This window comes from Lates calcarifer, linkage group LG10, assembly GCF_001640805.2.
Source record: "Lates calcarifer isolate ASB-BC8 linkage group LG10, TLL_Latcal_v3, whole genome shotgun sequence".
Classification (NCBI taxonomy): domain Eukaryota; kingdom Metazoa; phylum Chordata; class Actinopteri; family Centropomidae; genus Lates; species Lates calcarifer.
In genome coordinates, this window is record NC_066842.1 from 1,724,333 (window position 1) to 1,793,577 (window position 69,245).

At 40.8% G+C, this 69,245-nt stretch overlaps 8 protein-coding genes and 1 long non-coding RNA gene across 11 annotated transcripts in view; 3 read left to right on the forward strand and 6 right to left on the reverse strand.

Annotated features, from left to right (window-relative positions):
• Window positions 1-7,238, reverse strand: part of LOC108872681 (mixed lineage kinase domain like pseudokinase) — a 7,663-nt gene extending 425 nt beyond the window's left edge. Inside the window, exons 1-11 of the mRNA XM_018660495.2 lie at window positions 7,095-7,238; window positions 4,621-5,071; window positions 4,016-4,114; window positions 3,148-3,325; window positions 2,763-2,863; window positions 2,538-2,673; window positions 1,791-1,875; window positions 1,524-1,666; window positions 1,263-1,312; window positions 412-552; window positions 1-248 (exon numbers count right to left, since the gene is read on the reverse strand). The exon at window positions 1-248 is cut by the window's left edge and continues 425 nt beyond it. Coding sequence (XP_018516011.1) covers window positions 199-248; window positions 412-552; window positions 1,263-1,312; window positions 1,524-1,666; window positions 1,791-1,875; window positions 2,538-2,673; window positions 2,763-2,863; window positions 3,148-3,325; window positions 4,016-4,114; window positions 4,621-5,062 — 1,425 coding nt within the window. The 5' untranslated portion in view covers window positions 5,063-5,071; window positions 7,095-7,238 and the 3' untranslated portion in view covers window positions 1-198. The remainder of the gene's footprint in view (window positions 249-411; window positions 553-1,262; window positions 1,313-1,523; window positions 1,667-1,790; window positions 1,876-2,537; window positions 2,674-2,762; window positions 2,864-3,147; window positions 3,326-4,015; window positions 4,115-4,620; window positions 5,072-7,094) is intronic.
• Window positions 7,239-16,877: 9,639 nt separating this feature from the next.
• Window positions 16,878-19,112, forward strand: LOC108872658 (golgin subfamily A member 6-like protein 6). The gene is made up of 3 exons (XM_051073135.1): window positions 16,878-16,905; window positions 17,831-17,872; window positions 18,458-19,112. Exon 3 carries the CDS (start codon window positions 18,464-18,466, stop codon window positions 18,968-18,970), a length of 507 nt encoding a protein of 168 aa, XP_050929092.1. The 5' UTR covers window positions 16,878-16,905; window positions 17,831-17,872; window positions 18,458-18,463; the 3' UTR covers window positions 18,971-19,112.
• A 910-nt stretch (window positions 19,113-20,022) lies between these two features.
• Window positions 20,023-23,399, forward strand: LOC108872659 (uncharacterized). The gene is made up of 3 exons (XR_007813922.1): window positions 20,023-20,053; window positions 21,352-21,444; window positions 21,646-23,399. It is a non-coding gene; the product is annotated as an uncharacterized LOC108872659 (long non-coding RNA).
• Window positions 23,400-25,587: 2,188 nt separating this feature from the next.
• LOC108872663 (transmembrane emp24 domain-containing protein 6) lies at window positions 25,588-27,605 on the reverse strand. Its single transcript, XM_018660465.2, has 4 exons — window positions 27,402-27,605; window positions 26,458-26,584; window positions 26,217-26,371; window positions 25,588-25,929 (listed from the first exon to the last, which is right to left on the reverse strand). The coding sequence occupies exons 1-4, from the start codon at window positions 27,603-27,605 to the stop codon at window positions 25,708-25,710; spliced, it is 708 nt and encodes a 235-aa protein (XP_018515981.1). The 3' UTR covers window positions 25,588-25,707.
• Window positions 27,606-28,307: 702 nt separating this feature from the next.
• On the reverse strand, window positions 28,308-31,261 carry LOC108872657 (uncharacterized). The gene is made up of 3 exons (XM_018660458.2): window positions 31,108-31,261; window positions 29,410-30,057; window positions 28,308-29,281 (listed from the first exon to the last, which is right to left on the reverse strand). Exon 2 carries the CDS (start codon window positions 30,049-30,051, stop codon window positions 29,422-29,424), a length of 630 nt encoding a protein of 209 aa, XP_018515974.1. The 5' UTR covers window positions 30,052-30,057; window positions 31,108-31,261; the 3' UTR covers window positions 28,308-29,281; window positions 29,410-29,421.
• Window positions 31,262-32,517: 1,256 nt separating this feature from the next.
• Window positions 32,518-34,810, reverse strand: tmed6 (transmembrane p24 trafficking protein 6). Its single transcript, XM_018660484.2, has 4 exons — window positions 34,484-34,810; window positions 34,083-34,209; window positions 33,514-33,689; window positions 32,518-32,933 (listed from the first exon to the last, which is right to left on the reverse strand). The coding sequence occupies exons 1-4, from the start codon at window positions 34,688-34,690 to the stop codon at window positions 32,697-32,699; spliced, it is 747 nt and encodes a 248-aa protein (XP_018516000.1). The 5' UTR covers window positions 34,691-34,810; the 3' UTR covers window positions 32,518-32,696.
• Window positions 34,811-35,739: 929 nt separating this feature from the next.
• LOC108872674 (palmitoyltransferase ZDHHC7) lies at window positions 35,740-43,130 on the reverse strand. Of its 2 annotated transcripts, none has more exons than XM_018660483.2 (8): window positions 42,969-43,130; window positions 41,859-41,935; window positions 40,445-40,766; window positions 40,235-40,359; window positions 40,050-40,146; window positions 38,257-38,338; window positions 38,011-38,141; window positions 35,740-37,483 (listed from the first exon to the last, which is right to left on the reverse strand). In XM_018660483.2, the coding sequence occupies exons 3-8, from the start codon at window positions 40,757-40,759 to the stop codon at window positions 37,304-37,306; spliced, it is 930 nt and encodes a 309-aa protein (XP_018515999.1). In that variant the 5' UTR covers window positions 40,760-40,766; window positions 41,859-41,935; window positions 42,969-43,130; the 3' UTR covers window positions 35,740-37,303. The 2 variants fall into 2 exon arrangements, with proteins under 2 accessions (XP_018515999.1, XP_018515998.1); XM_018660482.2 differs by having other exon boundaries at window positions 42,951-43,101.
• Window positions 43,131-44,275: 1,145 nt separating this feature from the next.
• Window positions 44,276-67,568, reverse strand: ankrd27 (ankyrin repeat domain 27 (VPS9 domain)). 2 transcript variants are annotated; one of them, XM_051073131.1, is made up of 29 exons: window positions 67,233-67,568; window positions 65,218-65,507; window positions 62,863-62,985; window positions 60,167-60,277; window positions 58,359-58,667; window positions 58,211-58,270; window positions 57,524-57,577; window positions 56,954-57,019; window positions 56,539-56,615; window positions 55,759-55,880; window positions 54,661-54,739; window positions 53,380-53,512; window positions 53,196-53,288; window positions 52,975-53,096; window positions 51,956-52,038; window positions 51,754-51,869; window positions 51,547-51,639; window positions 50,937-51,134; window positions 50,347-50,400; window positions 49,997-50,113; window positions 49,815-49,859; window positions 49,430-49,546; window positions 49,123-49,317; window positions 48,456-48,575; window positions 48,212-48,385; window positions 47,508-47,601; window positions 47,342-47,420; window positions 47,191-47,254; window positions 44,276-47,041 (listed from the first exon to the last, which is right to left on the reverse strand). In XM_051073131.1, the coding sequence occupies exons 2-29, from the start codon at window positions 65,245-65,247 to the stop codon at window positions 46,493-46,495; spliced, it is 3,477 nt and encodes a 1,158-aa protein (XP_050929088.1). In that variant the 5' UTR covers window positions 65,248-65,507; window positions 67,233-67,568; the 3' UTR covers window positions 44,276-46,492. The 2 variants fall into 2 exon arrangements, with proteins under 2 accessions (XP_050929088.1, XP_018515994.1); XM_018660478.2 differs by lacking the exon at window positions 65,218-65,507.
• Window positions 67,569-69,187: 1,619 nt separating this feature from the next.
• The window catches only part of tdrd12 (tudor domain containing 12), a 17,061-nt gene continuing 17,003 nt past the window's right edge, over window positions 69,188-69,245 (forward strand). Inside the window, 1 exon segment of the mRNA XM_018660491.2 lies at window positions 69,188-69,245. This exon segment is cut by the window's right edge and continues 164 nt beyond it. The gene's annotated coding sequence lies outside the window, so the exon portion shown is untranslated.

Genomic DNA, 69,245 nt, shown 5'->3' on the forward strand with positions numbered 1-69,245 from the left:
AGCACAACTGTAAATTGACTTAGGGGGGACCCATCCCTTACTCTGTCTGAGCAGAGTAAATGCTTACCCACCAGCTACAGTAAACTGAAACTCCCAGTTTTCCACAATTGCACAAATAGTTTCCTTTCAACCTTCATAAACCCATAAACATCAGAGTACTGATGACAAAGCAACAGAGGCTGAAGACTTTTCAGGAGTTTATTGCTCCTCTAACTGTGTCACCACGGTGCGCAGTTTGTCCACCAGCACTGTAGAGGAGAAAGATTACAGCAACATTAGTTTTATTATTTAGTATGTGCATCTCCACAAACACCAACAGTCTCCACGAAGACTTTAAAATCATTACTACTGATGATGTACCTACAGACCTAAAGACAGTAGTACATGAAGTGAAGACAGTGACTAGTTTACCTCCAGCAGATGGTCTCTGGAAGTTGTCATAGGCCCGGCAGGCGTTGATCAGATGTCCCAGTGGTTCAGGACAGTCATCAGGAAGTGGTTCTTGAAACTTCTCTTCAGACACTTTCTTATAGATTTCTGTACCCAAGCAACCTGGAAAAAGAGCAAGAGCACTTTATCACCATAGGTGGAAGGTTCCCTAGTAGTTGCAGCTGCAGTGGAACATACAGAACAATGAACAATTTAAAACGTTTCAGTTGTTTTAACCTGAATTTAAAAGCATGCCCAAGGATGGGAGCTGCAAATAAACTTCACACACATGTCCTATATGCATTGAGTTGCTTCTCTTTATGTAACAAGCAGTCAGGCTCTAGACCTGCTGCATAAGAACTGCTGCAAATGCTAAAATAAGCTTTCTGTGGTTTGGTGTTTGTGCTCACAACTGCCTTGAATCATATCTCTCTGACAGACTTCAAACTGCTGTTGTCAGTATTTTCAGCTCAAGTCCCTACATGATTGGTAAGGACGTCTCTCAAGAATCAGTATCAGACTCACTGCTATTTACCCTGTGCAAAAATTTTTTTTCCCAACTCAGCACTGTTAATGTCTATTTTTATGCTGATGACACTATTTTGCAAACCGTCAGCTCCACTGCAAATCAGGCTACTCCAGGTTACAGGCTGCTTTCAATGACCTGAAGACCTCCCTGTTTAATTTAAATTTTTTGACCACTGATGTTCTCAATCCTATCCAGCTCCTGTGACTTTTAGCAGCTGACTTTTAAAACTAAATAAATACAAAAATGAGCTTATACAAAAAACACTACATTTAGGGTTAGGGATGAATAATCTGCAGATACAAACCTTCAAATGGTCTCTTACGCGTTGCAACTTCCCACAGGACTATCCCAAAGCTGAAAGACAACATTGCTAAGTTAATGAGGAGTTTTATTGTTTAATTCTGTAATTTATAATTTAGTAATTTCAGCTGTTTGTCTATGGTATGGTAAACACTTAATAAATGGAGGTTGAAGCGAAAGTGGTACCACATGATTTACAACACTTTAAAAATCATGCACTGTAGATGCAGCTGTGTACAGGATAATCCCCTGGACAGTATCTGACCTGTACATCTCACACTCTTTGCTGTAGACGTAGTTGATGTCATTAAGCATCTGAGGAGAGGAGTAGCACAGGTTCCTGGTTCCTTTGTACTTTGTTGACTTTTTCAGTGACGTCTCTGTTTTTGCTAGCTCAAAACCCCCCAGCTGAGAAAATAAATAAACAAATAACACATCAAAACTTTATTCTTTGTCATCGCCAGCCTTAAATACCACAAATACCATCATTCACTGGGCTGGAAGCAATCCCAGCATGCACTATTTTCAGTACCTTGACTCTGTAGCCTTCAGCCACCAGGAACTTGCTGCTGGTGATGCATCCATGAACCTTACTTTTTACTTCAGTCTGGTGCAGTCTACAAGAAGACAATTAATTTGATCATAAACATCAGATCATAAACTGTAAATTTAATCAATGTTTTATATCAACACTGAATCCAGTGAGGCCTTATGATGGACTGGCCATCAAGCTCCAAAAATCCTAACATCCACCAAGAATGCAAGAGCTAATAGTTTGTGAGAGGATTATTTATGTCATAAAATTCAAAGAGAAATCATAGAAATGTTGCCATCTAGTGGCCAAAAACTAATCATTTACTATTTATACAGATTTATTTTAATAATAGAATATGTTTTCAGTCCTATTTCCAGTTTGCCTTGTAAGTGAGCGCAAAATCTCAAAAGCTTGTTGCAAGATAAGTTTTTGTCATGAATAGTGGCATCATGTGGCCAGTTATAAAATTAATTTTAAAGAATTTAATTTACCAGATTAACAAAAATAAACACACTGTCTGTTTATTTTAACCATTAAGGATTTCTAAATTGATTTCAAGAAAATTCTGTATTTTTATGATATGAATCAATATCATGGTGTAAGATAAAAACCCTCTGTCAAGGTACATTTAGTCTGTATAATTTACCCAATTTGATCTATTTATAAATAAAGATTTATATGGGACATGATCAGATCTAAATCTGTCAATAAATCAGACATGTAATCAATCCATTGCAGACTGACCTGTAGAGTCCTTGTGCTGCATCCAGACACATACGAGCTTTCTTGGTCCAGGACAGTTTACGATTAGAATCCAGAACCTGCCGGAGACTTCCCTTCTCACAGTACTCCATGATAATGAGGAACTGAGGGTTGGGTCCTACAGACAATCACAAACACACATCACATTATTATAATTAAGGTGTATGTGGCTGATATTCTGTGATTTACATCCTCACTGATACTCACCGTCCTCATCCTGGACACAGATACCAAACATTCGCAGGATGTTGGGCGACTCAAACCGTCTCATGGTCTCAACTTCCTTCTTGAAAATGGACTGTATCTCCCTACACATGGAGAAAATGTTCAGGCCGACAGTGAATATGTGTCAATTATAGAGTGTCTGATACTTGAACACACCAGGCTATCTGTGAACACAAAGACTGAACTCAAAGTGACTCATTACAAGAACAAGTTTTCAGTCCAACCAAATATCACAGACTTTTATTTTATTAACTAATCCTCCTCCTTGGTTACCATCATCACATCATTACACTGGAGTTATTCTCTAATCAAAAAGGACTCGATTCCTGTATCTTGATTTAGTATTACCCTGCAGGATGGCACAGACCTTGCACTGGCGTTCATCTGGTCCCTGTATCTCTTGACAGCCACTGTGAATCCATGATACTGTCCTCTGTAGACCTCAGACGTCTGGGTTTTCATGAAAGGCTCTTTGGGATGTTCGTACTTCACTTCATCGGACTTGATCATTCTGATGACCTCATCTGTGACGCTGGGCTTATTCACTGTGAAAATACACAGTCAAAAATTATTGTTCAGGTGGAATCGGGAGGGAGAATGACCCATTAGGGAAAGAGCAAAGGTTGGACACTTTATTATATTCAGTGTTCTCCCAGTAACAGCCATTTCACAACTCAAAATGTCCATTAAACCTGCTTCTGATGTTTGACCATCTCATTTACACATCCACCAGTTACAGAGCCCAATAGTCCATTTCTTAAGCTCTGTTCTTGGTCTCCACCACCTCCTGAGGGAAATCTCTGCTCTCTGACTGGGTCTGTCTGCTGTTTGACAGATGGGAATTGTTTCTAGAAATAACTAGTATTTTTAAGACATGGGGAAATCAGTCCCTTAAAGTTTCTGTATATGTCATTTCTGTATATTGTTCTGTCACAGATAATGTGAGTTTCAAACATTATTTCTGAGACAAAAGCTGTGGAAACAAAGAGGGAGGCAACACAGCAATTAACAAGGCAGAGCAAAGCGTACAGACTCACTGTGTCTACGATCAACAGCTGGGTGAGCTCAAGGGAGGAAAATAATTCAGGAAAAATAACTTAACATTTATTTATACTTTCCAGAATATCCAAAAAATATGATTATACCTATGCCTGTTCCATTATTTCTACACTGCTACAGCTTCTATTACTAGCTGACAATTACTGACGCTGAAGCTCATGTTGTGGTGTACTCACACATCTCCACGACCTTGTTCACGTTGGTTTTGACACTTTCAAATTCTCTCAGCATGGCCTCTGTCCTCTCTTGCTGTGTTTTCATGTACTCCAGGAGCACTGAGGAACAGACAAACACTGATGACATGAAGGCATCCAGACTCTGAATCCTGTTAAACATCTCTACTCTCACTTTCAGCAAAGACAGTTTTGGAGGAATTTAAGTTTAAGCACATTACAAAGACTCTAAGAAACAATGTGTTCAACTAGAGTCCAGTTTTCAAAAATCTGATGAAGACCAAGAAACTCAGATTTTTCTAAAAGCCTCAATATATCCTACTAAGTCTTTTGTATTTCTACAATCAGTCCCAACATAAATGTGGCATCAAGTTTCAGGGTTCATAAAAAGGTTCCAGAGTTCTTGAAAAAGGTCCTGCAGTTGTCAAGAGATTAATCTATACCAAGATTTTTGCATTTTTATGTGATTTATTCTGTAGCTCCTGATGTAAATTATTCTAAATTCTCAAAAAAAATTTAATTTAAGTCTATGCAGGCTGACACACTGATGCATATGATTTTTGCTCAACCGATCCTACAAAGGCCAAGTCAAAATTAGTTTCCCTCACATGTCTTCAGTTCTGTGTCGTCCTCCCTCCCGTCCACCTCATCTTCTTTCTCTCTGGAGGTCAGTTCGAACACCTTGTACAGCATGTTTCCCTGCTCCACCTGCAGAGCTCCAGACAGCACCTGGAAGGCATCGTTGAGGCGTTCGTTCACACAGCTGAATTCATCCCCGTGGCTGCTGGAGTTCAGGATGCGCTCCACCCAGTTGGCCAAGGTGTACTTCTTGATGAGTTGCTGTGCTGATTTCAGAGTGATGGAGAGTTCTTTGAGAGGCTTTTCTACCTCAGTTTGGACCATCTTCCTCTGTCTGATGGACCTCACCAGCTCCTCCAGGGCTTTGACTCGGTCAGAAACACGGCGGCAGCGCTTCCTATTGGCTTTCACCTTCTCAACCAGGGCGTAGATCTCTGAGGCAACGGACAGGATGGGCTCTATGAAGTCCATGATGACCAGCTGGAGAGACAGAGAAGAAGTTAGCTTATAGTGAATTAACCTAAACTGGGCTCATTAAATTCTTTTTATGACATCTGCTGACAGTAAAAAACTATCACTATCCTCTGTTTGTTCAGGCTGTCATCCAAAGGATAATAATCATGTAGAACCAACCACAGCAGCTCCTACTATTATGGGTAAGTAAGAATGATCAGGAACTGGCTTGAATTTAATTAAAGTGAACTGAACATTATGTGCAGAGAAAATTTCCCATGGGAGTGTTCCTGATTCAGTCAGGGAGGCCTGAGCTAAGCTTTCAGGTGAGAGAGAAAACAGTCCATCAACATGTGACGGTGTAACATATCACAGTGTCACAGTCCATCACCCTGAGGCTGTAGGTCTCATATAGAAACCGACCTCCCTGCTGTTTCATCCATTCACTCAAACACACGGGAAAATTAACTCCACAGCAGGAACTGAAACTTTTCTGATGTGACAGAGAGTTGATTTACTGTGACAGATTTGGACAGATTTGATGTCACAGGATTTTCGTTGCTAAACACACAATCAGGTCTCTGGACATTTCCTGAGACTGATCTTGCCTCTAAGACACTGAAAGTAAAACTTCTCAAACAAAAACCAAGTTGAAATTGGAATAAAAATGTAACTCTGACGTTAAAGGACTTGTAAGAACTGAAACAAGACCAGTCATACAGTAAATGGTTATGGTAAATGGACCTGTAGTTCTTCTGTACTTTATGATTCTTTTCTGCTGTTTGTGTTGTTGTTACTGTTTCACTGACTGAATGTCATTCAAATACTGCACCTAAGTACAAGTTTGAGGTACTTGTACTTTAGTTAAAGTTTTCGATTTGATCTTGCTCTGCTTTGTTTAGGGAAAGGTTGAACTTTTTACTCCACTACATTAATTACTTTTCAGAAAAAGCTGCACACACACAAATAAACCATGTGATACTATACTCTTTTAAAATACGACAGTGTTTAGATTAAAGATTAAACTAGTGGTTCATAATCGTTCTTCTCTTACAGAAAAAAACAGAATCTGTTTGTGGCCCTTTGTCATTTAAACTTCTCCTATGGTTTTATATAAATAATTGTTTGAAGGCACAGATTATTCAGTACTCAATGTATTTCCTCTCCCATTAATCATCTAACAACCTCTCAGATTTATCTGGTGTAGGTTGGTTTTCTCCATGAGCATTTTAAATACATTTTGCTGGTGATACTTTTGTACTTTAACTTGATTGGGCTTTTGAATGCAGAACTTTTACTAATTATTTTCATACTAATGCATTCGTACTTTTATTTAATGAACGAAGCACTTAGCCTTACAATATACAAATGAACAGTACTTTTACTTTTGATATTCAAAAGTACATTTTGCTGATGAGCTTTTTAAGTTGAGTATTTAATGCAGTACTTTAGGTTTATAGTTGTTATACAGATGAACAAGTCAAACATTGTTCTCTGCTGCTCAGTGAAAACATTTGACATAAAAAATCCTATTCTGTGAAATCCCCAACCCATAACTCATCTGCACTTCCATTTAAAGCTACAGTATGGGTGTTTGTATTCAAATCTGGATCTTCTTAGACTGTGTACAGAGGATTAGCTCTTTATTTATTTGGTAGAGAAATGCTTTGTTTATCATTCTTTCCTCTCTCCCTCAACCTGTTCATACATGTTAGCAGGTAAACTCTGCCTTAAACACACTGCAGAGCCTCTCCTCAGAGCAGAGAGCAGCAGAAAGCAGCAATTATCACCACCTTTGCCCTCAAGGGAAAAACTTTGTGTCAGCCTGTGATAGGTTTCACTTGGTGAAGCCTCAAACCTGAAGGTGAGAGGCTGTGTGAAAGGTTTCTCTTTAGCAATGCTACAAACCAACAGAACAATATACAGACTTGTTGTGTCCTGATCTAAACACTGAATGTACTGAAGACTAACCTGCCCACAGAGTCAACAACCAGAGGAAACTCACGGAGCTGTCAGCACACATAATCACAAAAACACAAAGATTATTTACCTGTAAGTAGCAGTCAATGAAAGCCGTCCGTCTCGACCTGATGTGTGTTGTTTGAACGCTGGAAGAAAATGAAACTGGCCTCTTTAGACTTCAGCTCCTCCTTTTGCTGTTGCTCCCTACTTCCTGTTTCTCTCTGACAGTTAAAGTCCTCCCCCTCCTGGGCTTTGTGCATGCTCTTCTGCTCTGACACACCCGGGATTTATTTAACTTATCCTTGAAGCAGAAGCGTAACTCACTGCACGGTGACAATAGAGGTGGAGGGTCGGTGAAGTCTGGAGGTTTCATGATTCATTGTTATACTGATGACCTGTCAGACTGGTTTCAGGTGAAACACTCAGAGTCAGAGGTGTTGGAGGGAGGGGAGTAATGCATCTGAATACCAGAGCCCTAAAGTGCTGAGAAGCCTGGAGATAAAAGAGAAGCCCTAACAAAAAATGAAGCGCCTTTCCAAGACTTTAAGTTCCCTTTCATAGTTACAGCAACACATTTCCACATTTTATTAAGAATAAATCAACTGTAAATGACAAGAGAGGCAAACCATGGACACAGTGTCTCATCCCAGGTGCTGAAACAAAGTCAAACAAATAAACTCTTATCAAACAGATGAATAACACAAAGTAGATTATCCTGTTCTGACAGCTTAAATCCCAAAACTGAAACCTGTTTGACTGAAACAGATCTGCGTGAATAACCTGTCAATCTCCAGTCTCACAGACCAATCCAGAAACTTTGCATGTTCAGTAAGTTTTAAGTTTTATAACTTGGACCCTCAGTGAAGAGTTTATGTAACTTTTGAAGCCTGGTAAACAGCAAAGAGTGAACATCAACCAGGTATCACAGTCAGTATCACAATAAATCATCCAGTCATTCCTCCTCAGTGTAGAGGCCAGCCTTATTCTAAGAGCTATAACCATATAATGATCTGTCTCTAATCATATCACTCCAAACATGCTGAAACTGTAGCTTTTCACAGCCTCACCACTGTTGGAATGACTCCTCATGATGAGTCATTCTTGAATCTTTTTCCCCAGAGTCTGCACACATGACCATAGCATCTCATGATGTCTATAGTCCCTGATAATACACACTGTTATTCACAGTAATGGGGACATTGTGGAGAAAAATGTTGTTGTCATTCACCTCTGTTGTACTGAGGTGGATGCAGACAGAGGGAGGAGGTCAAAGTTGGTTGGAGGGGTCAACAAAGTGTTGGACTTTTACATTAAAAGATGGTTAAAGAAACTTCTGGTTAACGCTAACGGTTTCTTTTAACCATGACCCCGATTGCTCCTGAACCTCCTGACATTAATGAAGTAGTCATTTTAACCCAAACCATGATCCTTCCCTAACGTTAGCCAAGATGTTGTTTAGCCTAAACCTAACCAAACCATAACCCGTACTGTTCTGAGATTAGAAAACACTTATGTATCTTTCTGTGGGGATGGTTGTAGTTAATTGTAGTTTGCTACACCTGCCAAGCTTCCGCGTTAGCATCACATGTATCAAGCAGACAGTGATAGATATCAGTCAGTTTTATCATCTGAAATTACCTCTGTCTCAGACAGTTCATCTACAGATGACCCGTATACTGTAAAATGATAAGCCTGCACAAAGGTCATAAACATTAACTTGATGGCTACATACATTATCAGGTTTATCAAGTTAGAAATGTTGGCAGGTAAAAAGTCAGCAGTTGATGATCTGTGTAGAAGACATGGGAATGAAGTAGCAGCATTGTTCTTGTATTGCAGGGCTATTAATGCTAATGGTATGACATTAGCTGTGCCCTCAACCTAACTGAAACATCCAATCTATGTTTCAACTTTTTTGCTAGCAGGACACACTTTGTTCTAAGCAGTTCACATCCGTCTGGGCTGACAGGACGCAAATTTAACCTCATATAATTACAATTTTATTGAATGTTGCCAATAAACCAATAAATGTACAATATTTGGTTCAGGAAATTAAGAACATTTAGCTTATCTCTGAGCTGTTCACAGTAATGACAGGTCAACCTCCAGAGGTCTGTAGGTCTTTCGCAGGTCAAATGTCTGAATCTGTTACATGTCTGGTCAAAGAACACGAATGACGCCCATAAGAGGAAGATAACTGATTTATGACTTGGATTAAAGGATAAAAAAGACAAGTCTCTGTTTCACTTTCTCTCATGCACACACCTGCATTAAGCTTGAATCGGCATCCACTTCACAGTAAGTAATAATCTTCCTGATATATTATTTAATTTTTCTGTTAAAATCTGTTAGTAGTGGGCTCAATGCCACCACTTGTTCATTGAAGTTGTTTCATCAGTCAATGGAGTTTTTTGGTTTTGTTTCTTTCATTTCTTCTTATTCTTCATATTCAATCAGTCCTGAAAAATGCTCCTGCATCTATTCTTCCATTAATGTCTTAATAATGCCGGTAAAGCTAACTGCTTCTCTGTCTCTGCAGCTGAACATGGAGGTCATTAAACCCTTGTGGACCTTCTACAACATGGTCGACAGGATGAAGAACAATGATGAACAATGTCCGCACATTTCAAGTAGACTGGAGGCTCTGCAAGAAGTGGTGAGGTTCGTCCAAGAGAAGGAGCCAGAGCAACTCTCTGATGGTGTGAACAAAGCTCTGGAGAAACTCAAAGAAATTCTGGAGTCAGCGAATAAAGTGCTCACAAAATTCAACAAGGTACATGTGATGATGCACATGGTGAAATCCAGCGAATACAGACTGCAGTTTGAAAATCTGAACAAAAGTCTCACTGATGCCTTTATCACTCTCTCTGGGGCTCTGCATATCGACCAGGAGAGGAGGCTGATTGAACAGGAGAACAAGCTGGATGCACAGATGAACATGCTGGTGGAACATGATGAGAAGCTGGTCGAACAGGAAAAAACACTTGCTGAACAGGAGAATAAGTTGCATGAGCAGGAAAGGAAGCTAGCCAAGCAGGAGAAGAAGCTAGCCAAGCAGAAAGACATACTGGAAAGACTGGAATCAAAATTAGAGTATGAACAAAGAGCGTATTACTGTGTTCTGCAATAATGTCAAAGCCTTGTGAGAACAGTAGCTGTTAAGTGTTAACCAATGCTAATTGATCAGGGCACATTTTAAGATCACAGAATGATAGATGCGTCAATCAATCTCAGACATATCTCATATTATTGTTTGCATATAATTTGTATCCTTGCAACCTGAAATATTAATATAAATAAGATCTCTCAGAATCCACAAAATATTTTACTATTTCAGGCTAGTTTTATATGTCATGTGTATTTTATTTTGATGATTGAATGCTTCTTAATTACATATGGCTGTGGTAATATACTTCACTATTCATAACTGATGATTAAATATTCATATTTTTATTTTTGGTGTGTATGGTTGAATTTATGCTACTTGGATTTTGCATTGTTCAGTTTAATTCCTGACAGCTGTTTTTCCTTTTTAACAACTCAGCAGCAAAACATTGTTCAAACATCAAAGGTTAAACTTGTGTTTTATTGAAACACACTTGACCTCACAACCTTATATAACTTTACTGTTAAGTTTAATGTATGCCACCAGGAAACCAATAAGCTAGAATCTTTTGTTTTACTTTCTTTTACTCATTTCACACCTGGATCGCTACAGACAGCCACTGGTTTTCTCTTCACAGTAAGTAATAATTCCAACTAGATATATTATTTAACTCAGACTGATGTTAGAAGCTGTTCTATGTTGTTACTCATGTGGGAACAAATCAGGAGAACCAAATACAACCCGACCAATACAGGACGTCTGAAGCTGATGAATAGAATAGAAAAGAATGTCTTTATTGTCATTGTATTGAGAACAGTAAGCAAACAACGTCTAGTCTATGTTCTATATGTGGTCTCTATTTTATTTCTTTAAATTTCTTTATTTCTTTATTAATTGTAACGAAGACACATGCAAGGCAAACATTTTAATATTTCACAGTGTGATAGAAAAAGATCTTTGTACACTTAGATCCATGCAGTGTTTTCACTTTATTTGTGAGCTTTCGGTCGTTCAGACCTTCACAGTGTAAAATCAACTTGGTGGACAAACTACCATGTAACGGAGACACTGTCAAACTTAGTTTGTCAGGTCAATTTACTTCTCTGTACCAGTGATTATTGGTCACATTCAAGCACCACTACAGCATAACATGTTTGTTTGTTTTGATGTTGGAAAATGACAATAAACAGGTTGAATGAATGAAAATGAGAATTAGTGGGGAAAAAATTATAGAAGAAAGTTCATATTGCTACCTGGCTCTAAAGGTTTTAGCCTCTGTACAGTGGCTGTGTATTTTAATATTACCATTTTATTGTTGTTCTAAAGTGTTCTCATGATATCTTTTTCCTCTTAATAGTCCTGCAAATTCATTACTTGAAAACAACATTATAATTCTAGAGAACAGAATATTAAGTGGAAAACACCTGAACACACATTATAGCTCATACAGCTCAGTATGGTTCACTAAAGATCAGTTTAGATTGATTAGTCCAGGATACTTTAGCTCTGTTCAGCTCATGATGCTTTGATTATATTCACCACAGCTCACTTCAATCAACAGGAACCACTGTAACTTACCTCATCAGGAATCACAGCTCCTGTTCATGTCATTTGGTCTGAAGCTAACAGCCTCTCTGTCTCTGCAGCTCATCATGGAGGTCATCAAGATCATCCCAGAGATTTATTCACACATCATGACCATCCACGACCTGATTGAAACGATAGAAGACAATGATACACAATGTTTCCAAATTCAGCAGACACTGAATACCCTGAGGAGATTGTTGCTTTCCATCAAAGAGAATATGTCAGATGAATCCTCTGATGAAGTAAATGATGCCTTGGATAACTTTATGCGGGTGTGGTCTTCAGCTAAGTTTCTGGTCGAAAGATTCAACGAGGCAAACGTGCTTGTAAAGATATTTAGGTCCCGTGGCTACAAATCAGAGTTCGACCGCCTGAATAAAAGTCTCATGCAGGCCTATATGATTCTCTCTGCAGCTCTGCATGCCCACCAGGAGAGGGCGCAGAGGGAGTTGGAGAGAGAGCAGGCAGAGCTGAGGAGGAGGCTGCGAAAATTAGAATCAAAATCAGACTGTGCCATACTGTGAAGAAGAAATATTTTTACAGAGGTATGACTGCTTCATAAAGGCTCGAATCTACTTCACTGTTCATAATAGATGAATGAATACAGAAATTATTCTTCAAACTAAAACTCAAATCTATCAATAGATTATCCAGTAAATATGGTGCAATAAGTACAATTACCACATCCAAATATGATGGTAAGAAATAAAATAAATATATTCTGACAGTATTTGATGTCATATACAGTACAGTTAACAAATCAGTATTTTACTTTATTTCATGTATGAAATCTATTTTCACTGAATTTAATTGAATTTGTTCTTCATGCTCCTGTGTATTAATGAATATTTTCACACACCTGTCACCTGTCAAACCAATCACTGTGGACATTATGAGGAAGTTCACTGATTAAAACATGATGTCATCAATAAGGTCAATCAGGTCCCTTCTTTACTCAAAGTGTCTCTCAGCAGCTTTTAAGAGGAAAGTCTTTCTGTGATGTTTAGGAGGACACCTAGTGGTGAGATAAGATCCTGCGACTATAATCTGATTAAACATTACATCGCCTGTTAAGCAAATACCACAAACCAGCCTCCTGTGTCTTTAGCTGTGACTTCATACTGACTCTACAGTCAAAACTTTTCTATCTGCATGTTTTTACACAGTGAATGAATCAACACCACAGAGACACATTTCACTGCAGAGGAAACAACAAAACTCCATACACCTCCATAATGCTAACATTATTGGGACTCACCCCATAAACTATCATTGCTATGCAGATGATACTCAACTATACTTGTCAATGAAGCCTTATGAAACCAAACAGTTAGCTAAACCTCAGACAGGGACATCAAGACCTAGATGATCTGAAACATATTTTCTAATGACCTGGTCTCCAGCTCCAACATAGGAAATCTCAGAGTTATCTTTGATCAGGATATGTCTGTTAACATTAAACATACTTCAAAGTCAGCGTTATTTCACCTGTGTAATATTGATAAAATCAGGCTCTTCCTGTCTCGAAAGAATACAGAAAAACTAGTCCATGCATTTGTTACGTCCAGGCTGGACTATTGTGATTCATTATTGTTTAGCTGCACCAACACGTCTCTGAAGACTCTCCACAAACACACTTGACCTCACTGATTCATAGACGTATTGAATTTAGTCACATAAATGCTGACAATAAAGTATTAAGCTAAAATCTTTGTTTCACTTTCTTTCTTGTTCAGACCTCGATCACTGCAGAGAGCCACTTCACAGTGAGTAATAATTTCCTCTTGATATATTTTTTAAGTCAGACTGATGTTAGAACCTGTTCTGTGTTGTTCGGAACAAATCAGAACCAAATACAACCCGACTGATACTGGACGTCTGATGCTGACGTATCAACTAACATTAACATGTAGTAATCTTTCTTAATATAAACACATAACATAAGCAAACAATTTTGAAACAGATTCCTTAGATTTCTGGGGGATTTTTCTGCTCAGTCAGTCTTATTTAGTTTATTCATTTATTAGCAAATGTAGGTTTACCTTTTAATTGTATTAGTATTTTTATTTACCTCATTTCCTTTGTGATGTATATTCATTAGGTTTCTTTCTATCTATAAAGAATTGTAACCAAGATACAGACCACACAGATATTTTACTGTTTCACTGTGTAAAATCAACTTGGTGGACAAACTATCATGTAATGGAGACACTGTTTCTAAACGACCTCAAATTTAGTTTGTCAGGTCAAGTTTTGTTTTTTGTATCAGTTCTCTGTTCTACTTCTACGTACAAGTGATTATCAGCCACGTTCAAACACCACTTCAGCTTAACAATGCAGTTCAGTTAGTTTTGATGTTGGAAAATGACAAATAAATAAATAAATAAAGTTTGTCTGGAAGGTGACAAAAGAAGAAAGTTCGGCAGCTGTGTAAGGACATGTCATGTTCAATGCCAGATATCTGGATCTAATTCAGATGTTTTGTCTCGTTGAGGTGTATCATTTGTAATTTTTTTAACAGTTAATTTTTATATTCCTTTTATCGTTGTTTTAAACTCTTCTCATGATACAAAATATTTTTATTACAGGAGAACAACATTATATTTCTAACAATTTCACAGAAACTGAATATTTGGTGTAAAATGCTTTAACACACATTATAGCTCATACAGCTCAGTGTGGTTCACTAAAAGACTGAAGATCAGTTTAGATTATTAGTCCAGGTTACTTTAGCTCTGCTCAGCTCATGATGCTTTGATTATATTCACCACAGCTCACTTCAATCAACAGGAACCACTGTAACTTACCTCATCAGGAATCACAGCTCCTGTTCATGCCATTTGGTCTGAAGCTAACAGCCTCTCTGTCTCTGCAGCTCATCATGGAGGTCGTTCCATGTGCCAAGATCGTCTCCAAGGTTTATTCACTTGTCATGACCGTCCATAACCTGATTAAAACAATGAAGTACAATAAAAAGCAATGTGACAAAATTGAGCAGACACTGAAAGCCCTGAAGGAACTGATGTGTACTGTCAAAGAGGAGACGACAGACCCACTCTCTAATGATTTGATGGAAGCGATGAAGAGACTCAGTGAGACTTTGTCCTCAGCTGACAAACTGATCAGAGAATTCAATGAGGCACACAAGCTGGAAAAGATATTTATGCCCCATGGCTACAAATCCAAGTTTGACAGCCTGAGCAAACGTCTGACAGATGACTTTCAGATTCTCTCTGCAGCTCTTCATACCCACCATCAGAGGAAGCTGAGAGAGCATGACGAGAGGATAAAAAAATGTGGAGCAAAATCAAAGTGCGTCATACTGTGAAGAATCTTGTTTACCTGAAATATTTTTACAGAGACGCTTGCATCAGTCACAGACATGCCTCATCATTTATATGTGATTTTTTTTAACCTTTACAACCAAGGAAACATGTAAACATCCACTGAATATTTTTACATTAATATCTTAAAATGATTCACTTCTGCAGCAGATTCATTTTACAGAAATGTAAACACATGGGACAATGTGTTTACATTTCTGTATTTTACTTTAATAATTTCCTTGTTCTTAGTTGTGAGGTATGACTGCTTCATAAAGGCTCAAATCTACTTTACTGTTCATAATAGATGAATGAATACAGAAATTATTCTTCAAACTAAAACTCAAATCTATCAATAGATTATCCAGTAAATTTGGTGCAATAAGTACAATTACCACATCCAAATATGATGGTAAGAAACAAAATAAATATATTCTGACAGTATTTGATGTCATATACAGTACAGTTAACAAATCAGTATTTTACTTTATTTCATGTATGAAATCTATTTTCACTGAATTTAATTGAATTTGTTCTTCATGCTCCTGTGTATTAATGAATATTTTCACACACCTGTCACCTGTCAAACCAATCACTGTGGACATTATGAGGAAGTTCACTGATTAAAACATGATGTCATCAATAAGGTCAATCAGGTCCCTTCTTTACTCAAAGTGTCTCTCAGCAGCTTTTAAGAGGAAAGTCTTTCTGTGATGTTTAGGAGGACACCTAGTGGTGAGATAAGATCCTGCACTATAATCTGATTAAACATTACATCGCCTGTTAAGCAAATACCACAAACCAGCCTCCTGTGTCTTTAGCTGTGACTTCATACTGACTCTACAGTCAAAACTTTTCTATCTGCATGTTTTTACACAGTGAATGAATCAACACCACAGAGACACATTTCACTGCAGAGGAAACAACAAAACTCCATACACCTCCATAATGCTAACATTATTGGGACTCACCCCATAAACTATCATTGCTATGCAGATGATACTCAACTATACTTGTCAATGAAGCCTTATGAAACCAAACAGTTAGCTAAACCTCAGACAGGGACATCAAGACCTAGATGATCTGAAACATATTTTCTAATGACCTGGTCTCCAGCTCCAACATAGGAAATCTCAGAGTTATCTTTGATCAGGATATGTCTGTTAACATTAAACATACTTCAAAGTCAGCGTTATTTCACCTGTGTAATATTGATAAAATCAGGCTCTTCCTGTCTCGAAAGAATACAGAAAAATTAGTCCATGCATTTGTTACGTCCAGGCTGGACTATTGTGATTCATTATTGTTTAGCTGCACCAACACGTCTCTGAAGACTCTCAATTTGATCCAAAATGCTGCAGCACTATTACTGATTGGAACTACGAAAACAGATCATATTTCTCTTGTGTTAGTTTCTCTACATTGGCTCTCTGTGAATTTAAAATTCTCTTCCTCACCTACAAAGCCCTTAATGGTCAAGCACTATCCTATCTTAAAGAGTTTTTATCCCACTAGAACAATATGCTCCCAGAATGCAGTTTACTCAGCATTCAAAGCAGCAAAACATTGTTCAGACGTCGACTAACTTATAGGAAAACATGACAACACTTACCTGAACAAAAACACAAAGATTAAACTTGTGTTTTATTGTCATTATATGACTGTCCAGTACAATAAAATACTATATAGTACCACAAAATATATTACAAGACAGATGTGAACAAAGCATGCTTTGTCTAGGCAGGTGACAAACCTCACCTCACTGACTCATACAACTAACAAACTTTGGTCTCATAAATGCTGACAATAAAGCATTAAGCTAAAACCTTTGCTTCACTTTCTTTCTTGTTCAGACCTCGATCACTGCAGAGAGCCACTTCACAGTGAGTAATAATTTCCTCTTGATATATTTTTTAAGTCAGACTGACTATTATCCACAGTGATGGGAACATTTTGGAAAAACAAAACTCCATCCACCTTCATTGTATTGAGGCAGATGCAGGAATCTTAAATCCAGGACAAAAAGAGAAAAGACTATCTCTGTCTTGACTATCTCTGACTACCGCCAGAGGTAAAAATGTATATATAGGTTGTGTTTTACTGTTTTTATTCATGACTGATAACTGAAAGTCACTGTTCTATAAAATATATCAGCCCACCTACAATGTTTTAACTTTTTTTTTACCATTATATGTTTAAAATTTTATTATTATTATTATTATTATTATTATTATTATTATTATTATTATTATTATTGTTATTATTATTATTTTATTTGCTTATTTGGCTCAGTCAGTGAGAGATGCTCCTTTATAAATTGCTCTGTCCTGTAGTGAGTGCCTAAAGGTCCGTTCACCCCTGAAGCTTCTTCATCCATTTGAACTTGGTATTCATGAAAAACAGAGTCCCGCTGACTCAGTTGCTCGGTCTGATGCATGTGCGCATTGCAGTGCAGGACTAAGGATGTTTGTGCAAATTTTATGATATTTTTCTATGTAGCAGTTGTTACTGTTAATAAATAGGTAGTGTAGGTATAATTTACCCATTAATTTACATTTCATTCGCTGACTAATACAATAAAGAAAAATGTTAATGATTTGCATGGATTGTATTTACCACCCTCCAAATTCCACTTTTAGATGAGCTCCCCCCATCCCACATAAGCGGTATAGACCACAGATGAATGGATGGAAATTTTCCTTTTACAGTGCACTTCTTGATATCACAGAATTTTATAACTATTGAACTTTAGTCCAATATATGCAACCAACCACTGAACTAACATCTTTCACTTTCTTTCTTGTTCAGACCTCAGTTGCGACAGACAACGACTCGAACGGCTACTTCACAGTATGTAATATTTTCTCTCTCTCTCTATATATATATATAAAATTTACCTTAGACTAATGTTAGAACCTGTTCTATGTTGGTACTCATGTGGAAACAAATCAGGAGAATGAAATACAGCTCAACTGATACAGGATTTCTGAAGCATATTGATGTCTGAGAGGTTAGAAATCCAATACTGAAATATCAACTGATATTAACATGTGCAATCTTTGCAATATAAACACATAACATAGCAAACAAAGTCTAGTCTAGTATATGTTTAGTCTCTATTTTTACTTTCTACTTATCTTTCTGTTTTCTTTTGTTATTTACTTAATGTAGATGTAATTTAAAGTCTAAACAACCTCAAACTTAGTTTGTCAGGTCAATTTCCTTCTCTGTACCAGTGATTATGCATTAACACATATTATACCTCTTACAGCTCAGATTACAAACATTATCATTATTGATTATATTCACAGCTCACTTCAGTCACCAGGAGCCACTGTAACTGTAACATCAATAGGAATTATACTTCTAACTAATGTCTCAATAACAGAAGTCCATTTTGCTCTGAGCTAACTGCCTCTGTCTCTGTCTCTGCAGCCAATCATGGAGGCCACAGGCATCAGTCTGCTTGCAGATACCATGAAGACCATCTACAAGCTGAATAAAATGGTTCAGAACAATAAAAAACAATGTAGCAAGATTGGAACGAGGCTGGAAGCCCTGGAGAATCTGGTGCTTTCCATCCAAAAGGAGGTGTCAAACCAACTCCCTGCTGATACGAACGAAGCTTTGCAGAAACTGAAGGAGACTTTGACTTCAGCTGATGAACTGATCGAAGAATATGACGAGGCACACAAACTGAAAAAGATTTTTAAGTCCTGCGACTACGAATCAAAGTTCAAAGATCTGGACAAAAGTCTCATGGAGGACTTTATGACTCTCTCTGCAACTTTGCTTGCCTACCTGAAGAAGATGCAGAGAGAGCAGGAGAAGATGCAGAGAGAGCAGGAGAAGATGCAGAGAGAGCAGGAGAAGATGCAGAGAGAGCAGGAGAAGATGCAGACAGAGCTGGAGAAGATGCAAAAAAAATCTGACTGTATCATACTGTGAAGAAGATCTTGTTTACCACAATTGTTTTTACATACACTTCTTCCATCAATCACAGACATGCCTTATTGTTTGCTCATGAATTTTACCATGTAAACAATGACAAGATATTTTAAAAATAAAATAAAATTATTCACCTCTACAGCAGCCTCATTTTTAGTTGCATGTGTCGGTCTCTGTGTATTTTACTTTTAAATGAAACAAAAATATCATATTCTGATGGTATTTTACTTTGCTTCATGTATGAAATCTATCTTCACTGAATTTAATTCAGACCTAGATGATCTGAAACATATTTTCTAATGACCTGGTCTCCAGCTCCAACATAGGAAATCTCAGAGTTATCTTTGATCAGGATATGTCTGTTAACATTAAACATACTTCAAAGTCAGCGTTATTTCACCTGTGTAATATTGATAAAATCAGGCTCTTCCTGTCTCGAAAGAATACAGAAAAACTAGTCCATGCATTTGTTACGTCCAGGCTGGACTATTGTGATTCATTATTGTTTAGCTGCACCAACACGTCTCTGAAGACTCTCAATTTGATCCAAAATGCTGCAGCACTATTACTGATTGGAACTACGAAAACAGATCATATTTCTCTTGTGTTAGTTTCTCTACATTGGCTCTCTGTGAATTTAAAATTCTCTTCCTCACCTACAAAGCCCTTAATGGTCAAGCACTATCCTATCTTAAAGAGTTTTTATCCCACTAGAACAATATGCTCCCAGAATGCAGTTTACTCAGCATTCAAAGCAGCAAAACATTGTTCAGACGTCGACTAACTTATAGGAAAACATGACAACACTTACCTGAACAAAAACACAAAGATTAAACTTGTGTTTTATTGTCATTATATGACTGTCCAGTACAATAAAATACTATATAGTACCACAAAATATATTACAAGACAGATGTGAACAAAGCATGCTTTGTCTAGGCAGGTGACAAACCTCACCTCACTGACTCATACAACTAACAAACTTTGGTCTCATAAATGCTGACAATAAAGCATTAAGCTAAAACCTTTGCTTTCACTTTCTTTCTTGTTCAGACCTCGATCACTGCAGAGAGCCACTTCACAGTGAGTAATAATTTCCTCTTGATATATTTTTTAAGTCAGACTGATGTTAGAACCTGTTCTGTGTTGTTCGGAACAAACCAGAACCAAATACAACCCGACCCAACCCCATATTTTACTGTTTCACTGTGTAAAATCAACTTGGTGGACAAACTATCATGTAATGGAGACACTGTTTCTAAACGACCTCAAACTTAGTTTGTCAGATTTTGCTTTCTGTACCAGTTCTCTGTTATCTGTTCTCTGCACCACTTCAGCTTAATATGCATTTCAGTTAGTTTTGATGTTGGAAAATGACAAATAAATAAATAAATAAAGTTTGTCTGGAAGGTTACAAAAGAAGAAAGCTCACTGAGGTGTATCATTTGTCATTTTTTACAGTTAATTTTTATATTCCCTTTGTTGTTGTTTTAAAGTCCTCTCGTGATGCACTGCATATTTTTTATTACTTGAAAACAACATTATATTTCTAAAAAATATTGGGTGTAAAATGTTTTAACACACAGCTCATACAGCTCAGTATGGTTCACTAGAAGATTAAAGCTCAGTTTAGATTATCAGCAGGAACCACTGTAACTTACCTCATCAGGAATCACAGCTCCTGTTCATGTCATTTGGGCTGAAGCTAACAACAACCAAGGAAACATATAAACATTCACAAAGTATTTTTATATTCATATGCTAATATTATTCTTTTTTTATGTTACATGTGCCAGAGCTTTGACTTGTAATTGCTGTAATTCAGGAGGACACCTAGTGGTGAGATAAGATCCTCTGTGAACATGAACCCTGAACTATAATCTGATCAAACCTCACACTGTCTTTTGTTTTTCCACAGATTTTCCCATATTCACAGACACTATATTACAGCTCTCTCTCTTTTTAAATCTAATACCACCAACCAGCCTCCTGTGTCTTTAGTTGTGACTTCATACTGACTCTACAATCAAAACTTTTGCTTATTTACATAAATGTTACAAGACAGTTTGCTCTGTCTGGGCTGTTGAGAGACTTAACCTCACAGACAACTTTACTGAAGCTGCCACCAATAAACCAGTGAATATTTAAATGTTTGTTCCAGAGATCGGAACATGCACATTATTTCTGAGCTGTGTAGCACAGGTTGACCTGGAGAGTTCCTGTAGGTCTTTCGCAGGTCACCTACAGAAACCTGTGAGGTCAAAAAGCTCGAGGGGGGTTGACCTTGCTTGTGACTGATGGGGTTGGAACGTTGAACGCGAAAGTTTAAATAGTTTAAATCTGTAAAATGTCTGAGCAGAGGACATGAACGACGCCTACAGGAGGATGATATCTTATCAGTTGATCTGCATTAGAGGATAAAAAGTCTCACACCTGGATTACTACAGACAGTCTGCACTGGTGTCCACTTTACAGTACAGTAAGTAATAATGTCCTCTTGATGTATTATTTAACTTTCTAAAAGATTCAAGCTCAGTTTACAGTATTAGTCCAGGTTACCTTTGTTCAGGTCAACTCATGATGCTTTGATTATGTTCACCACAGCTCAATTCAGTCGACACTAACCGCTGTAACATACCTTAACAAACAAACTAACTGCCTCCATGCCTCTGCAGCTGATCATGGAGATCATTAAACCCTTCTGGACCGTCTACAACCTGTTTGACAGGATGAACAACAATGATCAGCAGTGCCCCCACACCCTGGAGAAACTGGTGCTGATCATCAAGCTGAAAACAGCAGACCAACTTGATGTGAAGATGTGAATGAAGCTTTGGAGAAACTGAACAGGACTGTGATATTAGCTGGTGAGCTAGTGAGAGTTCGACAGCCTGAACAAAAGTCTCACCGACGCCTTTCTGACCCTCTCCGTGGCTCTGCATGTCCACCAGGAGAGGATGCTGGAGGAGCAGGAGCTCAGAGCCTTGTCCACAGTTGGGGAGATTTGACCCGGCCCTCTTTGTTTGATGGTCAGAACCAGTTCCTTCAGGGCTTTGACTCTCTGGGCGACTCGTTGGCAGCGCTCCTTGTTGGCCTTCGTATTCTCGACTGCCTGATAGATGGTCGAGCATATGCTCAAGATAAGTTCTATGTTATCAGCTGATGATCAGCTGCAGAGACAGAGAGGCTGTTAGCTCGGCATGAAAATGTAATAAGGGATCAAGGATCAAGGATTTTGTTTTAATTTTGTTACAGTTCTCACCAGTTCACTGTTGCTGGTTTGAATCTCAGTCCGGTAATATGCTGATTCTCTATCTTATCTCATATCTGTCAACCCTCTTCACAGTTTCTCACAGCTGACCCGGATAATAACAGAAAAAGCATTGGAATATCCTTCAACCAGTGTCTGAATCTGTTATCAACCTGTCCATCAACTCCGTCTTTGAGCTGCAGAGGTGTGAGAAAGACAAAGAACATTTTAATAAAACGCATTTGTGAAGGTGGCTGTTGTCACAGGGATAGTGGGCGGAGTTACTGTGACATGAAATCTGCAGGTAAATCAGTTCAGTCATGAATACTTTCTGCATGCTTTAGTTTATGAGTCAGCACCATTAATTGGCTCCACTGCAGTTCTATTAACTGTTCACAGACTCATGACCAGCTTAAAGGGGCTGTTTTCACCTTCAGCTTCACCTGTCCACCATGTTTATATTGACACAACCACTACATACATCCTCTCGCAGCATTTGTCTACTAAAATCAAAACAATCAAGCAAGAAATGTTGGTGCAGTTATGGAATCTGACCAAAATTTTAACAGCCATATAAAGAAAACTTCAAAATCAGTTTATTACCACTTGAATCAGAGGATTTATATTTAAACAAGATACAGAAAAACTTGTTTGTCAAAGAATAGATTTTTAAATCCTGTGAAGCGCTAAATGGTGTCAGGCCTAAACACGTCTCTGATCCACTTGTACTTTTACAAAGCATTAAGACCCCTTAGGTCATGTGGGACATTTTTAATGAGTGTTCCCAGAATCAAAACTAAACAATGTGAAGCAGCTTTTAGTTCCTCTGCTTCTTGCACACCTTAGGTCTGCTAAACCTGTCGGCCTCGAACTGTCTTTAAATCAGTTTAACAATGAATTACATGCATGATCTCTATTTAAACTATTTCTTTAACATCTTTTAATGCTATTTTAATGTCCTGTCTTTAATGTATTTCTACTTTGAACTGCCTTGTGTCTGAATGGTGCTGTGTAAATAAACTTGTCTTGCCTTGTACAAATGTATAACATTTATCTGCCTTTATATAATATGTGCATAGGTTTTTATCCATTGCATGAATCATCGCAAAGCCAGGAAGGAAAACAAGTTTCACTCGACTTGAGTGTGAACTATCCTTTTAGATATTCACTGATTATGGTTTTCACAGGACTGTGTAATATTTCATATCAGAATAAAAATGAGTTCTGTTCAAGATGATAAATGAAATGATTTACCTGTCAGTGGTTGTTGACGAGTCGTCTGTCTGAGTCCAGGTGTGGAAGTTAGAGTAAATGAAAGTAAATCTGTGTTTTAACACCAACATCCCAGGCCTTCACCAGACCTTTTCATCGGAAACATCCATGGTTTTTACGATTCTGTGCCAACACTGTGTCACAGACACAGCAACTATCTATGCATATGTTAAACCTGCTTTTCATGTTTAGGGTAACATAAGAGAATATAAGAAAGAAAGAAAAACATCCATCAAAGATAAAGACAGAAATGGACTCAGGGCTCCTCGGACTGTTTGAGATTTCTTTTGATATCAGATCTCACTGGTCTCTGAGAGGTTTCAGAGTCTGATGTCAGAGAGAGGAGGTGTCCAAACCTCCTCAGCAAGACTAAGATCCAACCCAAAGTTGTAGTGATGCTGGAAGATCTGATTCTGGAGCTTCTGTACGCTCTCCTAAACCAGAGATTGGTCTTTTATTAGTTTAACATCACATATAACTCAGTGTTATGGTATGTTACACACTACAGATGATGGGTAAACCTCCCGTTTTCACTTTATCATATTGGTAATTTTACTAAAGTAAAGGATCTGCGCACTTCCCTCTGCAGCATTGAACCATTATGAGGCAGTCAATCTGAAAATGGTTCATTGTTTTGAAGCGTTTGATGCTGTAAAATGTCGCCATCTGCTGGATGACCCTTGATACTGCATTTTTGCTATTAGCTGTCAATGGAGAGGCTGAGACTGTCAGACTGTCTGTAATCTCTAATTGGAAAATAAAAATAATACAATGTCAATAAAATCATGCAATGTGAAAAACTGAATTTATCCTATAAATGTTCATGTATGATTTCACAAAATTCTCCCACTTCTTGAGCAAAATAAATGGTTTGAAAAACATTTGGATTATCTAAAATATGTACTGTCACAAAGTTGAAAACTGGGTAGTTTTTTATCCCATGGAAACTCTGGAGGATTGTAAGATGTTATATCAGAGCACACTAAAAAAAAAAAAAAAAAAAAAAAAAAAAAAAAAAAAATTCTGTTTGAGATGATAAATAAATACCAACGTAACATCCCTGCTTTCACCAGACCTTTCCAACTGAAACATCTGTGCACAGATACAATACCTACCTCTGCATATGGTAAACCTGCTTTTCATGTTTAGGAGAAGAAGCCAACTATTGTCTGTGGGCAGGTGTCCACAAGAAGATGAAACTAAAACCAAACTATTACTTTAACCCTGTAATACAAACTATACTGTGGCATGTACATATTCCCTCTAATTTCACATGACCTCTTGTATCAGCTACTCTGGGTGTAACTCTTTCTCTACTTAAACTGTAAAATTTCATATCTTATATCTTTCACTTATCACTTTCAGCAGCATCTCAGAACTTATCAAAGGAAAACTCTGGTATTATTTTTGAACCTATTGAAACCTTATTTTTGGGTTCTAAATGATAAACAGGGGCAAAAATCTTTTGAATCGGTGCAGTATTGATAAAGACGTGTATCCACGCACCATAAACAGCTGTTGCAATGTAATCCAATGGACAAATGTCCACTTCAATGGATGTCCACTAAAGTGCTTGTTTTTGCCACTGACAACATTGTGGATATGATTCCTACAGAGACAGAGATTTTTACCAAAGTGTGAGATCCTTTTTGTTTAACCAGAAACATCAGTACCAGACTCCATTGACAAAAACATGAATTTTATTGAGCAGAGCAGGAGCTGCTGGAATACCACTGCCAGTTACTGTGTGGTAGTTTGACTTCACTTAAAGATCTAATACTTCTTCTCCACTGGTAGACTAAATTAAGTCTAGTTCTCACATTCAGATGTGTCTCAGAATGTACTGAAATAAGTTGTGTTTGGGAACAATAGAGAGATTATTAACCTATTAGCATACCTCACAGTCTAGACAATCTAGTCTATTTTAGGACTGGTATGCATTGTTTGCACACTGACCCCAATAAAAGCCATGACATATCTGAGACACGACTAAAAAGGCTGAGTGGCTGTATGACTGAGTTAACACCCAGCTCCACCTGCTTTTTGGAGAATTTGTTCTACCATTCACTGATCTTTAATGACATGACCTCCTGTACATAAGGAGGAGATTAGCTGTTGCTTTATAGGCACAGAAAAGATCATTTAAGAACCAAGTGTCTGCTTTTTAATGATATCAATAAATATCTGATAAGAGAAAATAAAAACCACTCTGCACTCAGCATCTCGGCCTTCTGTGGTCTGTATGGAAGAGTCTCTTGAGGACGAGGAGCTGCAGGTATCCAGAGAGGAGGATGACCAGGCTCTGGGTCGCCGACCACCAGTTGACATAGTTGAGGTTGGACAGGAGGAGGTAGTGATCCTTCCCTTTCCTCATGCGGGCAAAGTTATAGTGATGCCACATGTGGAAGATCTGATTCTGGAGCTTCTGAACGCTCTCCTAAACCAGATGTGGGTCTTTTATTAGTTTAACATCATATATAACTCTAAGTTATGGTATGTTACAAACTACAGATGATAGGCGATAGGTGAACCTCCTGTTTTCACTTTCTATATTGGTACAAAGTAAAGGCAGTAAAAATGTCACCATCTGGTGGTCAACTCTTTGAGTTGCATTTTTTGGTGTTTGCTGTCTGTGGAGAGGCCGTAGAGACAGTGCATGTCTGTAAATCTCAGATTGTCCATTTATCGTATTTTGAAAATCAAGCCATAATTAAGTCCAAATACCTCGATACCAGTCAAAGTACTGTTGAGGACTTTCTCCCCCTCCTCCACGTCTCTCTCGGACTCCTCAGATCCTTCGTAGATGACACCAAAGCTCAGGAAGACCCTGATTCCTCCAAATTGGTTGTTGTGGTTCCCGAGACATATCCGATAAAAACCTGTGAGGAGGTTAAACTACAGTTACCTCAGAGGACATATATTGTAAATTTGTGATGCGAGACAGAGGTGTTTCTGAAGATCCTACCTGTCACCTCAGTCTGGAAATTCAATCGACCAAAGGCTTCATTCTTTGAGGCCATGAGGAGGCCCTGCGGTGAGTTGACGGTCACAAACAGCCGTTGGTTGTTGGCCATCCCTGTCACCCACTGTACCTGTGATCATGGACACATATTAAATACTCTCATTATAAGAAAACATAAACTTACATGTTTGGTTTTGAGGAGACGTTTGGTGATAATCTGTATTTTTCTTATTGTCGACAAGATCTAAAGTGGAACTATGCAATGAAACCTGACTCTGATAAATAAGTTAAAGGTTAGAAGACACTCAAACCTACTTAAATGATTCACCTGTACTTAATGAAACAGACTTAGATTTAACTTGAAAAAACCTGTTTCAAAGTTTAAATTATTTTCAAATTGATTTTCAAATATATGTAATGTAATGTTTAAACATCCAGAAACAAACTTCTTTTGTTCCATTTAAAGACAGAAAATTCTAGATGAACTAGTTCCTTTTTCTTAAAATATTTATAACATTTATTTGTATCTAAAAACAATTGAAGGTACAGAAGTTCATCTTGAAAACTCTAAGGATGACTGACGGCAGGTTCTTGTAAACCCTGAGGAGCTGAAAAATCCTGGATTTTGTGAAATTATTAACAGTCAAATCAGGTTAACTCAGATATCCACATGCAAAGATGAGGACTCAGGTCTCTTTTTTAATCGCAACATACATAAATACTGTAAGCTCCCATCTGGTAACGCAGGGGAACGATCACATGTTTAAATGTCAAACTGGATCACCTTGAAACTCAGTGTGATAAGGCTGACGACAACATGCATGAAGGCACAGATGCATCTCCATTTATGCATTCATTTCCTGACAACACATCAGATAACAAACATATTTATCTTTGCAGACAGATAGAAAACTCAGTTCCAGAGGTTTAACATGAAAGATTCTCACCATGTACGTCAGATAGAAGCTTCCACTCTGGTGGGCAAAGTGCCAGAAACACTCCATCTGTGCAGCAGGAACCTCCACGGCAAAGTCATACTTGTCTGATCCCCTGAACAAACCAGCGTCCCCCTCGCTGAGGGACGGCTCAGACTTTCTGGCCCAGACACACTGAGAGCTCAGCAGAGCTATGAGCAGAGCGTTCAGAAACATGACTGCAGTCTGCGTCTACTGAGGAGGACATGAAGGAGCCTGAGCTGCTTTCCTCTGTTCGTTCTCAGATATCAGCTGCAGGAGAATTATTAACCACAACTACAAACTCTCAGTCACAACACTGTACTGTTTGATAACATATCAACATAATTTGACCAAAATCATGCCCTGTGTCCAGAGAATAACCTCAAATGGTACAAAGGTCAGTGGTTTAAGTCACCAAAAACTGAAAAATCATGTAAATGTCATAGGAAACAGGACTTTTCAGTCACAATAACCTCTGACCTTTAACCACCAAAATCTAATCAGTTCATCTTTGAGTCCAATTTGAACAAATTCCCTTAAGGCCTTACTGAGATATTGCATTCAATATCTCTCCGGTCACAACTGTTGTCGACATTAAGGTATAAAAAGAACCAGATGGTGGCTTTGCATGATGGAAGACTTGTACAAGTCTCCAGACTTAAACTCCATCGAGCTGGTTTGGGATGAACTGGATAGAAGGTGAAAGCAAATCAATGTATTAATGGGAACTTCTGCAAGTGTTGGGAATGTTACCTCAGTTCAAGAAAAAGATTCCTTGTTTTTAAAATATCCAGTTGGATGTTTGTTGTGTTCTTTAATTTCAGAAACGCTGAGACACTGAATGATTAAAGTATACTTGTGAGCTGTTGCTCTTCAGTAGGAACCAATGGACTTGGATTAAGTGTTCAGAAAGGGTCTTTTAATGGGATATACTGGCAAGAAGAAAAATACAAAATAATATTAGACTTATCCATCTTAAGAAGAGCTTAATGTTTCACATTTCTGTAGGGTTCACCAAGTTAAATTTAAGGCTTTTTAATCACACTTAAAATGCAGTTTGATTCATTGTTAACAATACAGATAGAAAACCAGCAGGAACAATATGGTCTACAAGTATGTATTATTATATCACACTTTTTCGATCATTACTTATGGTTTTATTAATTCAATGCAATGAATTAACAGATGGATTCAAAATAATTCATTCCTATAGTTTCAATTGGGGTTTTGCTAAAATCTTCACTTGTCTTTTATGAGCTAATAAACCTCAAATAAACCTGCATTAACTCTCACAACAATCCCACTGTTAGTTTGGAGGTTTATAACATTATTTCTACAGCAGACAAGAGTAAATATCTTAGTTTTATTATTGCAATTCAAGACTTCTTAATACCTTCCTTTGAAGAGACTGACTTCAGTTCTTTTCTAACCCCTGGAGACATCCTGAAATGGGCTTTAGAGTGGTGTAAATTTTCTTCCAGTTGGCCCAAATGCTGCTCTGCTGTCAGGCATTTGTTTTATTCTAGGGGACATCTGCCAGCTTCATTCTGCACTAAACTCTTTCTTTCTATGCTAACCGCTCAACTGATGGATGACACCAAAAACCACGACTGTCTTAAAACCTTCACCACTAGATGGAGCCTCGTGTTCCATATATGGAGGTACCACTACTGGAACAATAATTTGCCAATAAAGTAATCAGTGATACCTTTAAAGAATATTTATATATAAACGATGGATGAGCCAACTCTAGGACTTGACTAAGTCTCAAAGTCGACTGGCTGCTCCTCCTTTAACTTCTCTGTTGTGCTCAGCAAGTTGAGAAGGACTCAGGCCATCTCTCCGTTTATCAATCAAGATGTTTGTTGTACCTGTAGAAGAAAAAAAAAATCTGATTTATTTTTCCCATATGTAAGCTAGGGGCAAGAATATGTGAGGATATTGAATACAACCAGCCAGAACACTGATGTTAGGAGAGTGAAACTCCAACATGCCGTACCTGCCCATATCACTACATGAGAAAGAAACCCTCTGCGTAATACATGGTATCACCCTCCACCCCCATTGTGGCAGCATAAACAGCAGTGGTGGGTTGAGGCCTTGGGGCTGCTGCAGCAAAATATGGTGAAGGGGTTACTACAGCAGAATAAGGTGAAGCTGCTGCAGGAGAATAACGGGCAGGAACCATGGAGCGGGAGCTGGGGGCCAATGCACCAAAGAGCCCCAACCCATCATCCCAGTCGTCGTCATCGTCATCCAGTCCAAAATCCTGGAACATCGTGCGCATCGCGCTTCCCTGATTGATCTGCAGGGCTCCAGCGAGGATGTGGTAAGTGTCTCTCAGACCTTCGTTCACACTGTTGAACTCACTTTTGCACTTCACCACATTCACCAATTTGGTCTTGGCACATTTCTTGACCACCTCGTGACCTGCAGTCAGAGTCCTGGAGAGTTTCCAGAGGGCTCTGTTCACATTTGGGGTGATCTGGCCTGGCCCTCTTTGTTTGAGCTTCTCAACCAGCTCTTCCATGGCTTTCACTCTTTCTGCGAGGTGGCGACAACGCTTCTTACAGGCCTTCGCCTCAGTGGCCATCCAGAAGATGCCCCTGCATAAGCCCAAGATTTCTCCAATGTGCTCCATGACAAGCTGAAAGAAAAAGAGAGGCAATTGACTTGGCAGTTAAATCAAATTAATTAATTAATAAATTACTGTTCAACCACAACATTAAATCACTGTGTTGCTGTGTATAGTGTGAACACTTCTCATGTATGGCATCCACTCAGTCCAGTCCATCCTGTCTGTCTAGTCTAGTACTGATAAAGAAAGAATGATCTGCCACTATAAGATCAGGAGGTCATATAGTGGCTTAAGAATGACAGGAGAGGCGGGGTTTTCACGGAATCTTTTGAACTTCCGAGCAATGAGCACTGTTCACATTCCACTGAAGTAGGCCAAGTAATTTAGGTGTGGTTTAACAAGCTCAAACACAAATATTGTTTTACCATCATTGTTCACTGGCCATGACATTCTTCGAGGAAAAAGTGAAGGTTTTCAACATCATCTGCATTTGCAATAGTGCCCTGTCCCATCCTGTATAATTTTATACGAAACTTTCCAGCCTACACGGTCTTTACAGTGACAAAGGAGAAACTGCCTGGACAAGGGCTGAATGTCTCATTCACTTTTACATTTTCAGATTGATACACTTTGAAAATATTTGACCGGTTATGAGAGATTTCCTTCCACAAGCTGAGACTAAGAGGGGGATTTGACAAGGAAATGTTTCTAAAGGAGGAAACAGCTTAAATTATTAAAGGATAACTCTGGTAGTTTTGAATCAGTCTATCACCAAGTCTATCCACTTGGACAGTTCCTGTTTTTGCCACTGACAGGCTCAGATCTTTATTCTAAGGGTCTGACAACATTATGGAAAGAATTCATACAGAGATAGAGCTTAAGAGTAAGAACCTTTTTGTTTCTCCAGAAACTTCACTATATATCACTATCAGACTCCACTGACAAAATGAGGAATTATACCAAGCACATTTGAATATTTCCACCTCTAAAAGTCGTCCCACAGTGTGCACAGAAACTACAAACCAAACTTTAGAGAGATTCTTTACTCTACTACAATGCAGTGATTATACATTACATGATTTATACAGTGCTTTTCTAAATAATTAAAATAAAGTTTACCTGAAGGTGGAGTCGATGTAGGTGTCCTGTTGTTTGGGGCTGAGCAGGCTGAAGAAAAAGAAACTTGTTACTGTGCTTTAATACCCGTCTGCCTGTTTACCTTTGTGGCATCTGTGGTATCTCTGACGTATCACAGTCACAGTGAATCAATCTGTTTTTGACACGTGTTTCAGCAGTCTGTTCTGCTGGGAAACCTTGGGTACTTCATTCATCTGGATATTACCACCCACCTAAACACTGTTGTAGACCAAGCACAACCACCCCCCACCCCCCATGGCAACAGGGGCCTTCACCAGCGGGACAATGCGCCCACCACACCACAAAAACTGCTCAGAAATGTGTTGACTAACACGACAAAGAGCCCAAGGTGCTGACCGGGCCTCCATACTCCCCACATCCCATTGGGGAGTGTGTTGCGGTTGGGGGGTACTTGGTCTAAGGTGTTCAGTGCCAGAAATATTCCAAGAACCCCGAAGACCAACTAATGGCTGCAGTCTGATTTCACTGCTTTGTCCTGTTAATTCTCAGTCACAATATAGCACATGGTAACATGTCACTGCAGATAACCAGTGGCCCAAAACTATTCACTGTATTCGAGTTTGGTCACCCACTGAAAAACTAGTCAGAAAAACCAGTTGGACAAGCAACAGGAAGCTACATTTGAAAGATAAACTGGCACTCGACGACACATTACAAGAAAACAATCCTGTTGCTCCAGAGCCAACAAGTAAAAAGAAAAACAATGTTAAGATAAAGTGAGCCACTGATAAAAGGTGATGCTCTTAAAACAATGGACAAACAGTATGAAACTAAATCTTATGAAGCACCAGAGCCATGAAAAACTACATTTATATAACTACAAATATAGATTTTATACACAAAATACATAAGGAACTTGTAAAATCTGATGCTCCTGTTTTAACTGTAACTGAAATGGTTAACTGATGATAATATTTTTTGAAAATTATACTGTATTAATCAGCAACTACTTTGTTAATTGTTTAAGTAATGAAAATACTGGATTTAAATGTTAAAAGCCAAGATATTCTCAGGCAGTTAACGCCTGTGAGATCACATAAATACCTTTGAAGATGCAAACTGATGCATTAGTGATAAGGAGTTTGTGTTTCCAGTCAAAGGCTTAAACAGAGATGAACACGTGACCAAGTTGTGGCATAACAATATAACATAACATGGAGTGCAGAGAGCACAGATGGGACTGATAATTCCTTAACTTTTTGGCTGATCAGTGTATATACCAACTACTCAGCTAGGCAACATTTACATACATCTATCTCACAGACTGATATTTGTCCATCTTAACTTAGTTGTTGTGGATATTTCTGCCAGTTTCCTCTACTCTATTTAAACCTGCTGTCTGGAAAACATTACAAACTGGTCACACCATCATCTAATAGCAATGTTTAATTGTAGTGTGTGAAGATATACAAGGACACAAATGAAATACCAGAAAGCAAAAATGGTCCAGGTCAACCATACATACAGACATTTAGATGTTTTCTGTTGGTGTTGGCTTTATTCTGGCCTGTCTCTCCTGGACTAAACACCCCTGACCTTAAATGATACCATCAACAGCGCGGCTTCTCCTCCTCGCCGGTGGACGTCTTGCTGACAAAGAGTCTTTTGAGGAAGAGGAGCTGCAGGTACCCGGAGGTGACGATGAGGAGGCTGAGGGCTGTCGACCACCAGGTGATGTACTGCGAGTTGGACAGCAGCAGGTAGTAGTCGGCGCTCTTCCTCATGCGGCCGAAGCTGTAGTAGCGGAACATGTGGAAGACGTAGTTCTCCACTTTGTGAGTCGCATCCTGTAACATCAGAACACACAGATCCAATAGAAGTAGTAAGTGGGCATTGAAGAGGTTCTACAGATGGTTTTAGGAGGTTTTAGAAGTCAGTAAGAAGGTTCTAGTGGTCCTTTAGTAGGTTATGGAGGTCCCTCAAGAGTTTGTAGTAGTCAGAGAGGAGGTTTTAGAGATCCGCTAGAAAATCGTAGGGGTCTTTTGGGGGTTCTAATGGTCACTGAGATGGTTCTACATGTAGTTTTTGATGTTTTAGTGGTCAATGACAAGGTTCTGGAGGTCCTTTAGAAGGTTCAGGGGGTTGTTAGGAGGTTGTAATGGCCACTGTGGAGGCTGTAGAGGTCCTCTAGGAGTTTCTAGGGACACTTTGGATCTTTTTTGGATCTTAAAACATACTAGTGGTCCTTCAGAAAGATCTCATGGTCAGTAAAGAGGTCCTGTAGGAAGTTTTAGGGATCTCTGAGAACATAGTGGTAAGTTGTGCCACTATTCCCCCACTGAGGCAGCCCCTGGGAGGGGCAGTACTCCCATTACCTTTACAACCACTGTAATAAAGTTACATTAACAACAGGAAGCTGTGTGTTACCTCTATGATGCTCAGTGTGTTGTTCAGGTCTTTGCTGACTTCCTCTTTCTTCTTCTCCTCCTCTTCTTTGCTCTTTCCTGGCTCTTGGTAGCCGTCGTAGTAAACACCAAAGCTGAGGAAGATCTGCATGGTCCCAAAGTGGTTGTGGAAGTTGCTGAAACACATCTGATAGAAACCTGGAAGGACACGCACAGTGAGAATATCTACTCACAATATGATTGAGATAACACTCATTGATCCCTGTGGGGAAACTGCAGCAACAAATTGTTATGGGGTATAGTTTAAAAAATACAATATGGATTGATCATGTTCAAGCCATATTTAAACAAAAAAATAAATTAAGCACAAGTAAAAGTCAAATATATAATGTCCATTGACCAGTCCCATTGTGAGGTCTAAAGGTTTTTACTTTTCTTTTGCACCTCATCGAGTGACTTTCAAATCAACCATTTAAAATTTTTATTTGTCTTTTGTGAGGCTTTAGTAAAGTTTTTGTTGGTGTGACAGTTCTCCTCACACTTACTAACAATTAGAACCTTAAGTAGTTTGTGTTGGACAAACAGACAAACCTGTTTCCTCAGCCTCAAAGTTGATCTGACCATTTGCATCATCGACAGTCGACACTAACAGACTGCTGGGAGCGTTGACAGTGACAGACAGATGTCTGTCATGGCCGACTCCCGTTACCCACTGGACCTACAGACAGAAAACAGACAGGTAGAAACACCTTCCTCAAGTTGAACTTTACTAAAAACCTTATCTATGAATACAGCTTCTTACTGTGATAATTTCATTTATTGTTTGTTTTGTCTGTTGTCTTCTCACTGACTTAAAATGGGAAACACTTTGCAATGTTTTTTAATGTTAGAGAGAAATACTTCTTTTTAACTTTGCAGTCTCTAAAAGTTAACATTAAAAAATCTACTCATCTCACAGGTGAATGTGTGAAGGGCTTAGTGTTTTGTTTTACCATGAAGTTAAGGTAGAATCTTTCTCCACGATGAGCAAAGTGCCAGAAACACTCCAACCCAGCAGCAGGAATCACCACAGAGAAGTCGTACTGGTCGGCGCCCCAGAACAGCTCCTGGTCCGTTATGTTGGCGTGGGGGCTGGTCATGGGCCCGCCATGAACGGGACTCCAAAACATAAGAAACAAGCAGAGAATCCTGGACAACATGTCTGGATTAACTGGAGACTTCTGCTCTAAATGAAAGGTGTAGTAGAGTGTGGCAGCGTGGAGAGATCAGAAATGATTAACTGGCATCAAAATCCTGCCTCCGTCAGTGGGAAAACTGGACTGCCTTCACAGGTGGAGTCAGTGCTGAAATAACTGTCCACCCTATGGAAAGCAGAAAGTAGAGTGTAACCACAAAAGGCCAAATAATTTCTGTTTGTTGCAGCTGCACATGAAGCTTTTGGTAGTTTTAATGTTGAAAATCAGGGTAATCTTGGTTTTAGTGGAAGGGAGGATTCAGACTGTAGTGACAATAATGAAACATGAGCCTACAGCCATGCCTTGGCTGACCTGATGGTGGCACCAGAAGATAGGTCCAAGGAACACCAAAGTTAGTACAGTTCATCCTGAGGGGAGCACGAATGTCTGAACCAAATTGTACACCAGTCCACCCAACAGCTGTTGAGATATTTCAATGATAACCTCAGATGTCAATCTCATGGGAGGACTAATGGAAAAGTCAGGACATTGTGAAACTTAACAGGATTTATCCACTGGGGAACATGATTGTTTGGACAGAATTTCATGACATTACCTCCAACAGTTGTTGAGCTATTTCACTTTGAACCTAAAATGTGAACTGGCTTATGGCGCTAGAGGAAAAGTCTCGAGGATCACCAAATATCTTATAACACATCCTCTGGAAACCATGAACACCTAGTGGAGAATGTAGTGCCCATCCACCAAGTAGATGTCGAGAACCTTAAATAAACCTTAATAAACAGAATAAATGAAAACTCTGACCTGCTGGTGGCACTAGAGGAAAGTTCAGGAGATCATCAAAATGCAATGGGATTCATCCTCTGGGGAGCTTAAATATCTGCAACAAATTTCATGGCAAACTATAAAATACATGTCAAAATATTTCAGTTAGAACCACAAATGACAACCTCATGGTGGTGCCAAAGGAAACATCACCTAAGTAAGAGGGATTCATCCTCTGGGGACCATGAATGACAAAATTTCGTAGCAACAGAGACATTTTAAAGAGGTAGAGATGAACATGGTTTAATAAATGTGAAAAGTTGGGAAAAAATAAAGATATAACAAAAGGTTCTGTGATCTCATAAAACAAATGTACAATCGTTCCAGTTCAGATACATTCCTTGAAAAGTCAGATTCTAGTTCCAAAACTTTCTCCAGGTTGTCTGAAAGTCTCATCAGGTTTAAACCTAGACTTAAAGACCATTTTATCTTCTGTGAATACTGTTGTTAACATATTCAAGCCAATTCAAGGCTTTTTCCATGATCTTATTTCATCTGAAGAGGTAAAAACAAGAGAGACACTTTACTGAAATATTGTGGAGGATAATTAAGTGAATAAAGAAAAGTCCCCTGAGCAGGAGGAAGAGGCAGCATGAAATAACCAGAGAGAAACAGTTTGAAATCAGTTGTTGGTCCTGTGTGGTTTATCTTATCAAGTGGTGTTGACGGAAAACTGTCCAGTCCTGAGGGTGAGGTAAAAACATATTCATCAGTAACCATCTCCTACGTATTCTCCAGAGCAATCGAACCAGAGCTCGGTGATATGAAACACGTAACACACACAAGGTTCAATCTCTCCATCACTACACACTTAACAGCAAAGTTTTTGTTTACCAAACTGTAAAAGTCAGAAAGAAACGGTGCATCGAGAGCACTGGGCCTCAGGAAAGAACGTGTACAAGCAATTTTAGAGAATTTTGTAGCATCAAGCAGTCATCTAGAAAACAGTCTTTGGTCCGAATGAGAAACTCGTGGTACAGACCTGTCGTACATGTAGCATATAGAAAGTCTTTCTTCAAAGCTGCAGCAAACACATCAAACTCTGTTTCTAATTTTTGATATTTTCAAAGTTTCCTGGCTGGATATTGGAGATAAAAGCTGGTTTTTTATGACTTATAAACCTTTTTAACTGATCTAACATTCAGCTTAAGTTGAGGGTGTGATAACTGCACAATGTTTCTTTAAGATGAAAAGGAGGATCTGGATCTTAGGAGGGAGAAACAGTGTTTTCATAAGATTTTTTCATGATTTTTTAAATGGATGCATCCAAACTCAACAGAAAGGAAAATCATCATAATATCTGTTATAATACTTCATTGTGACTCTCAGTTTTATGTTGATGCATGGTGCAGATCAACCTGTCAGTAACAAACACATTCTTTAGAGGAGCGGTTCCCAACAGTTCGACAAAACAAATCCAATGATTATCAGTCAAATAAGAATTTCTGTAATCAAAACTGCTCCAAGAAGATCCAGCATCTTAATGAGCAAATTTAAAAAAGAAATACTTCTACAGATTCTCCACATATCCAGCAACATCGGGCTTCAGTCGCTGTGACGGGGTTGAGAGATCTTTTTTTGCACCAAGTTGAGATGATGTTCCCCCGCCTTACCCTCCACAGGAACGTCAGAGGACGAGCGTTAGATTCAGGGACACTCAGGGAAACTGAGCTTCAGCCTCCGGGTAAAAACTCTGAGGAGCTGAATGCTCCACAAACCCAGCTGGACTCTAACGTCACGACAGTGGTTTGTTTTGATTCACCACCACCACCAGGAGGGACTGACAGCGTGTCAGACTGAGAACTCCACCCCACCCCTCCAGGTGCGTCTGGGGAGAAAGGTTGGTAGTTTCAGTCCAGCGAAGGGGCTCATCCAGAGCAGAGAGGGCTGACCTCCAAACACCGACCTCAGCCCTGCCCAGCGAGTCTGACGCTCCCATGTCGGCTTCTCGTTCTTCAGGCGCTCGATCTCCTGACAGATAAAGACACAATTTAACTTGCAGATCAGTGCTACAGGTTTTCTTTCTCTTTCAGTCCTTTTAGTTGTAGAAAGAGAAAGAGAAGCTTTTGTTTTCCCTAATAGGTTTTTATAGCTTCTCCCAGATAGAGGAGGTGGCAGTTGGTGGAACAACTGGAATAACTGTGGAAACTCTACTCAGCAAAAGAGAAAGAGCCATGGTAGAAGAATAGAAATTGTAGTAGAACAAGACTGAACCTCAATAGAGAGGGGTCGTGGTCAGACTGGGACAGAAATTCAGCCCTAGACTTTTCCACTAAGATTTGTCCTGGTTGGCCCTAAGACAAGTGGAGAGAGCTCCAGGACTGGAGAGGGTTCAAACAGTCAAGTGTCTTTATTTCTACCAGATTAGTCTGTAACTAAACCTGCTACTGATAAATACAAGCAGGCGTTTTACCTTTATCACAGCTCAGATCAGGGTTTCAGTGATACACTAAGACCTCCTCATTACAAATACAAATTAAAACATGTTGCGTCCTCACCGTCTCGTCAGTGCAGATGGAGTGGAGCTGAGTGCAGAACATGACGGCAGTGAAGGTGAGGAAGAGGAGGCCTTCCATGCTGAGGAAGATCATCAGCATCATCGTCGCTGGAGGAGAGAAATCGCTGCACTCTGGGCGAAGACAAAACAAAACCATTACACTGCAGAATAACAGCATTACTGAGCAACCCCTGATCAGATGGATCCTTAAATCAGACAAGGAAAAACAAGAGATAAGGACGGTCACCTCTCCACTGGACACTGATGCAGAAGATGAACTGGTATCCACAGAGAGCCAGAGCATGACTGGAGATTATAGCGATGTACATCTGTGGACAGAAGATAATTTATTCTACCTCTTCACTCTGTTGGTGTTTTAGCATCACAGAGTCTCAAGGTCTGAGAGAGGGGGGTCTAACAGGACATTTAAATCAGTTTCAGCCTGCTGTGGAGCCATGTGGGGCACGTTTACCAAAATAAGTGACAGAAAGATGAGATGCAAGGAAAAACAGAAAAGGAAGCTGGTGAAAGCAGAGCTAAAGAACGGCTCCAAACAAGCAACGCCACGTTCCACAAAAGCTCCACATTGCAAGTTTAATATAGTGGTGCAGGGATGATGTGTTTCTGTAGTCCAGCCCTGGAGTTAGCATCAGCCTGGTTCCTCCACAAAAAGCCAATGAGATTTTTTCATAGTGTTTTGGATTATTCCAGAAAATAAACAGTGAGCAGCTAAAGTTTCTGATCCTTCAGGTTTAGTTGATCAGATCATCTTCACAGATGAACACCACTGTTCTGATGTTTGAAGTAAGAAGCTAATGTTAGGCTATAAACCAACTACACCACGGTCACATGACGTCAACGTCTCCACCACTAAGCTTCCAACTGGTCATTTCATTTAGCTCTGAGCTCTTCTACAAAAGCCTTTCTTCTTAGAAAGTTAGTGAGAGTTTGAAAGAGCGTGAGTAGAAACACAACGAGGCTGTAAAGGTGGACTGGTGAGTAGATGGGTTTTCATGTTAAGGTCCCTGACAACCTCTGTAGTCTCATTTAGACACTCGTTAGCAACCGCCTTTTTTAAGACACGTAAAAGCTTCAAACATCAGGAGTGGGGGATTTACTGACCCATTTTATGTCGGAGAATAAAACCTGAAAATGTCTTGAGCTTGTGTTAAAACCACAGACCTTATTTCAGACATTTAACCGGAAACACACTGACTCTGGAACAAGGGAACTGGGAGTTTTAGGACTTATACCTGCACCACAAAACAAAAAAGGTTTGGACTGACAGTGCGTCATGCTTCAAGCAAAACATTTTCTCACTTTTCTGCATTCAGCAGCACCTTGTTCTGTCTTGTTTTGAAAGGTTAGAGTTATTTAGATGCTAGAAGGTCGGGAGAAACTAAAGGAACGACAAGGAACGACACTACAGGCGTTCTACACCAGTCTGAACACAAAGGCTGCAAAGCTGCATCTAAACACTTCACACCAATCGACTGATTGATGTGCATCATTTCCAGACAACCTCACAGCTCAGAATCTTTTCTTAAAAACAGAGAAACGACTGTGAATCAGTAAAAGCAGCAGTGTCTAAGCTCTACAGATGTTTCCAACTATTAACAGGAATTCTACAGCAGCAGTGAAAACAGTCACAGATTCATCACCGGTGTTGCTTCTTTAATCCGTCTGAAAGAATCGCTGGACTCCAACAGTTTAGGTCGGCAAATTCAGGGGATTGAACATTACAAGACAAAGATGAAAATCCAATAATTGAACCATATATTCATGATCACCTCCTCTCAGATGTACTCTCTCTGCTCATTCTCATCCTCTCCTTCACTTCTCGTCGTCCACTTTTGGTTCATAAGGCGTTGTCTTGACCTTTGATTGTCGCCTCTTTGCTAATTTCTGATCCTAATGTCTGCAATCTGATTTTAAACTCACTGAAAATCTGTATCTATGCATCGTTCATTTGTTTCTATTTTCCCCAAACATCCCTGGTTGTCCTGTTTCTTAGTCACTCTGGAGAAGAAGCAGACTCACGGTGAAGAGGACGAAGAAGCGCTGGTTCTTCTCTCCGACACAGTTGTTGACCCAGGGACAGTGGTGGTCCATCTTACGGATGCAGCGTTTACAGATGCTGTAGAAGAAGAACACGGCAGCATTACTGACTTCCTGTTGTTTTGGTTATTAACAGCGCTGTTTTATTTAGACCAGGGGGTCCTGACCTGCAGTGATGAGCCCTCTCAGGTTTGATGCTGCAGCATTTTGGACATTTGTAGACGACCTCTCCTGGTTTCAGCTGCAGACTCTCCATGTGTTTCTTCGTGGCGTTGCCTTTAGGAACAGCTCCCTGAGGAAGCAGAGGATAAACAGAGGTGGATAGTAAACATCTCACAGCTTGTATTTTCTCCATCGAACACAAACAGCCTCCTCACCGGGTCGGTCAGCATGGTGCGGAGGTGGGAGGCCAGCGCCAGCACGGCCAGGCTGTTGAAGACCACCCCGTTGATCACGGCGAACCAGAAGCTCCTGGAGGGAAGCAGCATGACGAAGGTGACCACGAAGTCGGCGAAGAAGACCAGGAACCAGGTGATGAGGGCGCAGACCATGCCGCAGCAGTCCTGGATGAACCAGAGCTGCCTGGCCTCGTTGCGGGAACTCCTCTCCACCACCGCCGCCTCCTCGTCCTCATCCCTGTCCAGCAGGGGGCGCTGCTGCTCCACGTCCCTCAGACGGTGGCTGGACGACATTTCTGCCCTGATGGAGGGAACAGAGGACGACACGCAGGTCAAAGTGATCTTTACTGATGTAAGTTTTCATCAGATTTTCAGCTGCTAGTTTTTAATTTAATTCTTTGTCACTGGTTTTATTCATGGCCTATAAAGTTAATGATACTGATATTATTTGTGATATAAATAATACATTAAAAATGTCGTTCACAGTTCCCTTTAAAACATTTTTCTTGCCTGACTGGACACAAACTTTCTGCAGACTCTGCGTTGTTATTACTACCATCACTTTTACTTACAAAATGTCACAAAATGGTGAAAAATGTGCATAAGTTACATCTTTAAAAGCTTCATTTTGACGGACACAGTCTAAAACACAAAGACGTTCAGCCTGCAGTGATTTAAACCAAAAACAAACAGCATATTCTCACCTTTCTGAAGCTGGAATAAGTGAATTCTTTACATTTACTTTCTGAAATTATTCATGAGTTATCAGTAATTGCCTAATTATTGCAGCTCTATTGTAGATCACATGCAGGTTTTGTTATGTCTGAAGTGACTATTTTCCACACTTAAAAAGCAACCAAAGGACTGACAACTCTCTCTGGAAGCACAAATCAATTCAGCTGTGGTTGGTGCTTCCAATAAAATGTTTTATTTAAAACAGATAATCTATTTCACTTTCATCACTGTTCATGTTATTATTCTAATGTTAGTATGTTCCACATAAAGTGCATTCACTCATAAATCATGATGTATTTCTCTCTCTCACATTAGCTGCTTCTGATAATAACAAGTATCAATAAATTGATATATCATTGATCCCCAGGTGTTACTGACTGTGATATCGGGATATCTCCACTCACAGGCACATATTCACACTAATACATATATTGTCAGCAGGGGTGTAATGAGTCTGAGACAGAGACTGAAACAAGACAACACCCACAGCACTGTATCGTGATACAGGAAGACAGAACCACAACACCTCGTCCCCACCCTGCTGCCACACACCACACCCATTTTATTGTCTTCAAACTGTGAAACTGTGAAGTGTTAAATGAACACTGCTGGAGAGCTTGAACTCAGATGAAGTCTGACTCTGGATGACTGCACTTACTCGAATGAGCTTCCTACTTTATGTCATTATCTTCCAGCTTTTCCATTCACCGGCTGTTTCCACGCTTGGTCACATCCCTGTAGAGAACAGCATAAAAGTTCTACTGTTATATACACACACACACACACACACACACATACTCACAGACCTGTTCAGTCTGTGATGATATTATGAAAAACCTTAATGTTAAAAATCAGTACCTCGCAGCTAAAACTGTAAAACAAATAGAATTCTTTTGGAGTTTTATTGTGAAATATTGGATTGTTTTACCACTTCTTTTGCTCTAAAACACTTATTAATCTGTCAGTTATTTTTCCAAATAATCTATTAATTGTTTGGTCAATGAAACATAATAGAATATGATGTCTTTATATTAAAAAAGCAGAGATATTAAGTTTTTTATCACGTCAAGCAAAAAGAAGCAAATTCTCACATTGAAGAATTTTTATTTTGATTTGAAAAATTACTTTAACGATTAATTAATTGATGTAATGATCATTTCCAGTTGATTGACTGATTAATTATTGATCTGTCAGATAAAAGTAGTGGAGTAGAAGTATAAATAAAGTATCCTAAAATAGAAATACTCAAGCGGAGTACCGCTGTGTATTTATAACTTCGCCTCGTATTAAATTACGTTAGCAAACAAACCTGTCTTCTACCTGTCCAGGTGTATACATGAGTCACATTTAATGACATGTAACTGATCGACAAGCGTAAATAAAGCATGTGTGTTTGTTTTAACAGCAACAGGACCGTGAACTCACCACAGTAACAAGACAGCCGGGTAGCTAACGTAAGCTAACGGCTAACGCAGCTAGCCTCACGTCTTTAGCTTCTGTAGCTACGAATTTATTTAGTTTTACATGTTTCTCACCTGACTGGTAACAAAATACAACACCTGTGATTATCGCTGCAGGTCACAACATGATGGAGCTGGTTATTTAAAAATATTTTGTGGTTAAATTCGGCAGCAACGAGAATATTTTAGCATTTTCCAGCTAAACTGTTGATAGATCCGTGAGGTTTTCTCTTGCTCAGGACTTTTATTTTGTAATTTTTACCTGTTCAACGCTCAGTAATAGAACTCACCTGTTTTTCTCTTCTCACCTGTTCTCTCTCTTCTCGCTCAGAGGTGTAATCGTGTAGATCTATCCGGTGTAAAGCGTTAAAGTCACCGCTCCACCTCCGAGTCTGTCCCGTTTGTTTTGGGAGGAAGTGAATCCCTCAGGGTTCAGCCCAGCGGCTCGGCTCCATCCGCCGAGGAAGACCGTGAGAGAGGGGCTGAAAGCTTCTTAAAATAGAAGAAGTCAGACTTTTTCTGTCATGTTTTCCCTCACAGTATAAAATATACCAACATCCAGGTCTCTGCAGATTCATATCCACCAGCCATAACATTAAATATACTGTGTATAGAGTATATCCAGATGGAGGTGTTGTTTGTTATAAATTAATAAATAAAAAAACATTTGGTGTTTTACCAATGGTGAAGAAGAACGCCAGGTGTTTAATCACCTATAAGGAACCCTTAAAATCTCCTAAAGACCCAGCAGAACCTCCTAAAGCTCCACCAGAAACCCTCTGAAGGACTTCTGGAACCTCTCCCTAAAATCTCAAACACTCGTTGAACCTTCTAAAGAACCTCTAGGTCCTTGTCATTGACCATTAAAACCTCCAACACTAAGAGGATATTCTCCTCTTTTTGTTCAAGCATGTTGAAAATTATTCGCCCACCCTGTTATTTATTTTTTTGGTTGTTGTTCTTTTTTGTAAAGAAAAAGTACCCTGTGTTTTTTCTGTGCTACATGAAGTTAATCTCTAAGTTACTCAATTAAACATACTTGACAAAAAAACATCCAAAACTACACATAGAAACGTCTCACCACCAGAACCTCCATCAAACCCCTAGAAACTCTGAGAGAACGTCTAGAACCTCCTCAATGACCACTCTCTTAAAGTACCCCCATAACCTCAAGAAGCACAAGAAGCTTCTAAATTACCACTAAAACCATCCATAGGAACCTTCACTGAACCTTTTAAATAACCTCTAGAACAACCTAAAGCACTTCTAGAACCTTCCCACTGACCAAACCCTTGTAAAGGAAACTCTTCTTTAGATCCTGTAAATAATGTACTGAAGTAAAACCAACATAAAGTGTGTTAATGAAGTCAGGTTTTTCCTTTGTCACCTGTCTGTAGATGTATAAATACTGTGTATACACACACTACAGCCACGACATTAAACCAGTGACTGCTAACAACTAAAATCAGAAAGACTCGTTGTAACACTGTGTAACAGTGTCAGGTTTTAAAATGCAGCGTTCTCATTGTGGTTTCAAACAGGAAAACGTGACTGTTGCAACTCAGCACTTCTCTGTGATGTACTTTAGGTTTCTGTGGTAACAACACACTGCCGATCAGCGTTCAAATCAAAGGTTTATTATCGGTTATCTGGGTGTGAATTAAATAAGGCACATTGACATTCACACGTCGTCTTTAAACATCCGAACCCTGGAAATAAAAACAGGTACAAAAATAAGGACTTGGCTTGTGATTGGGTTTGACATCCTTAAAACAGCTTAAAACACAGAGACGCTGTTTGTTTGTTTGTTTGTTTGTTTGTTTGTGATGGACAGATGGAGGGAGAACAAACAGACGGAAACACAAAGAATCAAAGGAGGTATCAAACACACACACACACACACACACACTACAGTGAACAGTGACACCGATGGTGACAGATATACAGTACTGCATTATTACTTCAGTCTGGTGTAATATAGGTTAAATATCCTCTAATGTTAAAAGGATCAGGCTGCTGAGTCTGCAGGTTTCACTTCGCTCATTAACGACTGAATGTTTTACATCAACGCTGCTTAAATGTACAAATCACAGCGTCTGTTTTTACATGAACAAACCTGCAGAGTGGAAAAATCAACAGAGACGATATAAATACCAGTTTTTACCGATGTCAACCTGTATCATGTCAGTTACTGACATTAATTGATTTTGACGAACAGAATTTTATGCAAAATGAACATGAAACTATCACAATACGCTTCCACTTCAGGTGAGACTACAGGTGAGCAGGGTCAAAATTTAACTAATACTCATGAAGAAACTTCCTCCAGCTGATTATTGACATTAAGACTGACTCTTTTTAATACTCCATTAATACATTTTCTCTGTTTTTAGAGAACAAATGTTCGATAATCAGACTGTGAATGATATAAACACAGCTCCTTGTAAAATCCTTCAGAATCTGGAATGTTCAGTAAATGATGTAAGATCTGCTGAAGAGGAGATTTAGATCAAAGTGAGAGAAAAAGTCATTTTGAGAAAATGTTCTGGGATTTAAAAACAGACCAAAATCTCAAAATGAACCAGTGAGTGAAGAAACTCTTATTTCCTCAAGTGTTTCACCTTAAATCTGATGAAAAATTATAATATTAAACTTTTTAATAAATAACATTAAAAAAAAACACCAGTGCTATCATTTCCTCCTTATCAAAGGGTTCTTGAATGCACCACACCAAAGCTAAACCTGTAGTTTCATATTTGTTAACTGCTGTATTTTTATTTAGCAAGTTTCAAGTTGACTTTCATGAAATAAACTGATGTAAAATCAGATTTGTGAGAAACCTGCAGAGGCAGCGCCGCCGTCCTTTAACTTCCTCTACGTCTGTGAAGAAAAACACGTTCAGGAGAAGCCGAACCTCTCTGAACACACGACACGCCGCCGTCAGCGAGGGTCATAAATAAAATCAAATCATCCTAATAAAACAGTGAGCGGAGCAGAACGATGTTAAACAGGAGAAACGTTTAGTTTTCAAGTAAAAGAAAAACAACATGTTCTTCAAATGAAGTCTGATCTGCTCAAACTAAAGCAACGACATTCAAAACAGTATGAAACTAATCTAAGGTCAGTTTGCATCCCTTTTTCCTTTTGTGAAGGCTAGAAGAAGAAAGTGCTTCAAACTCAGGTTAGAGGAGGAGGAGGAGGAGGAGGAGGAGGAGGAGGAGGAGGAGGAGGAGGAGACCACACCACCAACACCTGCTGTTTCCTCTGAGTTTAAAAACATCAGCAGCGACGGGTCAGAGAGGAAACACTCTGCACTTTAAAGGCTCAGTTCACCCAATTTACATTTATCTTCACCTTCCCCTTCGCCTCAGCACACACTCCCTGACCACTTTATTAGGTACACCTGCACAATCCAGCCTCTGCAGCATCTCCTCCCTTTATGGAGCTTCAGACAGACAGATGTTATTAAAACGTTCTGATACTCTTCTTTCTGAAGCAGAAACTGTAACTGCTGCAGCTCCTGCAACATGATCATCTGTGTAAAGGTCAAATGTATTTGTAATATTCTGCAGCTCCAAGTGTTTCGGTGTCTGATTCACTGAGACACAGGACTGGATGTTATCTGAGCAGGAGCTGTTTCTGGTTTAGAGAGCAGAGCAACACGTCTTCCTGTAAAATGAGTGAACTGACCCTTCAGCCTCTGTGTCGTCTCTGTAGAGTGTTTCTCTGTAGTTACTGTTGCATCACTGGTGAATTTCTGTTTTCTTTCTTCCTTTTGGTTCTGTCTGTTTCCTCCCTTCAGTGTTCATTGTTGCTCTGCAGGACGAACACTTCACTGCCTCGTCTCCGGTGTTCGGTCGGCGTCCGTCGGCTCACCTCCGTCAGTCTGGACGGGGGGGTGAAGGTCTGTGGTGTGGGTGGGATTCGAGTTCCCGTCCTCTGCGTCCACACGAGGCCTCGTCTGCTCGTCACATGACTCCTCTAACGTCCCGTTCACAGGCTGCAGACTGTGGCCGTCGTCGGACTCGAGTGAGGCCGAGCGGTCGTGAGTGGGCGGGGCTTCGAAGGAGTTATCGGCGTGTGATGAGGTGTTAGACGGCGGCGACGGCGAGCTCTCGCTCCCCATGCTGCAGTCAGAGGAGCGTGTTTCAGGCTCCGTCTCTCTGGACGTCTGAGCGCCTGCTGGCAGAACGGCAGCGGCAGCGGCGGCGTTGGGAGCGTGCGTGGACTCCGCCCGCTCCGCTGCTCGCTCTCCGGAGTCCATGGTGTGGCAGCGACCCAGGGGCCGCTCTCTCGGCCGGGGCCCGGCGTCCAGGCTCCCTGAGGGGCTGCTGACCTCCACCGTCTCCCCTCGCCTCAACCTCCTCCTGTCAGGGTTCATCTGGAAAGAAAAGCCAGTTTTAGGCTCTGGACGGTGGCCTGTTGGGGACATCTCAGACTCTCACAACCCTCCATGAACAAAACACAGCTTTGCTTCGTCGACTGTAGTTTAGACTCAGCAGTAAAACGTCAGGGACTGAAGCAGTTTACCTGGTTCAGGGTGGGTGAACACCTGGGAGGAGAACCAGAGGAACCTTTCTTCATCTGCTGAATCCTGAATCAAAGAACAAAGAACAAAGTTGAAAGAGCTGAAAACAAACTCTGCGTGACTCTGTGACGTTTCTGTTTGGAGACGGTCGACCTGCTGATGGACTGAGCCAGTTTCTGTTTCCTGCCGTTGGAATTATCCTGCAGCCGCAGACGCTGCACGAACGAATGAGCTGCAGACGAAAACAACACACGTCAAACCCTCAGTGACGACACAGGACCACTCAGTATACTCTCATCTTTATCTCCCCAAATATTACCCAGAGCTCCTTTGGGCACAGAGAGGAGTTTGATTGGTTCAGCATCGGGGGAGAGTCCAGACGCTTTCTGCAGAGCTCTCAGGATCTCAGTGTTCTGCAGAAGAAAACTGACAATTAGTCAAACTGGACTCACAGCTTCACTGTAAACTGCTGCTTTAAGTCATTTCTAAACGTTCTTTTATGTAGCTGACAGAGACTTATTATTCAGCTTTTTATTGAAGAGAAAGATCCTTTTAGTTTGACCAGAAACATCACTATATGTCACCACCAGACTCCACTGAGAAAAACAGGAATTTTACTGAGCATTTCCTGGAATACCACTGCCTCCATCTGTTAGTGTGTCTGAGTTACTGTGTGGTACTTTTACTGTCAGTAAAGTATTTGATTACTTCTTCCACCACTGAAAGGTCTACACAGTAACACAGACACACTAACAGATGGAGGCAGTGGTATTCCAGCAGCTCCTGGTTAAATTCCTGTTTTTGTCAATGGAGTTTGGTACCTTAAACCTTTCATTTTAATTGGAGTAGCTGCTAATCTGCTACAACAGAAATCTACATATTGTGATTCTATTTACATCTAGTCTTATGTTTGCCCTTTAACACTTAAACCTGGCTTTAACACACAGTCCAGATCTCAGATGTGCAGTTAAATCCACATCATCTAACCCTGCATGCTCCGACCTCTCCTGTCTCCTGACCCACCTTCCCTCCCAGTTCGTAGGCGCAGTCCAGCGGCGTCCTCTGCCTCTTGTTCCTGAGTCCGGCCGAGGCTCCGCCCCTCAGCAGCAGCTCCACCAGCGCCTGGTGTCCGCCCCGCACCGCCTCGTGGAGCGCCGTGTTCCCCTGGAGGTTCGCCACGTTCACCAGAGCGTTACTCTGCACGGACAGGAGATGACGTTTTAATGGAAGTCAGATTATTCGTTTGGTTTTTTGTGTGTGTGTTTACCTGTAACAGGGTGGTGACCGTCTCCTGGTTTCCACAGAGACAGGCGTGTATCAGCGGCGTGTTGCCATAGTGATCCTTCTTATTCAGTTTGGCGTTGCACTCGAGCAGAAACCTCACCACCTGACACACAAACACACACGTCATGTGACCGGTAAGATTTATAGGTTTATCCTGAAAAGTCACCTCTAGACTTAAAATATTTACGACGGAGTGACGGAGTTATTTTCACCGTGAAAACTGGTCGGTGAGATTTTTGTTCAGACTCCAAACAGACGTGCAGTTGAATTAAAGATAATACACTGTAAAAAATCAGCTCCTGTTAGGTCTGATCATCTAAACTCCTCAGGGGGACGGGGACTATTTACAGCAGCGTTTGGTGTTAGTGAGTAACTGGGTGTGTTTGTGGTGATGAAGGAACTTATTTACTTTATTTACAAGAAGAAAACCTCAGTAAATCTTTTCCCTGCGCTGACGTGTTTTCACCACACGGTGGCGCCAAAGATCCTGATGAAAACACGAACCAGGCCTGAGTCTCAGGATCAGTGTTGAGTCTGACCCGCTTCTTCTCACCACGCTGCTGTAAACGTATTTTTATCACCAGTGTGACACAATAATTCAACACGTCAGCTCAGAGTCCGTCGGCGTCGGCTCCCGCTCGGACTCCTACCTGGACGTGGCTGTGCTGGCTGGCCAGGTGAAGCGGCGTGGCGCTCTGGTTGGTGCGGGCGTTGACGTTGGCTCCGTGGCGGATCAGCAGGGCGGCCAGCGCCGAGTGGCCGTGCAGGGCGGCGACGTGGAGCGGCGCGAAGCCGTCGACGTTGCAGCTGTTGACGCCGAGAGCTCCGGCCTGAAGGACAGACAACTGCAGAGAGGACAGACGGTCAGACGGAGGCTCACTGATCAGACATTAATCATTATTATTGTTGTTGTTGTTGTTGTTGACAGGTGAAGCGAGCGAGTCGTGGCCGTCAGACCTTCTGGGTGGGGGCGCAGTTGGGACACTGACACAGAGGGTGGCAGAGCAGAGCCTCAGAACGAATCTCTCCTTCATCCTCCTCTTCCTCGTCCATCCACTCCAACAGGTAACGCACCTGAAACACACACAGTCTGGATCAGTCTGTCAACGTTTAAACGTTTAATTCACAGTTTGTCTGAGACGACGAGAAAACTGTTTCTGGGAGGTTTTGATAATAAATGAAGAAGAAGAAGAAGAAGAAGATGGAAGAGGAGGAAAAGAGGAGACGAGAAAGGAGAAGAAGGAGGAGGAGAAGGAGGAAGACAAGGAAGGGAAGAAGGGAAAGAGGAGAAGAAGAAGGAGGAGGAGGAAGAAAAGAAGATGCTGTGTAACTCTGTTCTCACCATCTCTACGTCTCCGTCTGCCACGGCACGCAGCAGCTTCTCCACCTGTCAATCACACACACACACACACACACAGCGTCAGTCGCTACGGAAACAGCAGCAGCTTCTTCTTCTGTGGTATAAAACCTGCTTCAGTGTCACAGCCACAGAGGAGAGGAGTGTGTCCTCTGTGTGTGTCTCACCTCTCTGTGTCGAACCCGTTCTCCCTCTGGTTTGGCCTCGGAGCCCAGAGAGGAGGTGCTGGAGATGGAGGAGCGACGGCTGCTGCAGTCTGAGGCCAGAGGGGAGCGACTGGGAGACTGAGAGGAGGAGGAGGAAGAGGAGGAGGAAGAGGAGGAGGAGGAGGAGGAGGAGGAGGAGGAGGAGATAAAAATGTTATCAAGACAAGAACCAAACCCTGAGACTCTAAATGAAACGGAGAACTCTGGATCTGACTCCTTAACATCTGTTCCTGATCAGGTTCGGATCCTGTGACCTTTGACCCCTCCGGTTCACAGGCTCTGACAGAAACATGTGATGGGATCAGACTCACGTCGACTCTGCTGCGCTGACGTCCGTTCTGAGTCGACTGCAGCAGCATGAGGATCTGCAGAGAAACAGACGTTCATTCACCTGATCTGAGGTCAGATTCTGTATCTTTACATACCTGCTTTTAAATCATTGTACATTTAATATTTAACTCATTAACAAACTTTATCTGTAAATATTGAATTAAAAACAGAACAACAGGTAAAAACACTAAATAACTGATGAATGAAAGGATTCATTTCACATCTACAGAGTTCTGCTGCTGCTTTACTTGAAATTCTCTGAAGTTTGATCAAACATTTTAATTCAGAATATGTGAGGGATTATGGGAAAGAAGTAAAGAAGCAGATAAAGCAGCAGAAGAAGAAGAAGAGGAGAGGAAGCTGTTTTCATCATCCATTCATCTCAATGTCAGTTTTTGATTCACTGTTTGTCTAAAACATTAAAAATGATCCAAAAGCCAAAGAGATTCAGTTTATTCTCACGTTCGCTGCAGAAAATCATCGAGTCTTCATCTTAAAGGAACTTTAACTAAATCATTCAGTTATGAAAGCAGCTGTGATCCGTCCATCTCTGCGTCTTTGTGTTTCTGACCTTGGAGTTGAGCGCGCACTGCAGCGGCGACTCTTTGTTCTTGTTGGGGATGTTGGTGCTCGCTCCGTTCTCCAGCAGCACCTGGATGATTCCCTCGTAGCCCCACCGAGCCGCCATGTGCAGCGCCGTGTCGCCTTTATCGTTCTGCAGGTCCAGGCGGCACGTCTCGACGTCATAGTACACCAACGCCTTCACACACTGAACACAACACAACAGGAAACTGACAACTGCTGCAGGTCTGGAGCCTACTGTTATTATCAGTGAACATACTGATTCTGTTTTGAATTGGTTGATAGAAAAAGACGACGAAAAGTGTCAAAAATCTAAATGTCATGATGTGAAAAAGAGAAAAGCAGCAAATCTTCCCATGTAAGAAACACACAAATGTTTGTGTTGTTAAATGAATAAACCTTTCATTTGTTGACTAATCCTGTGGTTTCAAACTTTACTGAGGTAGAAAACAATAAATGATAAACTTTTCTCTAACGTTTGGTTCTTGTTTTCCTCTTCAGGACTCTGAAATGTTTACAGTGCACAGTGGCCTGTGTGAGGAGGTTGTGTGATCGATCGACTGGATTGATCGATAAATCAGAAAGAGCGTGTGACTCACGTCCTCGTGTCCGTACATGCAGGCGAGGTGCAGCGGTGTGTTGCCGTTGTTGTCCTGAGCGTCTGTGTTGGCCTTGTAGTGAAGCAGCAGCAGCTGCAGGACGGAGGCGACGAGATTAAATATTTATACCATCCAGACAAAGGCAGCAGGAGTGTGTGTGTGTGTGTGTGTGTGTGTGTGTGTGTGTGTGAGTGAGTGTGTGTTCACCGTGACTCCCTGGTATCCCCGTTGGCAGGCGAGGTGCAGCGGCGTGAGGGCGTGGTAGTCGGTGGCGTTAACCGGCGCTCCTTTACACACCAGCAGGTCGATCAGCTGAGCCTGACCTGCACACACACACACACACACACATTAGGCCTCATGGTGATAAAGAAGCTGCTGTTTATCCTTCTGTTGGTGAACAGTTGCTCACCACAGATAGCAGCGACGTGCAGCGGAGTGTAACCGCGGTCGTCTCTGGAGAACGCCGTGACGATGGACGGGTCGTTCAGCCGCCTGCGACAGAAGAGCAGCAGGATTTAATGACTGATGAGGGAAAGAAAGCTGATGTATCTGTTCATAAACTCACACCTTCCTCACACTTTTCTCAGCCTGATGTCAAACATTTAAATGCAGATGTCCCCTGTGGGCCTCTGTACCTGACTCTTAAACAGTTTACAGCAACAAGAAACACACTGAAACTGCTCTGACTTTCACAAACAAAGTGTTAATGCCACTGGAGTTTTACAGTTCATTAGCATCAGACAGCTGGAGAGAGAGTGTGTGTGTGTGTGTGTGTGTGTGTGTGTCAAAGTGGGAAGTGAAATCAGCTCAAAGATTTTTGTTTTCTCGATTCGCAGCTCTGATGCAACAAAATGGAGAAAAGGGGAAATGAATGTTGAGTAGAAATATGAGTAGAGAGGGAAACAGAAGTTGGAGGACTTCCTGGAAAACTGTATGTGTGTGTGTGTGTGTGGTGTGTGTGGGGTGGGGGGTGTGTTGGGGGGACTGCCAACATGTGAGCGCCAGTTTCAGTTTCAAACATTCCTGCACTGTGGTGACATTTTCAAAGGTCTGAGTTACAGTTAAGACTTAGTTCAATGTTAAAGGATAGCCCTTAATTTAGCTGTATGTCAATACCAGAGTCCATTGACAAAAACAGGAATTTTACCGAGCAGAACTGGAATACCACTGCCTCCATCTGTTAGTCAGTTTGTCTTATTCTGTGACTCTCAGTGGTGGAAGAAGTAATCAGATACTTTACATGAGTAAAAGTACCACACAGTAACACAGACACACTGACAGATGGAGGCAGAGGTATTCCAGTTCTGCTCGGTAAAATTCCTGTTTTTGTCAATGGAGTCTGGTAGTGATATACAGTGATATATTTTTGAGAGTGTGTGTGTGTGTGTGTGTGTGTGTGTGTGTGTGTGTGTGTGTGTGGATGCTGACCCGGACAGCTGGAGGTCACAGAGGTCACAGGAGCAGAGGGGGTGACACATCCTGACGTCCTCGTCGCTCTCGCCTTCGCTCAGCAGACGTTCAACCTCGGCCTCGTTCCCATTCGCTATGTGCTACAACACACACACACACACACACACACACACATCATTATTATGTAACGGGATGTGAAGTCTCGGAGTCCTGTTCCCGTTCAGTTTCCTGCAGCTCACCTCAAACAGACAGTGGATGGGCGTGGCGGCGCTCTGAGACAACAGACTCATCCTCTCTTTGAACAGAGCCTTGTCGTTCAGCTCACCTGAGCCCTGATGGGACAGAAACGACGACACCGTTAAATCCAAGCCTGACGACAGGATTTAAATCACACGCCTGCCTGTGTGTGTGTGTGTGTCTTACAGAGTGTGTGTCCTGCAGCTTCCCCAGGTTGATGTACTCCACCGCCGCCTCGAAGGTGCTCAGACAGTAGCTGAGCTCGTCTTTACTGGAGTGGCTGAAGCAGAAGTTCCTGATGTAGCTCAGGTTGGCCATCCTGAACACAGACGAGAGATTCAGATCATCTCTGCAGATACAGAGTGTCGGCAGGAATCACAAACACTTATATATTTCCAACAGTAAAGTGCAAATGAAATCAGGTTTCACAAATTCAGATTCAAGACTATTTAATGACTTTTAAGGTTTAATATTGGTAAAATTTTAAGGACCTGCAGACACCCTGAGATGGTGTTTATGTTTTAAAGGTGTTTGAGACGAAGAATCGTCAGATTTATTGAGTCTTAATTACATGTCAGCCCTGATCAGGAGGCAGCGACATGAGCGAACGGAAACCGACAATTCTCACCTGTTTTTCCACCAACGTATGTTTGATTAAGAAAGTTTGAAAGATGCTACGTTCAGAACAATAACCTGGTTCTCCTGATTTTCTACCACACATTTTTAGTTAATGCTGTTACCTGATAGCTGAAATAAAGTATTTACACTGATCAGACACAACACTGATTCCGCTCACAGGTGAAGTGAATAAACTGGATCAGATTGAGGATCTGAGAGTCTGGAAGGTCAGGCCCCTGACATCGGGGAGTGCTTTTCCTATGAGGGGATGTGTGGTTCATCTGCAGTCAGCTTCTCCTCGTTAGGTTTTTACCAGGAGCCGAACTCTCCTCAGAGGTCTCCTCGTCTCCAGAACAAACAGACCAGCTGATTAAAACCAGTAAAACTCTGAATAAAACAGCCTGACGTTAAAAATCAGTGTTTTTCCGGTGAAGTTCTGCAGACACAGGGAGTCTCAGCTCAGCTCTGAGGGACCTGTCTGATGTTGTGTCGGCCAAAACAGCTCTGACCCCTCAGGGCATGGACCAGGACCTCTTGGTTGCAGGGTGGGGTGGGGTCGTCTCCATGGATCTGGTTTGTTCCAGATCATCCCACAGATGCTGGATCACGGCCGTACAGGTTTCCCAGCAGAACGCTGGACTGTAACGATCGATCAGTGTTATTCACGTCACCTGTCGGTGGTTTAATGTTGTGGCTGATCGGTGTGTGTTTCTGCTCTTTGTGTGTGTTTTAGTTGAGCTGTTGACACACAAAGATGTGGTTAATTTACAGGACAAACTCTCTCGGCCTGGAGCGACTCTCCTGGAGGTTTCATGCTCCGTAAATCCTCGACTCGTCCTCACAGCTCACCAGTTGGGGATTTCCGTCTTCACCAGCAGGTAGAGGATGACGGAGAGCAGGTCGTCTGCGCTCACAGCCTCGATACTGACTGCAGGAGGAAGACAGACAACACACTGAAAACAGACAGACATCCTCTCCCTCTGTCTGAACCCAAATGACTAAACTGGCCGCTTGACAAACAATAATTAGGAGCGGATCGTACCACTCTGCAGACTGACAGCGGGGGCTGTTGTGGGCCAATGAGCTCGGATTTCCAAAGCAAACTGGACAAACACATTAGCGTCTGACAGAGCAGGTATTGTCCTGTCTGCTGATCTGATTACAGACAGTGAGAGGACGCCCGGAGATCATGCAGAGTTCAGTCCGCCTGGCCTGAGATCTGCTACCAGATACTGAGTCTTTGATGAGGAAAATCCAAGGACAAATCATCATTAATAAATGTGATTACAACAGCAGAGGGTGAAATGGGGGTCTCATGTTTGGGTGGTAATGATGACTAAGGACAAAAGATGAAAGATGAAGAACGATCGTCTAAAGTTGTTGTTTTTGCCACTGACAGGCTCTGATTGTTCTTCTCAGTGTCTGACAACATTATGGAGAGGATTCCTATAAATGGAGGCGGTGGTATTCCAGCAGCTGCCTGTGTTCTGCTCAGTAAAATCCCTGTTTTTGTCAATGGAGTCTGGCAGCTTTAACCCTTAATTTTAACTGGAGAAACAGATTGCAACAGAAATGACGTGTTCTGTGTAAAAAGTTCTGCAAGACACAAATGTCCCTGTTGCACAGACAGTAAGTATTCAGAATTTTGCAATGTTGGCCACTTCAGTGACTGTTGAGTAATTCAATTATTCACTGTCATTGAACTCACCACCTGTACTTCTGAACGTTTTGATAGTCTGCGTCTTTGCTCATCTCAGCTCCAGTCTTCAGATTTATTCAGTTTGACAAATTTAATTTGACTTTGAAACCAAACCACATTCATTTGCAAAACATCATGAGGATAATTATTCTGATCCTGAGATAGAGATTAGAAAATTGAAGAACACTGAGATTTATTAGGCTGGGAATCAAACACACAAACAGAACAAACAGAAGCAGAGTGTGTACCGGTGCGTCTGGGCGTCTGCGTGGCCGTCAGGGTGACTCTGCGCAGACACAGCAGTTTGAGGAGAGGGGAGGTCTGATGGTTGAGCTGACTCAGTTCCCTCTTCGCCCGAGACAAGTTTATACTGTGGGAACACGACAACGACACGAGTTACAGCGGCTGAGTGAGACGACAGCTTCAAATATAAATCAACACGTTCTGTGATCATGACCCTCTGAAAACAAACCAAGTCGTCTGAAAGCTCTGCCACACGGTTCAGTTTTACACTCTCTACTTTATTTACTGTTTGCTTTAATTTATTTTTTGTTTCACCTCGTTTAGCAGAAGGGAATGTTTGCTTTAAATGTGCAGGATGCAGGAAAGGAGTTTGCCATGTTCTGTTTTCAGATAGTTCTGAGCAGACAGGAGCTTTGAGGTTATTCTGCAGAATATTCTGGATGGTCTTTGCTAGTTTTTTAGGTTGTTGCAAGAATAATAAACATACATTGACATGTTGATAAGAAAAACATCTGTTTAAGGTTTCTTCTTTCCTGCAGCCGTTGGCTCAGTTCAAGGAAAATAAACGTGCAGAGACTTGACCTGTTTTATCTGTTTGTCAATGTAACGTTATCACACAGTGATTCAGCTGAAACCTGAGATCAGAGACACAGTCAGAGCATGTTCGCCTGATTTCTGACTTTCTAACAACACAACATGTTAGCGATTATCTCAGTTTACAGCAGCTGGAACATAGAAGAAAAGCCTCAGAGATAACTCACAGGTTAGAGAGATGAAGAACTGACCTGAACTCAGGTTTGACTCCCAGGTCTTTCTGCTGCAGCTCCTGTAGACTCCTGGTGGTTTTATTGAAGGCGGCGTCCTGTTCGACAAACACGAGAGCAGCTGAGTAACAACACCGTCACGCTGAGTCTGAACACATCACTGTCATCACGTCCACACAAACACACTCTGCTGCAGCTCTGATTCTTTAACGAGAGGTTTTCATCGCAGAAACATTAAAGAAAAGAGCTCCACTGATCTCCCTGAACTCTCAGTCTGAGATGTTTCATGCATTCCTGGACTTATTTAATGTTTTAGTGCTGTGAGAGTTTTCCCAGAGACAGAGCGGTGAAGACAGACACCCTCACCCTTTTGTCCTGTTATAATAATTCAGAAGTCTGTTTGTTCATATGTAGAGTGTGTATCTTAATGACGCACCTGGCTGGCTTCAAGCGTTCCCACAAAGTTAAAGATTAAATCATGGATACCATGATGAACATACATCTGGGAAAAGAAGAAGAAAAACAGTCACAGTGGTGTCCACAGGGATGTTAGCTTACACAAAACATCTGATTTGGTGGTTTAGCAGAAACATTGTTATATATCAGTACCAGACTCCATAGACAAAAACAGGAATTTTACCGAGCAGAACTGGAATGCCACTGCCTCCATCTGTTTGTTACTTTGTGTTGTTGTGTGACTTTCACTGGTGGAGGAAGTAATCGGATACTTTACATGAGTAAAAGTACCACACAGTAACACAAACACACTAACAGATAAAGGCAGTGGTATTCCAGTTCTGCTCAGTAAAACTGCTGTTTTTGTCAATGGAGTCTGGTGCTGATATACAGTGATGTTTCTGGTTAAACTAAATGGATCTTGCTCTTTAATAAAAAGCTCTGTCTCTGTGTGAATCCAGTCCATAATGTCAGCTGTGCATTTAGGGAAACACTTGTGTAATCTGTCTGTTAGTCTGAGATCTGCTTCAAAAACAAATCTGAGCTTCACCTCCACCGCCTGTTTGAGAAGCGTCATCTGAAGCTCCTGCTTGGCCAGAAGTTTCTGTAGGAAAAAAAAAGAAGAATTAAACACAACATTCATCATGAGAGCAGTGAATGCAGAGAAATGCATTAGTCACAACACAGGATGTGATGCAACTCCTCGTGTTAGTGTGATTAGGCAGAAAATTGACCAGAGAGACGGCGGTGGGGCTGAGAGAAAACAGTTAGGTCACAGATGATCTTGTTAAGATCCCAGAGGGGCCTGAGGAGTCTGTGCTGATTTACAGCCACATCAATCAGAGGACTCAGCTCCTGAACAGTCCAGATTTACTGGGTTTCAAGTGTAAGTCCCTGCTTTCCTTAATAACCAGGCTGTAAACTGCAGCACATGATGAAGCACTGACCAACTGTGTGACCAGTTAATGGTAAATAAATCCATATAATCTGCATTTATGTGTGACAAACGACATGTTCAGACAGTGAAGCTCCTGTCTGGATTCTGTTATCTACATCCTGATATATCAGCCTGTGTTTATGACCACCTGAACAGAAACACCTGGTAAATACAACACAGGCTGTCTGACATTTAAGCACAGGGACATTTTGACTGAGCACTGAAACTTGTGATTTACAGCCGTAGTTTCCAGGTCTCCAGGAATCCTGCACCTGATCCAAAAGGAAGGTTTTCACTCACCAGGCGAGAGTCTCTCAGCAGACACTGAAGACATTTAGTGTAGAGACCGTTCACAGAGTCCTGAGCAGAGAGAAGACGGACGAATACTTTAAAGCCGTGAACAACATCAGGACAGAGATAAATACGCTGCAGGAAGTAATCGTCCTACTATGTGGTGTCGGAGTCCCTTCCTCTCCTGCTCCTTGAAGGCCTGACAGAAGCCGAGGATGAACTTGTCCAGTTTCTGGGCGTGGCGTCCCAGGAACTCCCTGACGTCCTCCACGCTCTTCAGGCAGTAAGGAGGCGGCGGGCTGAGCTCGGCCGGGCTCGGCTCCACCTCCACGGGCCGGGAGATGCACAGGATGCTGTAGCTCTGCTCCTGGTCGTTGTAGAAGGTTTCCTCGAACAGGATCGGGACCGACGCCGGAGCCGGGAAGCCGGATCCCAGCAGGACCTGCCTGTCCTGGATCCTGACCTCCTGAGATACACAACAGGGACGACAGATACGGGACAGTGTTTTCATTCTGTCACATCAACGGCAAAATGAAAATAATGTGGACAAATGATCATATTTCTGAGATGTTTCTGAGACACAATAAACAGGATTAGAGCGACCAAAAGAGACAGACTAACAGGTTTATATAGACTCTAAAAATAACAAGGAGGGTTTTGTGAAGTTTGGTCTAATTTTCTGGAAGTAAATACAGAGGTGTGAGAAGTTAGCATGTTAGCATGTTAGCACTTACTGTTCTCCTCGTCCCAGAGTCAGTGTGTTTCTGGTTAAATGTCTGAAATAAGGTCTGTGGTTTTAACACAAGCTCCAGACATTTTCAGGTTTTATTCTCCGACATAAAATGGGTCAGTAAATCCCCCACTCCTGATGTTTGAAGCTTTTACGTGTCTTAAAAAAGGCGGTTGCTAACGAGTGTCTAAATGAGACTACAGAGGTTGTCGGGGACGTTAACATGAAAACCCATCTACTCACCAGTCCACCTTTACAGCCTCGTTGTGTTTCTACTCACGCTCTTTCAAACTCTCACTAACTTTCTAAGAAGAAAGGCTTTTGTAGAAGAGCTCAGAGCTAAATGAAATGACCAGTTGGAAGCTTAGTGGTGGAGACGTTGACGTCATGTGACCGTGGTGTAGTTGGTTTATAGCCTAACATTAGCTTCTTACTTCAAACATCAGAACAGTGGTGTTCATCTGTGAAGATGATCTGATCAACTAAACCTGAAGGATCAGAAACTTTAGCTGCTCACAGTTTATTTTCTGGAATAATCCAAAACACTATGAAAGAATCTCATTGGTCTTTCTAGTGGAGGAACCAGGCTGATGCTAACTTCAGGGCTGGACTACAGAAATACATCATCCCTGCACCACTTTATATTTATTTAATTTTTCTGTTGATTCTCTCTTCTTTATGCCTCCATGTGTAAGTCAGTCCATCACATTCTCATGAACACAATATCTCAGTGAGACCCTGAAGGAATTTCTTGGACTCAAGGATGAACTGATTAGATTTTGGTTCATCGAAGGTCAAAGGTTGTTGCTAATTTTGTGCCCAGATGTTTTTATATTCTTCTTTTGTTCAATATGTTTCTACTTTCTCACTGATTTACTCTGACAACTTAAATTGCAAAAAGAAGACCACAGCTATTATGAATGACATCAATTAAAAATGGCTGCATTGTGTTTAGTTGTGCGAGTTCCAAGTCCCTGTCGTCTTGATCTCATACTGCCGTTGTCTGCAGAGATCAGTGACGTTAATCAATAATGTTATTTGTTCCAACTGTGCTTCTTTTCCTGCTGTGACAAAATGTCTGCTGTGAATCGGGGCTTTGTTTGTAATCCAGAATTTGAAGCAGCTGATGCAGTGTTGATAGCCTGTATCACGTGTTTCAGAATGTATCACATTATATTAGTCGGCAGAATGTCTTTGGATTTTTGATGCTTGAAGTGATTCTGACGTAGACGAACCTTTCCATCCATAGTGTGGTATCCGTCCTCCGCGGGCTGCAGGACATAGCTGTCGAACTGAGAGTCCGAGAAGCTGCTGGCGTTCAAACTTCCACAACAGGGAACGAGGACCTGCAGGAACAAAAACACATGAGGTCGCTTTCAGCAGCCGTGTTGTTTTTCCCAATCGTACATCAACGTGCAGTTAACTTGACTGATCCAAAACTAAATCCAATCTCAAATTCTCCTGATTTGTTTCCTTGTAAATTAACTTTGGTTTCGCTCTGAGACTCTGAGCAGCTGATAACTCTCTCTGTGGCTGGAAGCTTTGATTTCTGTCGGACATCAGATTTTGTGATCTTCACCGAGACCGAGAAAGAAAACATTAAATATAATCTCTAAATGATGTGTCTCTTTATGGATTAAAGGAGTCCAGCCAGTACAGTGACGACTCCTCTACATAATTGACTGTATACAGATGATCTTTCATTTGCCTTTTGAGCATCAACTCTTCTCTCTTCAGTCTGTTTTAATAAGTCAGTCAGTAAATCTTTATCTATATAGACCTTTTTTTAAAACCAGGATCGCAACCTGCTTCACAAGGTACAGCTGAAAATACACAATAACAAAAGCATACGGATAAATAATTCATAAGCTGTCATGTTGTCCTACCTTCAAGCACAGAGATTTTAGGTTTGAAGGTTTGAAAGTTAACATAATGACTTTCCACCACGCTCTAACAACAACACAGAAATCATCCTCACATTCACATGATAAAATGACACTTTATTTACTGGGTCATGAGGATTTAAGGATCTAGGTCACAAGCCTGATGTGCTGTGCAGTGTCTATACTGTCCTGTATGTTGTGTCTTGTATAACTGATCCTCCAGGTCAGCTGGGTCTCACAGGCTGTAATCTAGTTAGACGTGTTTCTGCGTTCTGATATTTTTACAGTGTTCGGATCATCTGAGTTTCCAGCAGAGTCCTGATGAGTCAGAGATGCTGCTGCTGCTGCTGGCCTCCATTCAGACATCTGACTCTCATCTGCTGATGTTTCAAGCGTCTTGACGAGCCAAAACAAGACCTAAAGAGTGATTCTGCAGTTGTTGGGTCACTTGATATTTGTCCGGCTGGGTTTTTAAAGTATCTTCAGTCTGAGAAAACTCAGCTTTACCTTGACAAACATTCGGCTAATACCACAACTGATTCTGTCACCTTGACAGAAAAGTGTTGGCTGAGAGGGGGAGGCATCTGAAAGAAAAAAACCCCTCACTGATCTGACGGCAGGAAGTGGTCTGACAGATAAACATAGCTTAGCTTTACTTTCAAAATGAGTCCACAGTGGTACTCCTCTGTCTCTTGATCTAAAACATTTGAAGTCTGATCCCGACTCATGGACTGAAATTCAGAGATATCCATTCAGAGAAACCAGTTGAACACCTTCAACCAGAGAGGAGGAAGTGATCAGTGAAAGCTGCTGTTAAGGGAAACTGGCAGATATTTGTGGTTTGCTCACACCTGCCATGTTCTAGGTTCTATTGTTTGTATTTCCTTCTCAGTGTGTCTTTTTAAATGTCATTCAGGGTCAAAATAACTTCACAGTCTGTTTTCTCCCGGCAGGACTCTGCTGCTTCTTATTTTAGCCATGAAGCTTTTGCATGTTGTGTTATTTGGAAGTTCCCTTTTCGAAGTTATCATGAGCCAAACTGCTGCTGGGATCTGACCTTACCAGGGAAAATGTTTCCAAGTCAAGTCAAGGCAAGTCAGTTTTATTAATATAGCCCCAATTCTCGAGGCTCTGTACATATAGAGCAGGTCTAGACCGTACTCTTTATCTTATTAAATTTACAAAGAGCGACCCCACAGTTCCTGAGGCCCCAAAATGCAAAAGGAGACAGTGGCTGCTCATCAGTTACTCAGCAGTTCCTCTTTCCTAAGAAGTCAAGTCTACAGACTTTAAGATTAATGAAACCTGAAGCCTGCAGACTGAGGAGAGCACAGAGGTTTTCTAGTCCACTAATTTACACTCGGCTGAGCTGGAGGAGGTGGTTTATCAATAAAAAACAAAATGCGACAAAGTGTGATGAAAACAGACTTAGTGAAAAGACGAAGAGACGAAAACATCAGATCAGATCTCGATGACGAGACTGGAACCTTCCTCACATTAATACATGAAACTAACAGAAATGTCAGATCTCCACCTGGGTTTCCATCGTTCGAGCTTTAACTGGAGCTCTGTTAAAGTTAAAGGGAAAGTGAAGAGAGACAGGAAATAGGGAGAGAAAGTGGGGGAGTGACATGCAGTACAGGTCTGGCCGGATCGGGATTCAAACAGGTGACTCACTGCTCATGTGGTACGTCGGGTCGCCCCATAACTGGAGCTCATTTAAAGACCTTGCAGTGCTGACTACAGTACTTTTTTTTTTTTTTATTCTTCAACTTAGCAGTGGCTTGAACTGAGACGTTGTTCCCTTAGATTGTAAAAAACAGTAAATGTTCCTTGCTATTTACACTCGTATTTTGGTGTGCAACACAGCATTGCCTTGGAAAATGTTTCCATCACTGCTAACCGGAGCTGGAGTCAATAAATACTTGTGACTACAGCAGAGTTATTTGACCCAGGAATGAATGCAGATTGTACTTTTTCCCACTGAGGACAAAGCCCAACACTGTGAAAGGGGCTTACTCTAAAAACAGACAACAGGTGTGACTCACGATGCCGTGGAGTTCGGCCACTCGGCTGCAGAGGTCCGGTCTCTGCTTCTCCAACGCCAAGTAGAAAGGATTCTTCAGGATGTTCTCATCATATACAGCCATAAGGAGCTGGAGGTCTGGATCCTGCAGAGAAGGACAGGAATTATCATGAGTACACAAAGCTTGAAAAAGGTGATGTTCTGGAGGAGAGAGGATTCAGATTTTGGACAGATGTCCTGGTGAAATCTGAGAAAACTATAGAGGAAGTTGCAGCGTTACAAAGATTCTCTTCAGCAGATTTTGGTGAAAACTTCAAAGCTAAAGCACATGCAGGAAGTTTTTTGATGACTCTTCCAAATTTTTGTATTTCAGACCAGATGGTTGTTCCCATATTTGAATACAGTTTGGTGAAGTTTTACTCAAAGGAAATACATGAATAGATATTAAACAGAGTGTACTGGATAATTGATGACTGCTGAGTTTCCAGACAAAAGCATGTGGAAATACTTGTCTAGAATTAAGTTATAGCTGATAATTGATGTTTGATGAGAGGAAAACAAAGCTCAGAAAAAGATCAAACCAGAACGACCTCTTTAATTAACCACGCTGTTCAAATCAGAGACTGAGGCCACCAGAGCAAAAAGTCCCTTTCAGATGGTCTTAAATAATTGTTTTGACGAGTTTTATTCTTCAGACCTGCAGCTCCTGTCTCGACCGATTCTCCTGCAGACGGACAAACCCTTCTGTAAGGTCCGGGTCTTTGCAGGAACCTGAACCAGGTCTGGACGTGATCCCACAGTGGCTTTCAAGACATCTGAAGACGTCACATTGAATTCTGGGAAACTGTGATGTGCATTTTCAGATATTTTATATATTAATCCTGAAAGTAATCATCAGATCAATCAATGTGGAAATGACTCCCCCCCTCGTTGGAAATAACCTCAGGAGGTAAATCAAAATGTGATTTCTCTCTTTGAGACAGAAAATGTGTGATGTGTCAGATGTTGCTGGCCTCAGGCCGAGCTGTAAAACCTCCCACAGAGAACACAGCTCATCTATGTTTGAATGAAAAACCAATGTTGGCTAAAATGAGACGTGTTCATGTCTGTACGGTGGCCTCTTTAGGACATCTCTGACTCAGCTCTGCTCTGTGAGACTCCTTCATTAGAACTCAGTCAAACTCTGGAGCTGAATATTAAAATGAGCTTCATAATATGAGTGTTCAGGTCACATGACCATATGTATTTATTATATTTATTAAGGTCACTGTTAAAATATGAAATTGTTTTCCACTGTGTCTTAACTGTGTCAGGTTTCAGGAGTTTGAGGAGGAAGTTAAACGCGACCATTGTTAATAAAAGTAGAAAATGAGTAGAGTTCCACTTTAACAACCAGTTTGATGCTGTTTTGTTCATCATGAACAAAACCAGGAAGAGTACGACTGATTTTATGCTTTTATTTTGAAGGAACAAACACTTTAGTTATCATTTAAGTTTTATCTTTTAAGTTGATCAATCAGTGCTCCACTCACACTATATTGATTATAGACAGGTAAATATGATGTATGGTTTATTTTTTGACTTTAATGGATTAAAAATAATCTGATAAACAGATTTCTTAAAGACTTGATGAGGTGAAATATTTAACCAGGTTTTCTATCATTATCACACTGAAATGTAATAATGTTAAAGGACCACATCACACAGTGACAGTGTTTAATTCAGTGATGCAGCTAAAGAAACAATAAAAAGTCATTACATTTCTGTAACCTGTAAATGTTATTGCTGGTTTTTCTCTGATTTAATTTTTAAAATAAGTTTTGCTTCTTCAAATTCAGAAATAGACACAGCTGCCAGTTTATTAGGTACATCCAGCTAAAACTAAAGCAGTTTAACAAAAATAAACAGTCCTTCATTAAGGTCATAATGTTCAGTTTGTGATGAAACCTGTTTCAAAGGTGTTGGACCAACAAACAGACAGAAACTCCTCTTCCCTGGAGCCACTCCACCAGCAACAAGAAAACTACCTTAACTAAACACATTTAAAACTCCAACAGGCCGACAAATCTCATTCTAGATGCTCCAATAACTAAATAACTAATTCATCCAAAAGCAAAGAAGTCTGTGAACAACACTACAAAACAAAAATCTACACAAACATTTATCAGTATTTGCTGTTCAAAGGTCCTGCAACTTCTGGAATAAACCTGTTGTTTTGGGGGTACAGAGATCTAAAGAAGACCTGATCTAGACCTGATCTGGACCTGATCTGGATCTGTCATTAGTGACAGTCTGAACAGCCCCTGATCTTCCCTGTAGTTTGATCTTTCCTCCAGCTCTCTGCCCCACACCGACCGTCCACAGCTTTACTCCTCACCTCATCCCTCTGCTCAGAGATCAGCTTCATCCTCCCTCAGCTCCGGCTCAGACAAACTGGGACTCCAGATCCAGACTCACCCTCCCCGAGCGGCCGGCCCCCACGTCAGGTGGCTCAGCCAGGGGGGAAGAAACCGAGGAATGAGTCACGTGACCCCTCCAGGTCCTCGTGACCTCTCATGCTTAAAGCTCCCAGCGGGTGCAGAGAGAGGAATGTCCACACAGCGTTACATTAACACATTCAGATTACAGTCAGTCAGCCGAGGATTGTGGGAAACAGCAGGAGAATTACTGCAGCATTAACAGGACAAACAACCAGAGGAAAGGAGATTAAAGTTCAACCACCAGGATGATACTTTTCTTATTACACACCAAAATAACTCTTGATTTTCTTTCTACGATTATGTTTAAACACGTTAATAAACGCGGACGTCATGCAGTAGGTGCTGAGACATAAAACTGAGATTAAAGCCGACTACAACCACAGACCACCGATCGATCAGGTTTGATATTAGAACATTTTTCTAACACAGTGAGCAGATGGCAGAGAGATGACAGAAGACACCGCTGCTGCTCTCTGGTTTCACCGGATCAATAAAAATCTAAAACCACCACAAAGAGGATTCACAGCTCGAACGTGACCATCACACCACACATACCTCGCCTCGGGGGGCGGGGGAGGGGGGGCACACATGATGCAGCCTCAAAACACACACACACACACACACACACACACACCACCTCCTCTGAGTGCCAAGCAGGAAGCAGATCTGACCGGCGACCTTTGACCTATAAATAACTCTAACCTTATCAGACTCTGATCTCTGAATCAGACGCTCAGGTCACAGGTGTGGAGGCGTTAAACACTGAGCACAGTGCAGCACTTCAATCAGAAAACTAAAGTCAACTGACCTTTAACACAATGTGTCAACTGGACAAGAGCTGAGGACACGGTTTCCGGGAGCATTTTCAAAATAAAGTCGCTATTGGCAAACGATTTGCAACATGTTTTAGTGCTATAACCTACCACTGTAAGTACAGTAGTTAAGTAATATAGTTGTAATAACACAGACCATCACAGACCAAGCTTTAACGTTAAATCCTCTGCTCTCCTTCTCTCTTTGGCTCCAAGGCAGCTGGTTTCTTTTGTGTGACAAAAAAAATCTAACCAAACTCCAATTGAAAATGCGTCACTTTAATGTTTATTTGCTTCCTGAAAAAATACGAAGCAAAATTAATATAAATAGACCTATTTAGAAAATCTTTTAGGTCTTAAGATGCATTCGGGAGGTGAATTATTCTTCTAAATTAATTTTAATTTAGTAAAATCTCAGTTGTTTTGCTTTTATACGCTGCTCGAACCCTCTATCTACATTGTAATCAACTAGAAATTTAAGGGAAACAACTGGCTATATTATTTTTCTAGAAAATACCTACTAGTTTTTGACGATTTGAATGGATGTATAATTTAGTCTTTAGCTGACTGAATTCTCCAAATACGCAACTCCCTCTTTATAAAAGGCAGCTCAAGTTTCTCAGCGTTAAATTTGACATTTTTTGAACGGAGACTGGTGTGGCGTTCCTATTAAGACAGGGCTTGGTTTTAGGATTTGCTGAATAAGAAAGAGCAAAGAAATACATCTTAAATGTGGTTTCCATTGTGTATCTTACCGGTAACAAGAGAGATATTAGGTTTATCTTGCTAAACTGAGTGCTAACAACATTAGCCGTTTGGTTGTATTTTGTGATTTTAGATATTTTTTAGTCTTTAACGTGACTCAGCTTCAGATGTGAGGGCTTCAAGTTTGACTAATTAGCCTGCTAGCTACAAACAACAACATCGCTTTAAACCAGGCAGCCAAGAATAGACTGTGAACCGTAGATTAGCAGTTAGCATTAGCTCAGCAGGTTCGTATTAGGATAAATAATGTTAGCTTATTGACATGTTAGCATGTCCAGCTCGCAACGTGAAAATGAGTCAAACGGGAGCGATGATGGGTGAGATGAGTGTGTTACCTGTTATCAGCGGGTCCCTCAGCTCATCCAGGTGTTAGCATGGCAGTGATAAACACCTACAGCAGCCTGTGTCAGAGGCTGTTTACCGGGATCAGCTGGCTACAACAGCAGCAGTCGGTGCCTTTAGCCTTTGGTCACCGAGTTGCCAGACTTCATAGAGAAAACACGTAAAATAAGCAGCGAGGAGTGGAGCGTGTGTTGAATCAGGTCCTGTCCGGTTACAGGTCTTACTACTCATCGGCAAAGGAAACTGTTAGTGTTCCGTGCACGTTGTAACACGTTTGTTACTGGTTAACTTCAACTGACCCAGACAGATGCATATAAAACACACAGGTTCACACTGCCCTCTGCAGCCCAGGAAAAAAAAATTTAAAGGGGAAATTCAGTTTTAGCCACGAAGTCCACGAGGGCTATCACTCATCCTGTGCAAATGACTGTTTATATATTTATATATTTTTATATATTTTTATTTTTATTTTTTTCTTTTTCCAGGGAGACATGAGGCACACAAATAAATCAACACTAAAAACCAGATGATTATGTATGAGGGTTCAAATGAGCCAAAAGCAGAGAGAATTAAGAGAGAAGAAGTTTTTAGTATAAAGGGCAGACAGCACGTGGAAAACAAAAAGGGGGGAATTAAAAACTAAAAACACTTGAATGAGTGTTGTATGAAAGGTATTCAACTTGATTTGATTAAGCTGAAGCGGCACATGAGCATCAGAAAATGCATTAGAATGTATTTTTCCACCCTGCTTTGAAAGCGTTTCATACACAAAAGGTCCAACAACAGGCCTTAGATTCATTTCCCCCCCAGAAAAACTGTATTTTTAAACTTTGTTGTGCCTTTGTAACTGTCGTTCAGCATCTCTGGTCCTCATTCTGACTCTTAGGTTTAAAAAAAAGAGAGAGATTTCAAAGGAAAACAGTAAAATCTTTATTTTGAGTACATTAAATTTTGGGTTTGTGCACAATATTTGGTGTGTCTGGAACCAGGTTAATGGCTTGTATCGACATAACGAACGATTGTAATGTTGCATTTTTACATTAGTGTTCTGGCGCTTCTTAAGTAAAGGCTCTAAATACGTCTTCAAAGGCAAAAACTCTTTGAGTTTTTGGGCTACCTTGCATCCACAACATGTCTTCTCTCAGACTAGTGGGAAGAAATCATCCAAAATACACATTTATGTGTTTATTTTACTACACATAGTCTATTTGTGTCTGTAGATTTCAGTTACAGTATTTTTAAAAGCTGTTTTTCTGAACCAGGAATCACCACTTCAGTAGCAGCTACATAAACCAAACTTTCCAGTTTTAACCCTGTCTATATTCTGAAGGTTTCTGCAGAGGGGTTTGTTTATATATTATATTTATTTTTATATTATATATATTAGTCAGAGCCTGATTTATAGAAAGTTTTAGTCCTAACATGGCAAAAAAAAAAAAAAGATATGTTCTGGCTGTTGGCAGTATTTTCTGATCTGTGGAATGATAAAAAGAGATCTCACTGTTAAAAACCTTTGGCTTTAATATGTCAACACAATAAAACAAGAAGTTTGAACCTTGTTTTATCCAGTGTTCTTTACATTTTAATTAGATAATACCTCATTTGCGTATGTAAATGTAACATTTCAGAAAGCTTTTAACACGTAAAGAATGTAAAGAATCAGCTGGGGAAGTTTCATGTTGATGCCTAAGCTATTACCTTAAATGTTTTTCACCTGCAGCGTCATCGCCCTCTCACCTGGGAGCTAATCTGCCTCGCCACAGCGACCTCTAACGGTCAGAATTGGAACTATACCTCCTTGTTTGCCTCACCGATTCACCGACTTTTCCCGTTAAGAAGCTCGGAAACAGGTACGTTTTACACTTTAAATTACAGGAGAAAAACCCACAAAACGTTACGTGTGTTAAAACCCGTCAAATCCCGCTTCATGTACGAACATTTATAGCTTTAGCCTTTAGCGAGCTAGCTTACTGCCCGGCGAGCTAACGGTAGCTAGCTAGCTAGTT

Bases quoted from the DNA above. Each gene is read 5' to 3' on its own strand.
- LOC108872657 (XM_018660458.2), bottom strand. From the start codon at position 30,051: ATGGAGCACATTGGAGAAATCTTGGGCTTATGCAGGGGCATCTTCTGG.
- ankrd27 (XM_051073131.1), bottom strand. From the start codon at position 65,247: ATGAAGCTGATCTCTGAGCAGAGGGATGAG. The intron at 55,881-56,538 runs GTCAGTTCTTCA...GTGTTCCCACAG, and splicing joins GGAGTCAAACCTGAGTTCAG to TATAAACTTGTCTCGGGCGA. The intron at 51,135-51,546 runs GTGAGTCACACG...TGTTGTGTTCAG, and splicing joins GCATGTACGGACACGAGGAC to TGTGTGAAGGCGTTGGTGTA.
- LOC108872658 (XM_051073135.1), top strand. From the start codon at position 18,464: ATGGAGGCCACAGGCATCAGTCTGCTTGCAGATACCATGAAGACCATC.
- tmed6 (XM_018660484.2), bottom strand. From the start codon at position 34,690: ATGTTGTCCAGGATTCTCTGCTTGTTTCTTATGTTTTGGAGTCCCGTT. The intron at 34,210-34,483 runs GTAAAACAAAAC...TTCTGTCTGTAG, and splicing joins GATTCTACCTTAACTTCATG to GTCCAGTGGGTAACGGGAGT. The intron at 32,934-33,513 runs GTAACACACAGC...CTGATGTTACAG, and splicing joins ACACACTGAGCATCATAGAG to GATGCGACTCACAAAGTGGA.
- LOC108872674 (XM_018660483.2), bottom strand. From the start codon at position 40,759: ATGTCGTCCAGCCACCGTCTGAGGGACGTGGAGCAGCAGCGCCCCCTG. The intron at 38,339-40,049 runs GTGAGTCTGCTT...TTCTGTCCACAG, and splicing joins GCTTCTTCGTCCTCTTCACC to ATGTACATCGCTATAATCTC. The intron at 37,484-38,010 runs GTGAGGACGCAA...TTTATCTGTCAG, and splicing joins CCATCTGCACTGACGAGACG to GAGATCGAGCGCCTGAAGAA.
- LOC108872663 (XM_018660465.2), bottom strand. From the start codon at position 27,605: ATGTTTCTGAACGCTCTGCTCATAGCTCTGCTGAGCTCTCAGTGTGTC. The intron at 26,585-27,401 runs GTGAGAATCTTT...CCATGATCACAG, and splicing joins GCTTCTATCTGACGTACATG to GTACAGTGGGTGACAGGGAT. The intron at 25,930-26,216 runs GTATTTGGACTT...CATCTGGTTTAG, and splicing joins GTACTTTGACTGGTATCGAG to GAGAGCGTTCAGAAGCTCCA.